This window comes from Hakea prostrata, unplaced genomic scaffold (genome assembly GCF_041222555.1).
Source record: "Hakea prostrata isolate BN-2017 unplaced genomic scaffold, UWA_Hpros_2 contig_46, whole genome shotgun sequence".
NCBI classification, from domain to species: domain Eukaryota; kingdom Viridiplantae; phylum Streptophyta; class Magnoliopsida; order Proteales; family Proteaceae; genus Hakea; species Hakea prostrata.
In genome coordinates, this window is record NW_028291165.1 from 143,184 (window position 1) to 215,272 (window position 72,089).

General features: G+C 39.6%; 2 non-coding genes across 2 annotated transcripts; one reads left to right on the top strand and one right to left on the bottom strand.

The window, feature by feature from the left end:
* Positions 1 to 10,274: 10,274 nt before the first annotated feature.
* LOC148999091 (small nucleolar RNA R71) lies at positions 10,275 to 10,381 on the bottom strand. Its single transcript, XR_016171029.1, has one exon. It is a non-coding gene; the product is annotated as a small nucleolar RNA R71 (small nucleolar RNA).
* Positions 10,382 to 36,659: 26,278 nt separating this feature from the next.
* LOC148999092 (small nucleolar RNA R71) lies at positions 36,660 to 36,761 on the top strand. Its single transcript, XR_016171028.1, has one exon. It is a non-coding gene; the product is annotated as a small nucleolar RNA R71 (small nucleolar RNA).
* The last annotated feature ends 35,328 nt before the right edge of the window (positions 36,762 to 72,089 follow it).

Here is a 72,089-nt window from a genome sequence, read left to right on the forward strand (position 1 = left end):
ATGCTTTACTTGTATCCAATGCTAGAAATCATGCTTAGGAATGCTTAGAAACATATTCCCTAGGTTTTAAACACAATGCCATGCATAGACAACAAGTTTTAACACATTGGTGCTCATCTCGCAAAGTTTTATACCGAAATCGATATCTTTAGAAAAATTTCGTTTTCTCTCAAACCGCTTGAAATTTTCGCACGAGATCAAATGCTACATGCTCAAGATGACATTGTAGATAGGTCCATACTATTTGATTTAACCAATTTCAACTTTTCAAAAATCCAATTTTGACCTAAATTGCAAAATCCCAAATTCTTCTTGCTGAATTTTGCTTTAATCCAAGTTTTCGATCGATTTTCATCAAAACAACTTCATAGACATGAAATTCCAAGTATTGCGACATGCTAGTATGTTCAAATCAAATTTCCCCAAATTTGAAATTTTCCGAAAAATTACGAAAATACCCTTTTGGCTCAAACTTGAAGTAGCACTAAGGAAATGTCTCTTGTCTCTTCCAAGATACATCATGAGGGGAGCGAGGAGAGGTAGAGGTCGAGGTGATGTAGGTGCTCTTAGGGGGCAGAGGTCGGGTTCCTGAGCCCAGAGAGGAGGTTAGGAGACCGGAATGTTTGACACACCTCGGGCGAGTTTCGTACGAGGCCTACTTCAGCTATTGTAACATCGAGATGGGGCGTATACTTCACTTACGCCAGCTCGAGCCTTTAGGATCCGGCAGAGGTTCGACACATTGCGGTGGACTCACCTCTTCACCGAGGATTTGCCGGTATACCCGGAGCTAGTGAGGTTGTTCTTCAGCAACCTTACTTACACAGAGGAGGCTCGAGGCCGGGGACATCCACTAGACTTGTCCTCGGGAGCAGGGGACTGGATTCGCTTCTCTACCCGGACACCGGCCGAGATCTTGGAGTTCCTTACTACCCACAGCGGAGTGTGTGGATACCCGCGGAGCGACGGACAGCCATCGATGCCGTACGAGCTCGCGAGATATGCTCTACGCTATGGGATAGCCGCCGATGCTTCACACCGTGGACTAGCGGACGGATGACGGGTTTCGCACGGATTATCGGTCGCATAGTCGGCCGAAACATCATGCCGAAAGCCGGACATCACCATCGGGTCACGGTGATGGAGGCCTTAGTCATCTACCGCATCTACATGGGCTTGAGATCGATCTCTCTTACATCATTCAGCAGGTCATGCTGGACTTAGTTCTGGGCCTAGCATGGGAACCTTGCTATGGGAGGCTTGATTTGATCTTCGGGCATTTCGGGGTGAGTTTCGAGGATACTCCGATGGACACTAGATCACGGGGATACCCCATTGGGACTCGGACCATTCGACGGATGAGACTACATCGAGTAGAGAGATCTCGGTCCGGAGGGTGAGGATGATGATGAATCGGAGGATGAGGATGAGGGTCAGAGGATGGAGGAGAGGATATCGGTCCCGATAGTGATGGTCGGGCCGGAGATGATGCAGATATGCGCGAGGCTGAGCCGTGCATCACGAGTTTCCTTCATCACACTTCGAGGCGGGTGGCCCTTCACATGCGGTTCCGGAGACTTCAGATCTTGGTGCACAGATGAGATCGATGACTTCCATGCTAGAGAGGATGGAGGTCGGACAGGAGCAGATGTACGAGAGGATGGAGTCACGACGAGATAGGATAGAGCATCGGGTGACTCAGCTAGCGGAGGAGTTCAGAGCATATAGAGATCGGAGTAGATCACCTAGATAGACCGTACCTTAGGATTTCCCATTTATGCATTTTAGATGTAATCGTTGTAAAAACTTTTGAAATTAATGAAGTTCATTTTGTTTCTCTTAATTATTGTATGTTATGCACTTTTCTTTTCCTTGCATTAGTGACATTTGTTCAAGTATAATTATGGTATGTTATTCGAAATGTTCGTTATGCCTCAAAGTTCAAGTTTCTAATTCAGGTGTTCTATTATTCACTTCTAAGAGTAGAAGAGTCATTTCGGATCAATGACTCAAGAATGTTCGATTGTTGTCTTTTGTGGTTAGGATTCCTCGAACCTTGGGCTCCGATACCAATCGTCACGCCCTCCCCAGCCGGTACCCTATCCGCATACCCGAGAGTGTGATCCACAGCCCGAAGATCGGTATCGAGTGATCAACCTCCCACATAAACAATAACATAATCATGAACAACCATAATAAGAGTGCGGAAGATAAACCATAGATTCAATAAGGAAAGAATGAATCATAAACGAAACGGAATACTAGATATAATCGAGTGTCACAGAGATAAGTAAAGTGAGGCAAAAATCCCACTTTACACCAGCGGAAAAGTAGCTCTAAAAGAATAAACTAGACAAAAGCTAATCCCAGTAGCAAGTACATTGGGTAACTAAATTGTTCTCCACTTTGTAGACGACATCCTTGTAGGTGTAGATCTCATAAATGGCACAAGGACGCTTCCACTCAATGGTCGGACTAAGCATCGTACGGAGCATAACCACCCGTGGGATCTTCGAGTAATTGTGGTAACCGCAATCACCTTCCCGGAGATATGCCTCTTCGCCTTGCGCTTCCTCATAGGGACCGTCATAGTATTCCGACTGCAGGATAGTCTAACAAACATTGTACAATAAAGGAATGAGTTTCAAAGAAACTCGAAAAGCGATTAAAATCCATAATAACATAAATGGCAAGATTCCGAACAAACATAAATGCAATATGATATGAGACAAGCAATGAATGAATGATTCTAACTCTATGTATGCTGGTCTCTATTGGCAGACATGCTTTAAGTCATAGCACCGTACTTCTTTAGGAAGGTCCACTCACATCCTCAACCATTATTCTCCAACATTAACTCCACCGTTGGTAATGGGTCCTTCATCCCTCGGGACAAACCTTGGCAGGGGTTAAGTCACACACTCTCTCACAACCATTTGGTATAAGTACCGGCGCATGTCGGGTAATACCTAGCCAAATGCAAGTCTTCTACTTGGTTACATCAAGTTAGATCCAGATACGTCCATTCCTCGTCCTGACGATCCTTTCCGGTATCCTTCACACTAGAGTCCTCATAGTCCCCGACTACGGACTCACCAACCCTATCGATCATCCACATATGGTAAACGGGAAGCTCTCACGTCCTTTCACGGGTTGGTTACCGGTCTTAAGCGCCCGTGAGCCCAAGTCTAGCCATATGCAACCCTACCAATAAATGGCCCCCACAATGTGATTCCTGTCCTCTCACGGGTTGGTTACCGGTCTTGAGCGCCCATGAATCCCCATTGCTACCACGGGTCGTTCGGTCTCAATACCCCTCCGATTAGGGTCCGACATAACAGACATCCTAGCCAAACACTACTAGACAATCCTAGATATGTCATCCAACAGTTTAGGAAGGTGTCCAGAGGGCATCTCCGGAAACATCCCATAATATTCCCGTAGTAGTCCAAGGACGAAGTGTCAAAAGGACACCTCTCCTTTCCAAACCATACGTAAGCATACACATGCATCAATTCATATCATCACATATATGGTAACTCCATATATGGAAAGAAATCAATATTTACAATCATTTGTATAACATTGGTAAGTAAATCATACATGAATCAATTCAATATGAATAAGTAATGCTACCGTAATCAAAGTTATGCAACAGTAGTATATCATTGTAAGAATCTAATTTAAGAAACATATTAATGATATTCAAATATAGAAACTAGATTCATGCTATCTATGTAATTAAGGAAATAACCATCCTTACCTTTTATAACTCGCAAAGAATCCTAAGAAATCAAGTAAGATCTTGGCAAACTTGAGAAGAAGGTCCTAAACAAGTATATACAACATATTAGGAAAGATCCCTAACAGAAAATATAGCAAAACATCCGAAACGGACCAATCTGGAGTTGCTGTACTCATTAGTCGAGTGGATTGGTCGAATGGTCCATCGACCAATCCGACCAATGCGATAAAGTAGCTTATAAAATCAGAGTTTTGAGATATGAAATCCGAATTTGGTGGTTCAAAAGGGTACTAATCAAGGGGTAGACTACATCAGTAGTATTCTAGCATATAGGGGACCTCAAAACACTAATCAAATCAAGGTATCAAGATCCAAATTAGGAAACAAAGAGTTACCATAAATAAATCAAACATGGATCTTGATGAATTTTGAAATAGAAAACAAGGACAAGAACAATAGGAGGATGGATCATTGCTTTCGGTAATGAAAACATGAAAACATGCATAGGTCTTCATGGAATAAGGCTTAGAAGCATAAATCTAAATAAGGAAATAAAACCTACCATATATGTACTATCATGCATCATGAAGAACACATAGTAAGGTAGAAGAGAACAACTAGAATTCTATGGATTATGGATCATAGAAAGAAAACACAACCATTAACCACTAACATGATCAATGAAAGAAGATCCAAAGAGATCGGAATTCAGATTAGGAAATTAACAGAGATTAAATCATGGTTTGATCATGAATCCTTCAAAAGCTTGCAATGATCATGGTTAAGATCATTGTTCTAGCCTTAAATCCTTAGGATGATCATGAGAACATGTTCAGAGATGTTTGCAACAGAGGATGCAGCATCTCTTCTACTGTCTCAACTCAAAAAGGAAAGAAAAACAAAGATGGAGGAGAAGAAGAGAGAGTAGACATACCTTTTGATGCAAAAAGAAGAGTTCCGACGAAGATCCGCCAAGAAAACTCCAAGGATGCAAGAGAGATGACTTGCAGAGGTCTTTGGTTCGTTCCAGAGGGTTTGGAGGCAGCAAATACGAAGTGGACTCGAGGTTAGACTTAAATAGAGCAAGAATCAACCTAATTGCCAAAGACAGCACTCATTGGTCGAGTGGATTGGTCGATCGGCCCGATCGACCAATCGGTCGACCAATGCGACAAAGAAGGCCAAAACAGGGAATTGAAGGCCCAGATCAAATCCAAACCTAAAGAGGTTTTGCACACAAGTCAAGTGACTCACCTAGTAGGTAGAAATGCCTTCAAACCAAGATAGAGATCACTCCAAGTCCATCAACTAATTAGATCTTCATCAGGATTCTGTTTCCATAAATAGAACCTCATCATCAACCTTCATGGATTCAAAGCCAGACACCAAGTCCTCTACTGGGATGGCCCAAAGCTGACTTCTTACTTTACTTCGGGTCATCGGACCTACAAATAACAAGGTTTCCGGGTCAAGGTTAGGGCTGGGTTTCACACATGGATTTCAATCCAGCCATCAAGTCTTCTACTGGAATGGCCCAAAGCTGACTTCTTGCCTTACTTCGGATTGCTGGACCTATAAACAACAGGGTTTTCGGGTCAGTGTTAGGGCTGGGTTTCACAATTGACGCTCATCTTCTGGCATTTCGGGGTGAGGGTAGATGATGAGGAGATGACGACCAGAGACATGGAATATCCTATTGGCATGAGGACCATTGGACCGATGCAGCTAGATGATGCTGTGAGATTACCAGGTCAAGAGGATGTGTGAAACCCGGCCCTAACCTTAACCTGGTTACTCTATTGTTTGTAGGTCCGAAGACCCGAAGTAGAAGTGAAAGTCAACTATGGGCCATATCAGTAGAAGACATGGTGTTCAACTCCGAACCCATGGAGATTGACGATCATGCCCCATACTTGAAGACCTTGTTGGATTTGGAAAAGAGATTGCACCTTGATGAAGAGAAGATTGGTTGATGGCCTTAGGGCATGGTTAGACATGATTTGAAGGCATTTATCCATGCTAGGTAAGTAATAGTTTATGTGTTTAAAATCTCGTTTGATTCCAATAAGTGAAAGGCCCTTGAATCCCTGATTCAGACTTTGCTAACAGCCTGGGTCGACTAGGTTAGTCTACCCAGCCAATCGACCCAAGCAGATAGAATTCGAGCAGAATCTTCTGTTTAGGTTATATTGTTATATATACCATAGTACTTCGTATTTTTAGTATCCCTAGCCTCCAAAACACTTAGAGGACGAAAGGAACTCCTCTCCAAGCCTCCAAGAGTGTTGAAGAAGATCAAACCTTGCAACATTCAAGTTCTCTCTCTTGTTCTTCAATCAAAGGTTAGTAATCATTCTAATATGTTATTGATTCATTCTTACTATGATCATTCTCTTCTCTGAACTGAGATCATGAAGGAGATGTTGCATCCTTGCAATCATATTTTCTACAATCTCTATTCATTATTTATGCTATGATCTTCATATTCAATTCTCAACATGATTCTTATGATTTCTTCTTAAATCTATGATCATATTCTTATTTTGATTTCTCTAGCATTTTAGATTCATCTCCATGATCATTTATATGCTTGATTTACTATATTAGTCCACTAGAATGAGACCTCATCGTCTCTAGTCCATCTTTTTCATTCATAGCATGTTTTCATTGAAAAATATGTTTTCTACCAAATTAAAAAGTATGATTCTAAATTAGTACATATTGGTTTTTATCATTGTTTGATGTCTAACATATGCTAGATAATCTTAGATTACTGTGTTAGACATTCCCTCCAAGTTTCGTAGCATTTCGGATCATGTAGAATAGGTTTCGAACCAAAAATCTGATTTTGGACTCGTACTGTTCACTGGGCAGACTGCCTGGGTTGATTGGACCAATCTTCTCAACCAATCTACCCTATATGACAGCAAGGGATTTCTTCGTCTGTTTTGATTCGTTTGATGCTTATTCTTTTAGGATTGCTTCCTAATGATTGTATAATGCTGTTCTAGGGTTTGTTTGCTAACCTTGGATCCATTCTCTTGTTCGTTCGGAATATCTTTGAATCTATTTAAGGTAAGGACAGTTGTTACCATATTAACATAGATTGCGTGAATCTTAGTTACTAAATTTGGAATCACCTAGATTTGTTACTGATATGATAGTTTCTATTATGATATGAATGCTATAAGTATTGTAGTTTCATACTTTCATATTTACTTTACGTACTTGATCATGTATGGACTCTTATTCATGTATGTTGTATATTCATTTGATCTTGTCTTCATATACTTATTCTTATGATGAGATATTTGTCATGTATGATATGACTGAATTGGGAATGTGACTGTTTAGGTATGATTTGGGATTGGGGAATGTCCTTTTGACATTTCTGTCCTTGGACGTCAGTGGGAATAGTATGGGATATTTCCGATGTTGCCCTTTGACACTTTCCCGGATATTGGTTGTCATACCTAGGACTGTCTAGCAGTGTTTGGCTAGGATTCCCTGTTATATCAGACCCGATTTGGAAGGGTATTGAGACCAGGTAACCCGTGGTAGCAATGGGGGTTTATGGGCGCTCAAGACCGGTAACCAATCCGTGAGGGGACATAAATCACATTATGGATACTTATGAGAGGCCATTTATTGGTAGGGTTGCATTTAGTAGACTTGGGCTCATGGGCGTTCAAGACCGGTAGCTAACCCGTGAGAGGACATGAGAGCTTCCCGTCTACTACTTGTGGATGACCAATAGGATTAATGAGTCCATAGTCCGAGTTGGTTGTAGCCATAGGATACGCTGACTCTAGTGTGAAGGATACCGGAAATGATCGTCCGGGGTGAGGAATGGACGTATCTGGATTTGAGTTGATATAACCAAGTAGATGACTCACATTTGGCTATGCTTTACCTTGACATGCGCCAATACTTAGACCAATGGTGATGTGAGAGAGAGGTGATCTAAACCCCAACCATGGAATGTCCCGAGGGATGCCTTGACCAACTACCACCTGCAGACCCAAGATACCAAGATGGTTGAGGAGGAGTGAATGACCTTCCTAAAGAAGTATGGTGCTATGACTTAAAGCATGTCTGCCTATAGAGACCGGCATACATAGAGTTAGACTCATACATGCATTGTCTGTCTCATATCATACTGCATCATACTATGTATATGTTATCATGTTATTTATATTGTTATGGAATGAATTGCCTTGCTGAGTTCTCTTGAACTCACTCCTTTTGTACAAATATCTTTTGTTAGATTATTCTACAGGTGTAGATGTCACATCCCCCCAGCCGGTACCCTAACTGGCATACCCAGGATTGTGTTCCACAGCCCCGAAGATCAAGTATCGAGGAAATCATCCTCCCACATATACAATAACATAATCACAAATAGGAAATAATCAAGGTTTTAATATTATATACAACATATTCAAATCAGGAAATGAATAATCAATATAATCAGAGTGCAGAAATGATACCAGATGTAATCACATCAAAAGAAGTAGAGTGAGGCGGAAACTTACTCCATAGCTACAGCGAAACGTAGTACGTAAGTCTAAAAAGAATTACAACTTGATAAGCATGCATTTACCATTATTTATTTGATTTAATTCCCCATACTTATTTAATTAAAGAGATCTAATTGAGTATTTTTGTGTATTTTTCAGGAATAAGGAGATTTTGAATATTAGAGATAATATGGAGTAAAGTTGGCAAATATATTAGATATTGGTGGATTTTAAATCATGGCATTCAATCTTGCTGCTCAAGAAATCATGAAAAGTGAGATCTTAGCCAAATTGGAAATAGGTGGAGGTGTAAGGAACAAAATTGGTAATAAATCTGAAAATCGGGTAAACAGACCTACCTTCAGTATTTTGAGCATATCTCTCTCGTATGAGCTTCGATTTCAATGATTCAAGATTATATGAAAATATATTGAAAATATCTACAACTTTCCAGTTTTGAGTTTTCTCAAATTCAGAAATAATAAAGGTCAAATCGATGGGTAAAGAGGGGCGATTCATTGTGTGCGGGAGACATAAAAGAGAAGCCAACCACAGAAAAGAGGACGGCGAATGCGGCTCTCATCTCTCTCATTGCTGAAGAAGAAGACTACATCTCTCTCTCTCTCTCCCTATGTTTCATCTTTATTTTTCTTATGAACTTTGTAATAATGAGTAGCTAGTTCCTTTGCTTTGGGATGTAGATGAACCATGCTTATTTCATTAAGTTGATTGTTCTATATCTTCTAATTGATTGTGTTTGAGTTTGGCCAAAGATGTTCTATAACTTAGCGAACTAAGTGTGCCAAGCTTCCTTGAAGGACGATAGTCTTGCGAAGATAGGGCATATCTAGGAAGACCATCCCTAATTTACTTTGAAGTGTAGAGTTATATCGATTAGGGAAAAGCATTGGGGATTCGAAATCTCAAAGATCTTCACATATTCACCGTTAACGTTTTACATTAGTTAATAGATTTAGTTTAAATTTAGTTTTGTTAAATTCAATCTTAGTGACTTAGCCTTTCAGTTCCCCATAGTTCGACCCCGTACTTTCTGCTTGCTAGATTAGTATAGGATTTTATTTTTGATTGGTTAGCGACACGATCAAATTTTGGCGCCGTTGCCGGGGAACCAAAGCACGGTTGCTAGGATTGATTTTTGTCAATTAGGCATGATTTTTAGAGTAATTTTAGTGTTTTTTATTTTTTATTTTTCTTTGCTTATTTAACTAATCTCTTTTTGTTTTGTTTTGTTTTGTAGGTAACTGCAAGAGTAGCGATTCGATAATTAGTTTAGGTTGTTATCTTTTATTTCTTAGATATAATTGTATTTAGGACTTTTCAATTGTAATATTTGCATTAAATTGGGTTGTTTAGGTTAATTTTTAAAAATCCCCATCCCTCAGATCCCACATGTGTAACTTTTGTTCGAAAGATAACGTGGATTGCGCTTCACGTACGTCCTAAACTCTCCCTTTTGCTATAGTTATTTCTTTTAATTTTCCTTATTTAGCTTATTCTTTTTTTATTCTTCTGTGTGTCTGCATGGTCGTCCGTCCCTAAACCCTGAGTTGACTCCACTTGACTTAGAGTTAGAAGAGACTTTGACCAACCTTAGAAGGCAAAGAACCATAGCAAACTATGAGCATCCAATGAGGCCCTTGAGTGAGCATTTCATTCCTAAGATATATACTTCGGTTTCTTGTATTAAGTTGCCTAATATAGAGGCAGCTCAATATGAGATCAAATCTAGTGTGATTCAAATGCTACCATCTTTTTATGGACATGCCAATGAAGAGCCTTATAAGCACTTAGATGAGTTTTTAGATGTGTCTTCTACGGTTAAAATTCAAAATGTCTTAGTTGATGCTTTAAGGTTACTTCTTTTCCCATTCTCCCTTAAAGATAAAGCTAAGCATTGGCTTCATTTTTTGGACAATGTTAAAATTTCCACTTGGGTAGAAATGCAACAAGAGTTTCTTAAAAAGTTCCTCCCCATTAGTCGTACCAATAGCATTAGGAGAGCGATAACGAGTTTCTCCCAACAAGAAGGAGAACAATTTCATGAGGCTTGGGAAAGACTAAAAGATTTGCTTAGAAAGTGCCCCCACCATGCTATTCCTAAATGGCAATTGGTTCAATGCTTTTATGATGGCCTTAGAGACCGACATAGGCAAATGGTTGATTCTTCTTGCGGTGGGACTTTCATGCACAAGAATGAGAATGAGGCATGGGAACTTTTTGAGACCCTTAGTGAAAACTCCCAACACCATGCTTCAACAGCTAGGACTGAGATTCCATCCATTGGGCAACCAAAGAGGAGCGGTCTCTATGAGATTAATCCTACCATTGAGATGAGCACTAAGGTTGACTTGCTATCAAAGAAAGTGGACCATCTCTTGTCATTAGGACAACAAACCCCATCTCAACTTCCTACAAGTTTCTCTCCACCTAATCAGATTAAAGCATGTGTTTTATGTTCTAGCCTATCCCATCATGTCACTGACTGTTGTTTGGCTACACAATACCCTGAGTTTGTTAAGGAGCATGCACATTTGGCCCAAGGAGTCTCTAAATTGGGGAATGATCCATATTCCAATGCCTACAACCTAGGATGGCGAAACCACCCCAATTTTTCATGGCAAAACTCAATGCCCAATCCCTCTAATCAAATACCTTATAGGCCACCTCCATTTAATATGCACCAAAATGCCTATAGGAATGAGCAACCATCATCTTCACAACCCTCACATAATTCATCATTTGAGGATAAGGTACTAAAAGCACTTAGTGGCTTAGAGCAAAACACTCAATTGTTGCATTCCCATTCTCAATCCATTAACAAATTGGAAACTCAACTTGGTCAACTAGTTGATGCCATCAGTAGGAGGGAGGTTGGCCAGTTACCTAGTCAACCAATAAGTAACCCTAATCATCAAATTGGGTCTAGGAAGGAACAAGTCCAAGCAATCTCTGTTGTGACACGCAGTGGGAAGGAATATTATGCACATTTGCCTACTCCTAAGACATTGCCCATTGATCTTGAGAGTCGACAAGAGGTTGATTTGACCCACGAGACTGGCAATGATGCACACAAGCCTGGTAAAGAAACACCACCTGTGAGTATTTTCCATCAATTTCCTTGTAAGGGGTTGCACATTTCGATTGTAGAGGATCCTTCTCCTGAATCTTACACTCCCAAATCCCCCTTCCCTGAAGCTCTTGAGTCCTCAATTCCAGATTCTATAAAGAATGTATCTTTAAACTCAAATAGAGATGAAGAGTGCTTTGCGATTAACTTTATTGATGAGGTAGTGGTTGATTATATTCTAAATATTGAGGAAGTCAACACATTGTTGGACTCTTCCACTTCTTTGGGGCAGTCACCATTCACATTTAGATTTGAGCTTCCACCTCCATTGGCTGCTTCTTATTGAGTATGGCTGAAGACTCTAAACTTAGCGCTTAATGGGAGGCAACCCATTTGTTTAGATTTTATTTCTTGTTCTTTTTCTTCTCTTTTCTTTGTTTGTTGTTAGGTTTTACTGTTGCGTGCTCTATCATGATTTCAAACATCGGGTACACTCTTTCCTCTATTTGCTTCTATCATTTTTTTTATATATTTATTGCATGCACTGAGGTCATTGCATAATTTAAGTGTGGAGGGGTGTCAATTCGAGTAAGACTTGTTGATAGTTGGTAGAGCATTGTCACAAAGATAAAAAGTGCCCAATTTTTTTTCTGGCTTTGGTAAGATAAATGTGTTAATTCCTTGCTTAGATACAAAATGAGAGTTTAAGTGTTTTGGAAATCCCATCTGATGTAATGAACACCCTCTTGAGAGAATAGTAATGGGTTTTACATTTTGAAACCGAGGTTGAATCGAAAAATAGGAATTCTAGGTTGTCCAAAAGGTTTGACCATCTAGTTATCTTGTATTGCCTTTTGCTTATGGTGACAAGTTGAGACCGATTTTAGACTATTTAAATGTGAAGTGAATTGAAGTATAATGTGAAAAAAGAAAAGGAAAAAAAAAATATGCTGAAGTTTAAAGGTTAGACTTCCTTCTTAGTAACCGGGTCTCGGTGTCACCAACATCGTGCTTCGTGTCAAACAGTTGGGGTGTCTTTGGTCCAGTCTTGGCCTGTAGCCTAATTGGCTTGAGTAAGTAAGTTCGAGGGGTATTCTACACCTAGTCCCTTAAGGCCATCTGGCTTGAGAGCGGCTGACCCAACACTCGTTACATAGGCCATCTAGAAAGCTTAAGAGGCAAGACATTGCACGGACTAGAACTGTGACCATTAATGAAAGAAGTGAATAAATTTGCTTATAAAGGAGAAATGTCTAAGAAGGTCAATATTGCTTAGATCTTGAGTTCTTGGTATTATTTGGTACCTAGTTTAGTCTTATCTGAGGGTGAACTGGTAGACTGAAGATAAGAAGAGACTTCTCAATTGAATTGTTTGCCTAGAGCTAGACTCGAGAGAGGGTGTAAGAGCTTAAGTGTGGGGGTGCCTATATTCCCTTTAATCTTTAGTGGAGTGTCTTTGTCTTGGAATCTATCTTTCTACTCTTACTACTGCCAGGATAATTAGAAGAGCACTTAAGAATTTTGTGTGTATATTCTCTGTAAACACTCACGAGACACAACTCGTCCACTAGGGTAACCTAGGGGTTTAAAGGCTTGTTGCACATGCTAAGTGCAACCGTGATTCCTACGAAAGTGAGTTAGGTTTTTCTTTCTTTATTTTTTGTATTAGTTTTATTTTTTTTGTTTTGCTCGAGGACTAGCAAATACTCAAGTGTGGGGGTATTTGATAAGCATCCATTTACCATTATTTATTTGATTTAATTCCCCATACTTATTTAATTAGAGTGATCTAGTTAAGTATTTTTGTGTATTTTTCAGGAATAAGGAGATTTTGGATGTTAGAGATAATATGGAGTAAAGTTGGCAAATATATTAGATATTGGTAGATTTTAAATCATGACATTCAATCTTGCTGCTCAAGAAATCATGAAAAGTGAGATCTTAGCCAAATTGGAAATAGGTGGAGGTCTAAGGAACAAAATTGGTAATAAATCTGAAAATCGGGTAAACAGACCTACCTTCAGTATTTTGAGCATATCTCTCTCTCTTGTATGATCTTGGATTTTGATGATTCAAGATGCTATGAAACTATATTGAAAATATCTACAACTTTCAAATTTTAAGTTTTTCCAAATTTCGAAAGAATAAAGGTTAAATCAATGGGTAAAGAGGGGGGATTCATTGTGTGCGGGAGACATAAAAGAGAAGCCAACCACAGAAAAGAGGATGGCGAATGCGGCTCTCATCTCTCTCATTGCTGAAGAAGAAGACCACATCTCTCTCTCTCTCTCCCTATGTTTCATCTTTATTTTTCTTATGAACTTTGTAATAATGAGTAGCTAGTTCCTTTGCTTTGGGATGTAGATGAACCATGCTTATTTCATTAAGTTGATTGTTCTATATCTTCTAATTGATTGTGTTTGAGTTTGGCCAAAGATGTTCTATAACTTAGCGAACTAAGTGTGCCAAGCTTCCTTGAAGGACGATAGTCTTGCGAAGATAGGGCATATCTAGGAAGACCATCCCTAATTTACTTTGAAGTGTAGAGTTATATCGATTAGGGAAAAGCATTGGGGATTTGAAATCCCAAAGATCTTCACATATTCACAGTTAACGTTTTACATTAGTTAATAGATTTAGTTTAAATTTAGTTTTGTTAAATTCAATCTTAGTAACTTAGCCTTTTACTTCCCCATAGTTCGACCCCGTACATTCTGCTTGCTAGATTAGTATAGGATTTTATTTTTGATTGGTTAGCGACACGATCACAACTGTTTCTAAAGAAAAGCACGAATAGAATGTTCAAAGTAAACAAGGTGTTTTCTAATCTATAGATGACATCTTCAAAATAATGGACGTCATCAATCCAATATAGATGCTCCAGCTCTACATTATGTCTAATCATAGTACGCAATTTGATCGCTCGAGGGATCATCAAGCTTATCTTCATAGTTGCCAACACCTTGCGTGTAGTACACTTCTTCGGCTTGCGCTTCATCGTACGGTCCTTCATTGTAGTCAGTCCCTGTAGAGTAATCTAACAAAAAGATTGCACAAAAAGGAGTGAGTTCGAATGAACTCAGCATGGCAAGTTAACTTATAACAACATAAATAACATACGGCCGAACATAACAAGATGCAATGCAGTATGAAACATATAATGTATGTATGCATCTAAACTTTATGTATGCTGGTCTCTATTGGCAGACATGCTTTAAGTCATAGCACCGTTCTTCTTTGGGTAGATCTCAGTCACTCAGCTTCATTTGGTAGTGGGTTCATCATCCCTCTCTGACAATCCATGGTTGGGGGTTAAGTCACTGCTCTCTCACATCACCATTGGTCTAAGTATTGGCGCATGTCAGGGTAAAACCTAGCCCAACGCAAGTCATCTACTCAGTTACATCAACTTAGATCCAGATACATCAATTCCTCCCCTCTCGGGATCCTTTCCGGTATCCTTCACACTAGAGTCAGCGTATTCCCTCTTGGACTACGAACTCATCAACCCTATAGGTCATCCACATAAAGTAAATGAGAAGCTCTCATGTCCTCTCACGGATGTAACTCACCGGTCTTGAGCGCCCATGAGCCCAAGTCTATCCATATGCAACCCTACCCATAAATGGCCCCCACAATATGATTCCCGTCCTCTCACGGGTTGGTTACCGGTCTTGAGTGCCCGTGAATCCCCATCACTGCCACGGGTCGTTCTGTCTTAATACCCTTCCGAATCGGGTCTGATATAACGAGGACATCCTAGCCAAACACTGCTAGACAACCTTAGGTATGACAATCAATGATTCGGGAAAGTGTCAATGGGCAACCCCGGAAACATCCCATACTATTTCCGATAATGTCCAAGGACAGAAGTGTCAAAAGGACACTTCCCAATCCCAAATCATACCTAATCAAACACATTCTCATAACAGCCATGTCATATACAATCAACACTTCATCATATAAAAGTGAATATAAAAGCATGATCTAATCATTAAACAATATAGTAATAAGCAATTCGTATAAGCTTGGATAATGAAAAAGAAAACACAAATGAAGTGCTACTATACTTACAGTAGTACATCAAAAGTATAAAATACAAGAACAGTAAATAAACTCAAAGTTTCTTAAAGTAGAAACCAGAGAGTATGCAATCTATGTTATTATGAAATAACTGTCCTTACTTTGATTATCGCCGAAGATAATCCAAAGATCAAAGAGAGAGACTCCAAACTTAGCAAATAAACCCCTAACAATCCTAGATATAACATTAGGAAAGGTACCTAAAAGATCAGAGAGCAAATGAATCAAACTGAGCAAAAAATGAAGCTACTGACCCAGTCGACCAAGCAGTCAACCAATTGAGGCAGTATGGAATTGCAAAAACTAGATTGGTCATAACTTCTTTGTTTGAAGTCGGATTGATCCGAAATTCGAAGGGGAACTTTCCTAGAACGTATTAGAACTATATAGGAAGGTAAAATCATCAAGTCAAGTTCAAGAGATGGGTTCTTGATTTGAACCAAGAAGTTATGGTTTCAACCTATGGCTCTCATAAATAGGCTAGGGTTACAAGATGAAAGGGAAATAATTGCTAGCAAGAAAATCATTGAAAGAGAGTTTAGATTAACATAAATATAACTTATGTGGTTACCCTCACATGGGAGGTTACCAAAGGTTTCCAAAAAGATCAAACAAGGGTCAGGGTTTCAAGAAAAATTCCAGGTTAGGGTTAAGATCACGATGATGATCATAGATCTCAAGGAATAGAATGAGATCATGGAATAGATGGTTGCAAGAATGCACCATCTTCTTCCTGATCTCAATCAAGAACAAGATCGAAGAAAGAATAATGTAAAATTCAGAAGAGATACTAACCTTGAATTGTCAAATCAGAGATGAGAGGCTTCAGATCTGCAGATGATTCTTCGAAACCACCGGAAAGAGTTTTGGAATGGTCTTCCCACGTTCACAAAGTGTTTAGGAGGCAGCCGTAACTAAGAAACTCGAAGTAGGTTTAAATAGAGAGTGGAAAACCCTAAAATTGGATTTTCTTGGATTTAACACACAATTGGTCGACTGGCCCAATCGACCAATGAGTCGACCAATCAGTCCGGCGAGGCCAAAATAGGGAAATGGAGGCCCAACTCAAGTCCAAACCTCATGGGCTTTTGCACACACAACAAGTGACATATCTAGTGTGTAGAAATGCCTTCAAACCAAGTCAGATAATACTCCAAGTCCTTCAACTAATCTCATCTTCAGACAGGTGCAGCTTTCTTTCCAGATCTGCACAGACCTCCAAGTATGGAACTCCATCATCAACATCCATGGGTTCAGAGTCAAACACCATGTCTTCTACTGAGATGGCCCATAGTTGGCTTCTTCCTTTACTCCGGGTCTTCGGACCTAAAAACAACCCTGTTTGGGGGTCAAGGTCAGGGTTAGGTTAGGGCTGTGTTTCACATTCTCCCCCCCCCCCCTTAAAAGAAATTTCGTCCTCGAAATTTAAAGCGTACCTGAACTTCCAAAAAGGTGAGGAAACTTCTTCTTCATGTCTTCTTCCTTCTCCCAAGAAGCTTCTTCAGGGGTACGATTCTTCCACAGAATCTTTACCAAAGGGATGGTGCGATTCCACAATTGTTTGTCCTTCTTATCCAAAATTTCAGCTGGTTCTCCATCATAGGTAAGATCAACACTATGTCTTTCAGGCGCTTGCTGTAGTATGTGTTTCAGATTCTCAATGTATTTCCGAAGCATCGAAACATGAAACACATTATGCACTGCACCAAGAGATGGAGGCAAAGCCAAATGATACGCAACAGGTCCAACCTTTTCCAAAATCTTAAAGGGTCCAATGTAACGAGGGCTAAGCTTTCCTTTGACATTGAATCTCATTACACCCTTCATAGGTGAAACCTTCAAGAAGACTTTCTCCCCAATTTGGAATTCCAAATCGGTCCTTCTCTTCTCAGCATAGGATTTCTGTCTTGACTAAGTAGACTTAATCCTTTCTCTAATCATGTCAACCATTGCGCTTGTAGCTTCAATCATCTCCGGGCCTAAGACTTTCCTTTCACCAATCTCAGTCCAATACAAGGGTGTCCTACAAGTATTACCATACAAAGCCTTGAATGGAGCCATGCCTATTGTTGCTTGATAACTGTTGTTATAGGTAAACTCAACCAAAGCTAAGTGTTCATCCCAATTTCCACCCATATCCACCACACAAGATCTAAGCATATCTTCCAATGTTTGAATTGTCCGCTTAGATTGACCATCAGACTGTGGATGATGAGCTGCACTCAAGTTTAATTGGGTTCCCAAAGCTTTTTGCAAACTATTCCAAAACCTTGAGGTGAACCTAAGATCACAATCAGACACAATACTTACAGGCACACCCTGCAGACGAACTACGTTATCCACATATAGCCGAGCTAGCTTATCCAAAGTATGAGTGATCTTCATAGGAATGAAATGGGCTGATTTTGTCACCCTATCAACAATTACCCATACAGTGTCATTGCCTTTACCTGTCTGAGGTAAGCTAGTCACGAAGTCCAAAGAGATATCTTCCCACTTCCAACTAGGAATAGGAAGAGGCTGAAGTAATCTAGATGGAGGTTGATGAACGGCTTTCACACGCTGGCAAGTCTCACACTTGGCAACAAAATCATCAACATCGGCCTTCAAACCAATCCACCAAAAATGTTCTCTTAAATCTTTATACATCTTGGTGCTTCCAGGGTGTATTGTAAAGATCGACTGGTGTGCTTCCTTCAAAATCTCTTTCTTAATTCCTTCATTAGCTAGCACACAAAGTCTTCCTCTAAACAATAAGGCACCATCCATAGATATACCAAAGTCAAGGTCTAAATCAGGATTCGAAGAAATCTTCTCAATCTTCTCTTTAAATTCCTTATCAGAACCTTGTAGAGCAACAATTCTGTCTATAAGGGCGGATCTTGCTGTCATAGCAAACAAAACAACTTCCGAACCTTCAGGGACAACTTTCAAACCAAAATCCAAAATCGAAGACAACAGAGGTTGACTCAGAGCATTCAAGTCCAGTACTTTCTTCTGACTTTTCCTGCTAAGAGAATCAGCAACCACATTTGCCTTACCAGGGTGATACTGAATGTCACAGTCATAATCAGAGACCAATTCCAACCATCTTCTTTGTCTCATATTTAACTCCTTTTGGGTAAAGAAGTACTTCAAACTTTTATGATCCGTGAAAATAGCAATTTTCTCACCATGGAGGTAATGTCTCCGAATCTTCAATGCGAAGACAACTGCAGCAAGCTCTAAATTGTGAGTGGGGTAATTCCGCTCATAATCCTTCAATTGCCGAGAAGCATAAGCTACGACCTTACCATGTTGCATCAACACACAACCTAAACCAATCTTCGACACATCGGTGTAGACTGTCAAACCACCGGAATTATCAGGTATAGTCAAAACCGGGGCACTTGTCAATCTATCCTTCAATTCTTGGAAATTCTTTTCACATGCGTCAAACCAAACAAACTTCTCTTCCTTTCTAGTCAGCTTAGTCATAGGAGCAGCCAACCTATAAAAGTTCTCGATAAACATTCTATGGTAGCCTGCCAAACCAAGAAAACTTCTTATTTCCATTACAGTCTTCGGTCTTTCCCAATCAACAATTGCTTGTACCTTTTCAGGATCAACACAAATACCTTTAGTAGAAACCACATGGCCGAGAAATACTACTCTCTTGAGCCAGAAATCACACTTGCTAAACTTAGCATAAAGCTTCTTTTCTCTCAGTCTTTGCAAGGTGAAATCTAGATGCCTTACATGCTCTTCTTCATTCTTTGAGTAAATCAAAATGTCATCGATGAAAACTATCACAAATTTATCAAGTACATCATGAAATACTCGGTTCATGAGGTCCATGAACATAGCAGGAGCATTAGTCAAACCGAAAGGCATAACTAGAAACTCATAATGACCATACCTTGTTCTAAAAGCCGTCTTGAAAATATCACTTGACTTCACTTTCAACTGGTGATATCTAGACCTTAAATCAATCTTTGAGAACACTGATGCACCCTTCAACCGATCAAAAAGATCATCAATTCAGGGCAGCGGGTATCTATTCTTGATGGTCAGCTTGTTCAACTCACGGTAATCAATGCATAGCCGCATACTACCGTCCTTCTTCTTAACAAACAAGACCGGGGCTCCCCAAGGTGAAACACTAGGTTGAATGAAACTTCTATCCAAGAGTTCTTTTAACTGCTTTTGCAACTCTACCAACTCAATAGGAGCCATTCTATACGGAGCCTTAGATACCGGGGCAGCACCAAGGATTAGATCAATTGAAAATTCCACTTCTCTATTAGGTGGCACACCTGACAAATCCTCCGGAAAGACATCAATGAAGTCACAAACAATACTAACTTCCTCTACTTTCTTTCCTTCCTTAACCTTTCCTTCAGATGGCATACCTTCAACTAATGCATAGACATGCATCAGTGCAGACAATGTCTTCTTACCAATTCTTCCTTTCTCGCCTTGGAATTCAAAATTTGAACTTCCACTAATCCGAAATTGAATTCTCTTTGAAGAACAAAGAATTACGGCATTATGGGTAGTCAACCAATCAATACCCAAAATGATATCAAAATCCTTCATATCCAAAAGTACCAGATAGGCTTCCAAATTCTTTCCACCAATCAAAATAGGACACTTAACTAATCCTTTATCTAGTTTCACAACAAGTCCAGTAGGGGTACTAATCAATAAACAACTAGATAAATTCTTAGGTTTTAAATCAATCTTCTTGATAAATGCAGATGATATGAATGAATGAGAAGCACCCGTATCAAATAACACAAATTCAGGAATAGAAGCAACGATTAAAGTACCTGTAGCCACTTCATGATTCGCATCCTATTCAGTACCAAAAATACTGAATACTTTTCTAGAAGGAGGGACAGGAGTACTCTTTGTAGGAACCGACTGTTGAACTGGCTTCTTAGGACAGGCACGAGCTAAGTGATCAGTCTGCTTACAGTAGAAGCAAACAGGGTTACTAAATCCCACAGGAACAGGTGCAACTGGAGGCTTCTGATCCAAAGGACTAGGAATAGAATTCACGGGCCTAGCATTCATATTCATCGGTCTAGCATTCGAATTCATCGGTGGCCGATTCCACAAAACTGACTAAACTAGCCTGGTTGCTGAAATCCAAAGCTCTGACCTACACTCCTAGGCTGAAAAGTAGGAGTAGGGTATGGCATAGGTCTCACAAAGCGTCGATCAGTACGATTCACAAATCCTAGATTCCTTGGCTGCCAGGGTCTTTGCACTCTAGCATTCTCTTTCTCAGTTTCTTCCAGCTTCTCGGCATTCTGCACCACCTGGGAATAACTTTCAATAGGCTGAATGGTGAGATATGCCCTGATTGCAGGTCGCAATCACTTGAAGAATTTCTTCGCTTTGGCAATGTCAATCTTCAAAGAGTTAGGAGCAAAGAAGTGAAGCTCTTCAAACTTCTGTTGGTACTCCAACACAGACAAAGATCCTTGAGTAAGAGCCATAAATTCAACTTCCTTCGCATCCTTCATTGCTTCCGGGAAATAGTTCTTGCAAAAAGCTTCCTTGAACAAATCCCACGACTCAATGCCAGCATGCAAACCTTCCAAAACAGGCAGGGTGGAAGTCCACCAAGCGTCAGCTTCATGTTGCAACTTCTGATCGGCAAACAAAATCTTCTGGGCTTTAGTACATTGCAGGTGTCTAAAAGCCTTTTCCAACTCACGTAGCCACTTGTTAGGAAACAAGATATCCTTGGATACTCTGGTGAAGTTGGGAACTTGCATTTTAGAAAACTCTCCATCAAACGAGTATGAGGAGTTCCGGCTAATCCTCCTGCATTCACAACTGCGGCTTGAGGATTTCCGTTGATACCGGCATGAGTCTCATTATTAAGAGTCATGAAACCCATCAACATCTGATCAAACTGAGCTGCTTGTTGCTGCATCATATTGCCCATAATATTGGCAATATCACAAAAGCTTCCAACATTCAGGGCACTAGGTATATCAGGAGTACCTTGGTCACCAGTGTTGGTCTGCTAATCAAGACCATCGATTGGTATCTCGTCACTTCCGTGACCACTGGATTCACCACGCCCACTTCTTAACATAACCATACTGCAAAAACCGAAATGTCAAAAACATCGGATTTCGAAGTTTCGACATAATCCACAAGTCCAAATGATTAAGGATCTTAAATACATTCATTTAGTCATCAAACAATCAATCATAGGAAGAAAAAAAATCAAATTTTCCAAAATTCAACAGAAATTGGAGCTACTGTCTCCATTGGTCGAGTGGTCCAGTCAACCAATGCTTACAGCACGCGAATTTCAGGGTTTTAAGTGTCAAAATCCCATTCAAACTCATTCCAAACTTTGCTAACTTGAGAGGGAGCTCTCGGGAAGAGGTGCTAAAGCATTCCTAGGTGTTTTCCAAGTAGTTTGGTGCTTCAACAACATCACTACAACACTCATTCATCTTCACACAAGGTAAATCTTCATATTCACTTTCAATTTCATCTTCTCATGCTTGCATTTCAACAAAATCCATGTTTTACTTGTGTCTATTGCTAGAAATCATGCTTAGGAACATTTAGAAACATGTTCCCTAGGTTTTTAGCACAATGCCATGCTTAAACAACAAGTTCTAACACAATCTTGCACTTTCACATCGCTTTCGTACTGAAATCGTTAACTTTAGAAAAATTTTGATTTCTCTCAAAGCACTTGGAGTTTTCGCACGAAATCAAATGCTACATGCTCAAAATGATATTGTGAACGTGAACATGTAATTTGATCTTACCAATTTCAAAATTTTTAAAAATCCAATTTTGACCTAAATCTCAAAATTCTCAAATTCCTTCTTGCTGAATTTTCAACTTTAGACCGAGATTTTGATCGATTTTCTCCAAATAAACTTCATAAACATGCAATTCCAAGTATTGCGCACATGCTAGTATGTTCAATTCGCATTTCCCCCAAATTTTCAATTTTGATAAAAATTACGAAAATGCCCTTCTGGCTGAATTTTCAAAACAACACTAACATGTAATGTCTTTTTATCTTTTCCAAAGACATCACACCATGCAGAGAGGTGGACGAGGTCAAGGCAGGATAGTTGGAGCTAGGCGAGGCAGAGGTCGAGTTCCAGCTCAGCCTAGAGCAGAGGTACTATGGCTTGACAGATTCGATACACCGCAGGTAGAGTTCCTGTACGAGGCATACTTCGAGTACTATCACATAGAGTACAGGCGGCTTCTTCACCTATGAGAGCTGAGGGTGTTCAGGATCCGACAGAGATTCGACACTCAGGCATGGACTCATCTTTTCACGGCGGACTTGCCCGTCTATCCTGAGCTTGTGAGGTTGTTCTTTAGGAACCTTACTTCTACCGAGGAGGCTAGAGGACCAAGTCGTCTTTTCAGACTGATCATTGAGAGCAGGGTCAGAGAGACAGAGATCCACTTCTCTACTAGGGCACTGGCACATATTCTCCGTGCCACACTATCCACGACAGTGCTTATGGATACCATCAGGGGCAGAGGTAGACCGATACTTGCTACCCTACAAGCTTCATAAGATATGCACCACTCTCTGGGATGACTCAGGGTGCTACCTTCTGCAAGACAGTGGACAAATGACAGATTTGGGTCTGATCATTGGTCGCATTGTCGGCCGAAACATCATGCCGAAGGCCAGACATCACAACCGGGTTTCTGTGATGGAGGCCGTAGTCATCTACCGCATCTACATGGGCTTTCAGATAGACTTGTCCTACATCTTTCAGCAGGTCATGATAGATCTGGTGGCACGTCCGAGTATGAGGAACCTTTGCTTCGGGAGACTACTGACATTGATCTTCCGACACTTCTGGGTTAGTTTTGAGGACACTAAGGTGCTTACAGACACACTGGGGTATGCTATTGGGACTAGGACTATCAGGCAAATGAGGCTCACTCAGACTGTGAGATCTCCAGGTCCAAATGGCGAGGAGGATGATGAGACTAATGAGGATGAGGAGGAGGCTCCAACAGATGAGGGTGATGCTGGTCCAGATTCTGATGATCAGGCGGCGGAGGACACAGAGATGCATGAGGCTGATCCTGAGCATCATGAGATTCCCAGATCACCACACTTTGAGACAGGAGGCCCTTCACATTCAGTCCTAGAGACTTCTGATTTAGGTGCTCAGATGAGATTGTTGACTTCCACACTCGAGAGGATGGAGGTTAGACAGGAGCAGATGTATGAGAGGATGGAGTCACGGCAGGATAGGATAGAGTCACAGATTGCACAGATGGCCGAGGACTTCAGAGCATTTAGAGATCAGAGGAGAGCACCTAGATAGATTGTACTTAGGATTTCCATTTATGCTTTTCAGATGTAAACTTTTCTTAAAGTTAATGAAGTTCATTTTTTTCTCTTTATTATGGTGTATTATGCACTTTTCTTTTATTGCATTACACGATATTTGTTCAAATATAATTATTGTATATTATTCAAAAATATTCAGTTATGCTTCATTAAACAAGTTTCTAATTCTAGTGTTCTATTATTCACTTCTAAGAGTAGATGAGTCACTTATGGATCTATGACTCAAGAATGTTCTGTTATTGTTTTCTGTGGTTAGGATTTCCTTGAACTTTGGGCTCTGATACCACTCTGTCACATCCCCCCAACCGGTACCCTAATTGGCATACCCGGGAGTGTGATCCAAAGCCCCGAAGATCAAGTATCGAGGAAATCATCCTCCCACATATACAATAACATAATCACAAACACGAAATAATCAAGGTTTTAATATTATAAACAAAATATTCAAATAAGGAAATGAATAATCAATATAATCAGAGTGCGGAAATGATACCAGATGTAATCACATCAAAAGAAGTAGAGTGAGGCGGAAACACACTCCACAGCTACAGCGGAACGTAGTACGTAAGTCTAAAAAGAATTACAACTGTTTCTAAAGAAAAGCACGAATAGAATGTTCAAAGTAAACTACGCGTTTTCTAATCTATAGATGACATCTTCAAAATAATGGACTTCATCAATCCAATATAGATGTTCCAACTCTACATTACGTCTAATCGAAGTACACAATTTGATCGCTCAAGGGATCATCAGGGTTATCTTCATAGTTGCCAACACCTTGCGTGTAGTACGCTTCTTCGGCTTGCGCTTCATCGTATGGTCCTTCATAGTAGTCAGTACGTGTAGAATAATCTAACAAAAAGATTGCACAAAAAGGAGTGAGTTCAAATGAACTCAGCAAGGCAAGTTAACTCATAACAACATAAATAACATGCGGCAGAACATAACAAGATGCAATGCAGTATGAAACAGATAATTTATGCATGCATCTAAACCTTATGTATGCTGGTCTCTATTGTTAGACATGCTTTAAGTCATAGCACCATACTTCTTTGGGTAGGTCTCAGTCACTCGGCTCCAGTTGGTAGTGGGTCCGTCATCCCTCTCGGACAATCCATGGTTGGGGGTTAAGTCACCGCTCTCTCACATCACCATTGGTCTAAGTACTGGCGCATGTCAGGGTAAAACCTAGCCCAATGCAAGTCATCTACTCAGTTACATCAACTCAGATCCAGATACATCCATTCCTCCCCTCTCGGGATCCTTTCCGGTATCTTTCACACTAGAGTCAGCGTATTCCCGGACTACAGACTCATCAACCCTATAGGTCATCCACATATTGTAAACGGGAAGCTCTCATGTCCTCTCATGGATGTAACTCACTAGTCTTAAGCGCCCATGAGCCCAAGTCTATCCATATACATCCCTACCCATAAATGGCCCCCACAATGTGATTCCCGTCCTCTCACGGGTTGGTTACCGGTCTTGAGCGCCCGTGAATCGCCATCGCTACCACAGGTCATTCGGTCTCAATACACTTCCGAATCGGGTCTGATATAACGAGGACATCCTAGCCAAACATTGCTAGATAGCCCTAGGAATGACAATCAATGATTCGGAAAAGTGTCAATGGGCAACCTCGGAAACATCCCATACTATTTCCAATAATGTCCAAGGACAGAAGTGTCAAAAGGACACTTTCCAATCCCAAATCATACCTAATCAAACACATTCTCAGATCAGGCATGTCATATACAATCAACAACAATATAGTAATAAGAAATTCGTATAAGCTTGGATAATGAAAAAGAAAACATAAATGAAGTGCTACTATACTTACAGTAGTACATCAAAAGTATAAAATACAAGAACAGTAAATAAACTCCGAGTTTCTTAAATTAGAAATCAGAGAGTATGCGATCAATGTTATTATGAAATAACTGTCCTTACCTTGATTATCGCCGAAGATAGTCCAAAGATCAAAGAGTGAGACTCCAAACTTAGCAAATAAACCCCTAACAATCATAGATTTAACATTAGGAAAGGTACCTAAATGATCAGAGAGCAAACGAATCAAACTGAGCGAAAATTGAAGCTACTGCCTTCATTGGTCGATTGCTTGGTCTATTGACCCAGTCGACCAACCGAGTCAGTATAGAATTGCAGAAACTAGATTGGTCATAAATTCTTCGTTTGAAGTCGGATTGATCCGAAATTCAAAGGGGAACTTCCTAGAACATATTAGAACTATATAGGAAGGTAAAATCATCAAGTCAAGTTCAAGAGATGGGTTCTTGATTTGAACCAAGAAGTTAGGGTTTCAAACTTATGGCTCTCATGAACAGGCTAGGGTTACAAGATGAAAGGGAAATAATTGCTAGCAAAAAAATCATTAAAAGAGAGTTTAGATTAACATAAATATAACTTATGTGGTTACCCTCACATGGGAGGTTACCAAAGGTTTCCAAAAAGATCAAACAAGGGTCAGGGTTTCAAGAAAAATTCCGAGTTAGGGTTAAGATCATTATGATGATCATAGATCTCAAGGAATAGAATGAGATCATGGAATAGATGGTTGCAAGAATGCAGCATCTTCTTCCTGATCTCAATCAAGAACCAGATCGAAGAAAGAATAATGTAAAATTCAGAAGAGATACTAACCTTGAATTGTCAGATCAAAGATGAGAAGCTTCAAATCTGCAGAGGAATCTTCGAAACCACCAGAAAGAGTTTTGGAAAGGTCTTCCCACGTTCACAAAGTGCTTAGGAGGCATCCGTAACTAAGAAACTCGAAGTAGGTTTAAATAGAGAGTGAAAAACCCTAAAATTGGATTTTCTCAGATTTAACACACAGTAGGTCGACTGCTTGGTCGACTGGCCCAGTCGACCAATCAGGTTAGCAAGGCCAAAATAGGGAAATGGAGGCCCAACTCAAGTCGAAACCTCATGGGCTTTTGCACACACAACAAGTGACATACCTAGTGTGTAGAAATGCCTTCAAACCAAGTCAGATAATACTCAAAGTCCTTCAACTAATCTCATCTTTACACAGGTGCAGCTTTCTTTCCAGATCTGCACAGACCTTCAAGTATAGAACTCCATCATCAACATCCATGGGTTCAGAGTCAAACACCATGTCTTCTACTGAGATGGCCCATAGTTGGCTTCTTCCTTTACTCCGGGTCTTCAGACATAAAAACAACCGGGTTTCCGGATCAAGGTTAGGGGTAGGTTAGGGCTGGGTTTCACAGTAGATGACTATGAAGGCCAATAGGAGGAAGCGCAAGCTGAAGAAGTGTACTACACGCAAGGTGTTGGCAGCTATGAAGATCTCGGTGATGATCCCTTGAGTGATCATGTTACGTACCATGATTAGCCCTACCATGGAGTGGGAGCGTCCGTGCTTGATTGATGAAGTCTATGTCTATGAAAATGTTCTTTATTAAGTAGAATAGACTCTAGCTTAGTTTGATTATTATTTCTTTCTTTCCTTTTTGAACCGGTTGTAATTTCCTTTGACTTTCGAACTACATTCCGCTATACTTGTGGAGTGAGATTCCGCCTCACTCTACATTTTTATTATACATATATATTGGTATTATTTCCACACTCTAATGTTACTTCATTACTTTGCTTTGATTTATTAAATAATATTGTTAACCTTGATTTAGTCTTGTTCTTAATTATATTATTGTGAATGTGGGAGGTTGATTTCCTTGATATTGATCTTTAGGACTGTGGATCACACACTCGGGTATGCCAGGTAGGGTACCGGCTAGGTGGATGTGATAGGATGAGTCTGAGTCAGAGTATGAGGACGATGTGTTACCAGTGGATGAGGGACAGGCTGGTCCAGATTCAGACGATCAGGATGGAGATGATGCGGTGATGCGCGAGGTTGATCCGGATGATCATGGGATTCCCGCACCACACTTTGAGGTCGGAGGCCCATCACATGCCACTCCTGAGACACCAAACTTATATGCTCAGATGCTTTCCATGACTTCCATACTGGAGAGGATGGAGGTCAGACATGATCAGATGTATAAGAGGATGGAGTTGAGACAAACACAGATAGAGTCGAGATTGGAGCAGATGCAGTCTCGGCTCATTTAGATTTCCGATGATGTCAGGGCACTTAGAGATCAGAGGTGGTCTCCTAGATAGATAGATTGTACTAGGATTTTAGTTTATGCTTTTCATATGTAACTTCTTGTGAAACTTTGTTAACTTAATGAAATTCACTTTGTTTCCCTTTATTATTGTGTATTATGCACTTTCTTTTTATTGCATTAAGTGATGCTTGTTAAATCATAATTATGGTATATTATTCAACAAACAACTTATGCTTCATTAATTAAGTTTCAAGTCTGAGTTAGCTATTACCCACTCTAAGAATACAGGAGTCACTTCTGGATCTATGACTCGGGAATGTTCCATTATCATTTCTGTGGTTGGGGTTTCACTTGAACTTGGGATCTGATACCACTCTATCACATCCACCTAGTCGGTACCCTACTTGGCATACCCGGGTATGTGATCCACAGTCTCGAAGATCAAGTATCGAGCAACCATGCCTCCCACATATGCAATAACACAATCATGAACAATAATATAATCAAAGTCATAGCATATAAACAATGAAATCACGATAAGGATAAGAAACAATATAATCAGAGCATGGAAATAAATGATACCAATGTATATAATCAAAAAGGAAGAGAGTGAGCCAAAATCACTCCCTCAGTAGCAGCGGAAAGTAGATCAAATCGAGTTAAGATTACAAATTCAAGTCTTAAAAAGGGGAAATAACAATATAAAAATCTAAACAATCGTTTCCTCAGTCTTATACAAAATGTCTTCGAAAGTATAAACATATGAGACCAAGCACGGCCGCTCCCACACCAAAGTCGAACTAATCCTGATATGAAGTGTAATCACCCTTGGGATCTTCACAGTGATCTTCATGGTAACCAATACCCTGAGGGTAGAATGCCTCATCGGGGTTCGTCTTGGAGTAGGTGCCATCAAATCCCTCCATACCTATAGAATAATCTAACAAAACAATTGCACAGAAATGAATGAGTTTGAAAGAACTCAGCAAGGCAGTTATTCCATAATACATAAGCCACATGATACAAAACATAACATGATGTAAGATGATATGAAACAGATGATGCAAATATGATTCTAACTCTATATATGCTAGTCTCTAGGGTAGACATGCTTTAAGTCATAGCACCATACTTCTTTGGGTAGGTCTCAAATCACTCTTCCCTCAACCATTTAAGATATCTTGGGTTCTCCGGTGGTAATTGGGTCCTGCATCCTTCAAGACAATCCATGGCTGGGGTTTAAGTCACCGCTCTCTCACATCACCATTGGTATAAGTATTGGCACATGTCATGGTAAAGCCTAGCCCAATGCAAGTCATCTACTCAGTCATATCATGTCAAATCCGGATACTTCCCCTATGGCTACAACCAACTCGAACTACGGACTCATCTACCCTATTGGTCATCCACAAATAGTAGATGGGAAGCTCTCACGTCCTCTCACGGGTTGGTTACCGGTCTTGAGTGCCGATGAGCCCAAGTCTAGCTATTTGCAACCCTACCAATAAGTGGTCTCTATCGAGTATCTGCAATGTGATTTATGTCCTCTCACAGGTTGGTTATCGGTCTTGAGCACCCATCAAATCCACATTACTACCATGGGTCATTCGGTCTCAATACCCTTCTGATTTGGGTCTGATACAACGAGGACATCCTAGCCAACACTTCTAGACAAGTCCTATATATGTCATCCAATAATCCGGGAAAGCGTCGATGGGCATCTTCGGAGAACATCCCATACTATTCCCTTCGATGTCCAAGGACAGAAATGTCAATAGAACATTCCCCAATCCCAAATCATACTTATCCAATCACATTCTCAGTTTCATCATATCATACATAAGTGATACTTCATCATATTGAAAAGTAAGTCATAACATCACATGATCAATAATAAATGTAATTGACAAGAATGAATAGTCATGATAAGCAAGAGTATATAAACATGGTACTACTGTCCTAAAGTATGTATTGCAGTCATATGATGTTCAAATACAACAAAGAAGCTAAGCCTACTAAGTTGCCAACATCAGTGTAAGATTCACATAGTCTATGCATTTATGGGGTAACCGTCCTTACCTTGAGTCAAGATGAAGATAATCCAATAATCACAAGAGAATGATCCAAAGATAGTATATAGACCCTAGACAAACATAGATGAAAGATTAGAGAAGAAATCGGGAAAATCGGAGGTCGAATCGATTAAATTTGGAAATTACACAATTCAGCAATCAATTGGTTGACTAACTTGGTTGACTGACCCAGTCGACCAAGTGAACAGTGCGGGGTTGAATAGTGGATTTTGATCCAAAACCTAGCTTCCGGGGCTCGGATCACTCCGAAATTTGGAGGGATGGATAGTAACTGTATAAGAACACTATCTAGCAAGTAATTAGCATAATCCAATGGTCTAAATAGGAATCCCCAAATTGAAACCCTAGGTTCTATATACTAGAATCATAGTTTTCAAATGAAATCAAATGCAATTACAAGGGAAACTAGGGAATCAGCTAAGGAAAGTGATATGCAATAGATTACAATCAAATGCTAGCATAGAATGAGACTTAGCATGCTTCATAATTCAGTTTAGGATAAGATGACAAGTTGCTAAGAAGAAAATCATGGAAATGTATATACAATGATCAAAATGAGAGCATAGCATAGGGAGAAATGGAAGGAACTTATGCATTAGCAAGGAATGAACACATGAAGTGGTGGTTGCAAGGTTGCAGCACAAACTTCATGGTTTCAACAGCAAGTAAGAGAAGGGATTATAGTAGAATAGAGACGAAGAGAGAGAGAGAGAGAGAAAGAGAGAGAAATCATACCTTAGAGATGATTTTAAGGATGAGAGGCAATGATTGGCAATGATGGATGCAATATTCCTTCACCACTACCAAGAGAATGTCTTGGGAAGCTCTCCCCTCATTCTCAGGAGTCCAAATAAGTAGAATAGGGTTAAAGTCACGAGGTTCACTTAAGTAAAGAAGAGAATATCCAAAAAGCATTAAATTCTCGGATTTGGGAATTCTTTGGTGGACTGGCTTGGTCGACTGGCCCAGTTGACCAAGCTAGTACATCAAGCTTGATCCAGGGAATTGAAAGGCTAGAACAACTCAAACTCAAGTGGGTCTTCTCCTACAAGTAAATCAACAAGTCTAGATTAGAGTAGTACCTTCGAATCGAGTCCAGAAGCGCATTAGGTACTTCAACTATACTTCCCCTCTTCTAGGTGCAGCTTCTCACTGAACATTGATAGTGCATCCAAGTAAGGGGCACCATTGTCAATGTCCATGGGCTCAGAATCAAACACCAAGTCTTCAACTAAGAGGGCCCACAAATCTCTCCTTCCTCCACTCCAGGTCTTCAGACCTACAAACATCAAGGATTCTGGGTTAGGGTCAGGGTTAGGATAGGGCTAGATTTTGCATATAGTAAATGGGAAGCTCTCATGTCCTCTCACGGGTTGGCTACCGGTCTTGAGCGCCCATGAGCCCATGCTTATTATGTGCCACCCTACCAATGAATGGCCCCAACAATGTGATTGCGTCCTCTCACAGGTTGGTTACCTGTCTTGAGTGCCCATAATCTCCATTGCTGCCATGGGTCACTCGCTCTCAATCCCCTTGCCAATGGGGTTAGATATGATGGGGTTTCCTAGCCAAACTCATCTAGACAAGTGCTAGGTATCACATCTAATAGTTGAGGAAAGCGCAAAGGGGCACCATAGGAATGTGTCCCATACCACCTCCACTGGTGTCCAATGACAGAAACGCCCAAACGGCATTCCCCATTCCACAACCACACTTAGGCAATCACATCACATCATGATTCCATAAATATCATAACAAAGTCCAACTCACAATTAAATCAATCTCATTAATGCAAGTTTGCAATTTACGTAATAAAACATATTCTGGAATTTTAGAAGTATAATATTATAGAAGAAGTACCATTATAGTAGCTAGTGCTTTGCATACAAGTTCTAACATATCATAGCATGTAACCATGTTAATTGTGAGTGAACGTTCTCACCTTATATCCAATTCGCCAACTTCAGAGAAAAGAGATCAAAGGGGGTATGTTCAAAGTCACCAACATAACCCTAATAAAATAAGTATAGAGCATAAGGAACAAACCCTAATGATCGGAGATGAAATAGAGTCAAAACAGAGAAAGTTGTTGTCCAAGATACCCTTGGTCACTTGGGGCGACCAAGGTAGTCAACCAAGCAGACTGTGTACAGACATAAAACCTAAGTTTTGATCAGAAACTCCTCGATTGAGTTCCAATCACTCTGAAATTAATAGAAAAATTATGAAATAGTATATGGAGACTATCTAGCATGATCTAAGCATCTAACATGGTCATTGGAATAGAAATCTATCAGATCACATAATAGGCTTAATCCGAAATCAGTCCGTAGATTTCACGGATAGACTAGAATGAATGAGGATTCATTCTAGAGATAAGAAAACAGTAGATCATGATCGAAAATTCACTTAAGAATAGATCTAGCATAGATTAGAGGTCAAACAACACAAGTAGAATTAAGATCATGAAGATTATACTAGGTTTAATACCAAAATCACACCGTGTTGTCCACGGAAAGACTAGAATAAATAGGAATTCACTCTAAGTCTGTGAGAATCAGAGATTAGGTCATTACAGTAGTATAAGACCTTCCTCACAATCACAACAATGGATTGAAACAGAAGAGATAGTAGATCTAGAAAGAAGAGAAGCGAATACTAACCTTGTAAAAGAAGATTCAATGGAAGAAGCTCTCACGAATGCTTGGGATCTTCCTTGGCCTTGAAGAGGAAGCTCTAGGGTTCTTCTCACATTCTTCAATAGCTTAGAGGCAAAGTGGTACGAATTAGATCGAAGTTGGAATATATAGGGCTCTGAAAACCTAATTTTCCTAAAAGTGACAATTCTACCTCGGACCAACTTTGGTCGCTTGGCTTGGTAGTTTGGGGCGACCAAGGCAATTGACCAAGGCAATGCCTTTTGGTCAAAAGTTGATCTTTGGTCTCCGTAAGCCCCAAGCTCCACTTGGGTCCTCTTCCAACTTAAGAGAGAGTCTTACTTGACTGTGTAGGACCTTCCGAGGATGTCATCATAGTACTCAAAGTCCATTTTTCAGTTCCATCATCATTCAAGCTTCATCTTCTCTCAAAGTCACTCAGGGTTTCCTTAATAGGATCTTCATTATCAACCTTCATTAGCTCTAGGTTAGATCCAATGGGTTCAAATGAGACGGTCGACAATTGTCTCTATCTTGACTTCGGGTCTTCGGACCTACAACATAGATTTCTGGATTAGGGTTGTGAGGGATTTTACAATTAGTAACAACATAGAGTTGCTCATCTGGAAAAGTTTCTAAAATAGGAGAGTGATTGTCTTTTGAATTATTCTCAAGAGGCGCTAACTTGCACAAGTGATCAACAACAACATTTTTAGCCCTCATTTTATCTCGAATCTTCAAACCAAATTCTTGTAATAATAGCACCCATCTAATGAGCCTCAGTTTAGCATTTTTCTTTTCAATCAAATAATTGATAGCAGAATGATCTATATAATTTATAACTTTGGAACCAATCAGGTATGACCTGAACTTATCGAAAGTAAACACAATGGCTAGAAGCTCCTTTTTAGTGGTAGCGTAATTAATTTGAGCTTCATTTAAGGTACAACTAGCATAATAGATGGTGTGGAATATCTTTTTCTTGTCTGACCCAAAATTGCTCCAATGGAACAATCACTCACATCACACATTAACTCAAAGGGTAATTCCCAATCAGGAGCAATAAATAGGTGCATATACTAAAACTTTCTTCAAAATTTGGAATGCTTGCAAGCACACCTTGTCAAAATTGAAAGTGACTCCCTTTACTAGTAGATTACATAAGGGTTTAGTGATTTTAGAGAAGTCTTTAATGAATTTTCTATAAAATCCAGCATGTCCCAAGAAACTTCTCATACCCTTTTCAATTGTAGGAGGTGGTAACTTCTCAATAGTCTCAAGTTTAACCTTATCTACCTCAATGCCTTGTGCTGAAATTTTATGTCCCAATAAAATTCCCTCACTCACCATAAAGTGACATTTTCCCAACTTAAAAGCAAATTGGTTTCTTTCTTCACACCTTTTAACACACACGTAAGGTTTCTTAAGCATGCATCAAAACTCTTACCAAACATAGAGAAGTCATCCATAAATACCTCAATACATTGGTCTATCATATTTGAAAAGATAGCCATCAAGCATCGTTGGAATGTTGTTGGAGCATTGGATAAACCAAATGGCATCCTCAGAAATGCAAAGATTCCATATGGACAAGTGAACGTCGTCTTTTCTTGATCTTCAGGTGCAATAGGTACCTGATTATATCTAGAAATCCCATCAAGATAGCAAAAGAATGAATGCCCTAATAATCTATCCAACATTTGATCAATAAATGGCAAGGGAAAATGGTCTTTTCTTGCGGCTTTGTTGAGCTTCCTATAATCTATGCATACCCTCCAGCCTGTAATTATCCTTGTAGGAATTAGATCATTGTTCTCATTAGGCACCACAGTGATGCCTCCCTTTTTCAGTACCACTTGCATTGGAATCACACAAGAATTATTAGATATGGGATATATAATGCCAGCATCTAACAACTTCAAAACTTCAACTCTCACTACATCTTTCATCTTGGGATTCAATCTCCTTTGATGTTCAATGGATGGTTTGAATTATCATCCATCAAAATTTTATGCATGCATAGTGAAGGACTAATACCCTTTATATTAGCAATAGACCATTCAATAGTTGTTTTATGAGCCCTTAATACCCTTAGAAGCTTCTCTTCTTGGTTTTCATTCAAAGAGACTGAAATTATGATGGGAAGTGTGGATGACTCACCTAAAAATGCATATTTCAAGTGTGCTAGAAGTTGTTTCAAATTCAGTCTTGGGGGATTGACAATAGATGGCATCGGTTTTGTAGCTTGCACCCCCAAGATTTTCAATTGGTTTGTGAACAAATATGGGTGATAAAGCTTCTAATTGCATTTCACACTCGAAACTTCCTTTATTTTTTGCATTTGCACACTCACCAAACAAGCCTCAATTGGATCAACTGGATAGCTTATTCGAAATACCTCCATTGTGCACCTCCCAATAGAGTCTATTCTGAAGCAGTTATCTGCTTCATTTGGAAACTTGATGGCCTAGAATATATTGAATGTGATCTTCTCATCTTGCACTCTCATAGTAAATTCACTTGTTTGAAGATCAATTAGGGTCCTCCTAGTTGCCAAGAATGGTCTACCAAGAATAATGGGTATGTCTTGGTCTTCTTTTATATCCAATACTAAGAAATTCGTTGGAAATATAAACTTATCCACTTTAACAAATAAGTTTTCAATGATTCCCCTTGAATATTTAATCAACCTATCCGCCATTTGAAGTGACATTGTGGTAGGTTTAGCTTCTCCAACGCCTAATTTCTTGAAAATAGATTGAGGCATTAAATTAATATTAGCACCAATATCACATAAAGCCTTATCAAAATGAGAATTTCCTATAGTGCATGGAATTGTAGAACTCCCTGGATCCTTTAGCTTAGGTGGAAGCTTCATCTGTAAAACTGCACTGCATTCCTTTGTCAATGCCACAGTCTCATAGTCTTCAAGTTTCCTCTTATTAGAAAAAATATCTTTCATAAACTTGACATAACTAGGCATTTGTTCCAAAACATCTGCAAAAGGAATATTAATATGTAACTTTTTTAAATACATCAAGAAATTTAGAAAATTACTTATTTAGTTTTTGCTTCCTGAACCGCTGAGGATATGGAATAGGTGGATTATAAGGTGATGGATTGTCTGGAAACAATTTGGATTTTAGCTTCTCCTCCTCCTTAATGTATTCCTCTACATCTTTTTGCTCATTTAAACCGCTTTAAAGGGGGTTCAGTTACTATGGTTTTCTTGAATGGTTCCTCTAATAATTTTCCACTTTGAAGCTCAATAGCATTTGCATGCTCTTTATGATTTGTCTCAGTATTACTAGGCAATGATCATTTTTGCCTTTGATTCATCCTATGGGTAATTTGCTCCATTTGTACTTCCAAATTTGTAATGGATGTAAAAATATTATGATTGGTGGTCTCTTGTTGCTGCATAAATTCTAAAGAAACTATAGCCATTTTCTCAAAAGCATCTTCCCATGGAGCTTTCTTCTTAAGTGATTGAGTTTGTTGAGTTTTTTGTTGTCTTTCAGTGTCTTGATTGTTTTTCCATCCAAAATTTGGATGGTTGCTCCACCCTAAATTGTATGTATTAGAATTTGGATTATTTTATTGTTAAAGTTCACCACATATTTTGCTTGCTCTAACTGATTTTGCTCAAAAGGATTACCCATCTGACATTCATTGCTATAATGTGGTCCCTCATAATAGTTGCATATCACAACTGAAGGTTTGGTGCCTTAAGTTGCCAACGACTCCACTTGCTTTGTCAATGCTTCAAGTTGGATGGCCATGGCTGTCATGGGATCAGTTTCATTCCTCTACGTAATTCTTCTCGGGGCAAATCTACCCCTTGGCCTTTAATATGCATTTGAGGCCATAACATCCAAAAGAGAAAAAATTTATGCTGGATCCTCGTTCATGATTGATCCTTCTGCTGCAACATCTACTAATATTTTGGTTGGATTAGATACGCCATCATAAAAAATCTGAACTTGCCTCCATTGCTCTATTACATGGTGTGGACATTTCCTTAGCAAGTCCTTGAATCTTTCCCATGCCTCAAATAGTATTTTCGAATCATACTGCAAAAAAATATAAATATCTGTTAATAAACTAGCAGTCTTAGCTGGTGGAAAGAATTTTACCAAAAATTTTTGAGCCATTTGATCCCAAGTAGTGATGGATCCTGGTTGTAGAGAATGCAACCAACTTTTAGCCTTGTCCCTTAATGAGAAAGGGAACAATCTCAATTTTATTACATCATCAATAACACCATTGCTCTTGAATGTGTCACAAATGTCCAAGAAACCCATCAATGTGAAGATTTGGGTCTACACTAGGCAATCCAGAAAATTGATTATTTTGCACCATTTTTATGATAGCTGACTTGATTTCAAAATTGTTAGCTACTACAATTGGGCACCTTATAGCTGTCATATTATCTCTCACAGTTGGCCCAACATACTCTCCCAAAGTCTTGCACCTTGGTGCTTCAATTTCAAAGTGTGGTGGATTATTTTTAAGATCCATTGCTCTAGAAGCGGAAGATGAGTTTGTTCTGTCTTTCTTGCTTTTGAATTCCTTCAACAAGTTGCTAAAAGGAAGTAAATTATTGTTTCCTCTCCTTCTCATGCAAAATCAAAAGGACCTAAAAGAAAATCTAATTCACAACTACAAATAAAATAAAATAATAGAAAAAAATTCAAATTAAAAAAAGCAATAACTGATATTGATATTAATTTTATAGTCCCCGACAACGGCGCCAAAAACTTGTGAAAAATAACAACACAAGTGTACACTACCGTAACAAGTAATATAATGTTAAAAGAATCGTTCTTTCGCGAACTGTAGAGTAAGTATCAAATTAATTATACCAATTTTGTTCAAACAAATAATAAGGAAGTGAATTATTCTAGACTATGATACAAATTGAAATATAAATTGAGATTTGTTAATAGCTAAAAACATAGGGGTTAGATTTCACCATAACTAATCATTCCCACCCTTTGATCCATCTTTATAATCTAAAATACAAATATACTTCTGATTGATAGTCGAGATTCCCTTCCCTATCTACTAATCTCTCTCGAGGACTAATAAAAATTCGCTCAATTACTAACCCACTATATTTCTTTGTGGATTAAAACAACTAAGAATCATTAAATTTTATGGATTCCCATATAACAACTACACAAACCATGTAAGTATATTTCTACCCCACATGGAATTCATGGCATTTACTCCAATGAACTAAACACATAAATCCCCCATCAATTCATTATGATTAATGAATCAGTTGATTAATGGCCAATTAAGTAAAAGCATTAAGAACTGAAGTAAAAACTCAATCAAATAAAACAGTATTCAGAATTATATTCATGAATTCAACAGTGGAAATTCAAAGATAGGCTATATCTGATCCCTAGAAAAATTAAATTAGTTCATTCTAGAAATTAAAAACATCATAGAAGAGTTCGAGAACATTGAAAGAAGATGAAGAAAAAATTATTCCCAGGCTCCAAGTTTCCAAAGCCAACCAACGTCTCCAAAATTCATCCTCTACACTCCTCCAAAGCTCTAAAAACTTTTTTCCTGGAGTCCCCTACCCTATTTATAGGCTAGTTTCTATTTGATACAACTCTAGTTTCCTAATATGACTCAACCAATAAGGGTTTTGGCATACAAATCGGATTGACTTAGAGAACTCAAATGCTCAATTCAACCATTGGATTTGAAGGTCAAGAAGTCGTGAAGCTCTCCTCCAAAAACCACCTAGATAAAAAAAAGGATGACCATCCGATGAAGGGCTTGATTGAAACTGGACAGAGACACTCAAAACGGTTCTCTCTTCCTTATCTGAATAGGATTGTTTTTTCTCTTTTTCCTTCTTTGATCTCATCCCAAATAGGAAATAAAATCTTGAAGCATGCAGAGTGCATTGTAACTTGATGAACAAGACTTTCATTTCTGGAGTAGGATAAAATCCAGGTTGGTTCTATTAAGAATCTCTTCATAGAATTTTTCAATAATACCCTGCAGATTTGATTGATAATTTCCTACAAATATAGATAAGAAATTTTAATTAAGATATTTTAAGAAATATATAAAATCATCAAAATTATAAAAATTAAAAGAAAAGGTGCAACATATTTGTTTTTATATAATATTAGAATAAATTGATATAAAAAAATTATATACACATGAAAATATAATAACTTAATCATCAAAAATAATATACATGAATTCAACTTACAAGAGAGCTCAATCATTCCCTGATTTCTTCGTATTATTTACATAATTGAATCGGTCAAGCTCTGGCATGCCTACAAATCAGCCAGCTTTAGATTTTCTGTTAATATTTGAGGAGACACATGCTACTGATTTCCACCCAGACTTTGAAGATCAGGATCCCAACGTTACAGATTTGAGAAGAGACAAAAGCTTCAATTTCAGTACTGGTTATCATTCATTTTCGAAAAGTATTCCTTCACACAGACCTACTTCTCCTTCCTCACCACAAGTTATTCTGTGCATGTGTGCAGGAAAACTGAGCCACGTACATAAAGCCTTTCCAACGACATAACTAGGGGAGAAAGGCTGGTTGGTGCAAGTAAGCTAGGCAAGGTGGGGGCCTTTAGGTTATGAAGAGCTTGTCTTTACTAAAGTTAGCTGCTATAACAAACTTTGTCTCCATTATTATCTGTATTTTCAACTGTTCTGCTTCATTTCTTCCTTTTCTGCTTGTTTACATCTGCGAGTCAACAAAGATTCCGAGACCAAAAGGTGGGAAATTCAATTGCCCATGAAAACATGGTTCTCTTCTTCCATTTAATGAAGTGAATGCTCAAGTGTAGAACTGCCCATGCAGAAGACGGTACTCTCATGTAATTATTGCATGGATGCAAACGTCCAAAACATAAAAATGGAGCCGCAAAAGAAGAAAAATTAATTAGTTCGGTCACCCGTGTTTCGTTTGAATCCCAATTTAGTCCAAAATAATTGACCTATCAATCCAAGAATGACTAATTTTACAAGACCGAAAGTACTGGCATACGTGTAGCTTCATAAGAATTCAATGACAGCTGCGTGATGTTACTTGTTCGGCGTGGATACTGTGGATTACATTAACTTTTTTATTAACTAAGGGCCCGTTTGGTTACATAAGTCTAGAGATTTCAAATATCTAGAGATTTCAAATCTATAGATTTTAAATCTATGGAGTCATGATTTTTAAAATTAAATGTTTAGTTATGGAATGAAATTTGTGGATTCATCCTAAAAAAACTATTTGATCGACGTGATTTTTGTAAATATGCAAATGTATAGCTTTTTTGAAATCTCTGGATTTCACCCCTTACCCATAAATCTATAGATTCACGTTTTTAGTGTAAAAAGGTGAATCTCTAGATTTCATGAATCTGGAGATTTTTACAACCAAACGGGTATAATTCTCAGATTCATGAATCCAAAGATTTGAAATCTATAGATTCAAGTAACCAAACAGGCCCTAAAGTGTTTTGTCTTGCTTTTTCGTATTAGATTGCGCCCAAATCTGATCCCTTGAGTGAACCACAATTGAGATTGATTTTTATGGCATCACAGTCGAGATTGATTTGTTTGGCTTCAAATTTATTTAGGTTAAATATCACTTACCTCCCTTTTTAGTTGGACAAATAGCACTTACATCCCATCTTAATTGGATAATATCACTTACCTCCTCTCTTATCTGTCAAATATATCAAACATTTTCTCTCTGTTAACTTTCTCGGTTAAATTTAACTTTTACCGTTAAATATTTTTCTAAAATTCCAAACTACCCTTGACTCTTTTTATTTATTTATTTTAAACCCTAAATTACCGTAATCACCCTAGCAATTAAAATACTAAATTGCCCTCAATTAAAATAATTGTTAAAAACCAAAACACCATAGTTAAAACCCAATTTATCTTTAATTATTAAAAGCCCAACATATCTTTTTTTTTTTTTTAAAGTTTATCAAACAATTAAAAAAACCCAAAATAGTAGCATGTGTTTAATTTTATTAATATACCCTTTTTTTTAATTGCATTTTTAATTTTACTTGATAGTAGTACGAATTTTTTTAATTGTTTAATAAAATTTAAAAAAAAGGGTATGATGGGCTTTTAATAATCAAAGATTATTTGGTTTTTAACTATGGTGTTTTTATTTTTAATAATTATTTTAATTGAGGGTAATTTAGTAGTTTAACTGTTAAGATGATTATGGTAATTTAGGGTTTAAAATAAAAAAATCTTTTTAGCCAAGGGTAGTATGGGGTTTTAGAAAAATATTTAACGGTAAAAGTTAAATTTAACTGAAAAAGTTAATAGAGAGGAGGTGTTTGATATATTTGCTAGGTAAGAGGGGAGGTAAGTGATATTATCCAACTAAAAGGGGGTGTAAGTGCTATTTGTCCAGTTAAGAGGGGAGGTAAGTGATATTTACCCATTTATTTATTAAAGACAAAAAATTAGTGTGGACCAACTGTCACATCCACCCAGCCGGTACCCTACCTGACATACTCAAGTGTGTGATCCATAGCCCCGAAGAACAAGTATCGAGGAAATCATTCTCCCACATGCACAATAACATAATCATAAACAAGATATAATCAATGTATAATATCATAAACAAGAGATCATGATAAGAAGAGAGAATGCCAATATAATCAGAGTGCGAAAAAGAATGATACCAATATATATATAATTAAAATGTAGAGTGTGCGGAAAATCAATCCACAACTACAACAGAAATGTAGCTCGAATAAAAAGAAAGATTACAACCGATTCTAAAAGAAAGGAGTAATCAAACTAAACTAGAGTATCTTCTACTTTATAAAGAATATCTTTATAAACATAAACTTCAGAAATCAAGCACGACCGTTTCCACTCCACGGTAGGGCTAATCATGGTATGTAGCATGATCATATAAGGGATCATCACCGAGATCTTTGTAATTGCCAACACCTTGCGTGAAGTACGCTTCTTCAGCTTGGGCTTCTTCGTACTGGTCATCATAGTAATCAACACCTGTAGAATAATCTAACAAAAAATATTTGCACAAAAAGGAGTGAGTTCAAAAGAACTCAGCAAGGCAAGTTATTCTACAACAACATAAATAACATGATAGCAAAACATAGCATGATGCAATATGATATGAAACAAACAATGCATGTATAAAACTAAATCTATATATGTTGGTCTCTATAGGGAGACATGTTTTAAGTTATGCACCATACTTCTTTGGGAATGTCTTAAATCATTCATCATCGGTTGGCAATGGGTCCTTCATCCCTTGGGACATTCCATGGCTGGGATTTAGGTCACCACTCTCTCACATCACCGTTTGGTCTAAGTATTGGCTCATGTCAAGGTAAAACCTAATCCAATGCAAGTCTTCTACTTAGTTATATCAACTCAGGTCCAGATACATCCATTCCTCGCCCTGGGCGATCCTTTTCGGTATTCTTTTTACTAGAGTCAGCATAGTCCCGGACTATGGACTCATCAACCCTATTGGTCATCCACAAATAATAGACGAAAGCACTCATGTCCTCTCACGGGTTGGTTACCGGTCTTGAACGCCCATGAGCCCAAGTATATTATTTGCAACCATACCAATAAATGACCTTTTACAAGTATCTACAATGTGATTCATGTCCTCCCACGGGTTGGTTACCGATCTTGAGCGCCCACAATTCCCCATTGCTACCACAGGTCGTTCAGTCTCAATACCCTTCCGAATCGGGTTTGATATAACAGGGACTTTCTAGCCAAACACTGCTAGACAAGCCCTAGGTATGACAACCAATAATCTGGGAAAGTGTCAAAAGGCACTATCGGAAATATCCCATACTATTCCCACTGATGTTCAAGGACAGAAATGTCAAAAGGACACTTCCCAATCCCAAATCATACCTATTCAATCACATTCCCAATTCTGTCATAACATACACAACCGATATCTCATCATATAGAAAGAAGCATATAAACATGATCAATCGCATATGTAAAGGACAAGAATAAGTATTCATAATAACAAAAGAATATATGAATATGGTACTACTGCACTTGAAGTACTACAACAGTAATATAATATTAACAAAATACAATAATGGTAGTGAATCTAAGAAATTCCCAAAATAGAAACTAAGATTCAAGCAATCTTTGTAATTATGGAAACAATTGTCCTTACCTTAAATAGCTTCGAAGAATATCCAAATATCAAAACTGAATGGTTCCAAACTTAGCAAATAAACCCTAAACAAGCATAGATACAACATTAGGAAAGAGGCCTAGAAGATCCGACCACTTGAACAGTACACAACAGAAATCTAATTTTTATCCGAAACTTATTCTACAAGATCCAAAACACTACGAAACTTGGAGGAAACCTCTAAAACAGTAATCTTAACACTATAATAGCATAGATTAGACACTAGCAATGATCAAAAACAATACTTACTAATTTGGAAACATGACTTTCTAACTTGGTAAAATTCATAGTTTTCGATGAAATCATGCTATGAACTCAAGAGAAAAGCTAGAGATGATAGGATCTCATTCTAGTAGAACATAATCAGTAGATCATACATGAAACTAACATGCAAAACAGATCTAACATGCCAAAGAAATCAAATCGAAAAAACGACCATGGCTTCATGAAGAAATCACAAGGATCATGGTTAAGATCAATATGAAGATCATAGTACCATAAGAAAGAATGAAGATTGTTGAAGAGATGGTTGCAATGATGCAACATCTTCTTCATAACCTCAACACAGAGAATAAATCATAGTAAGAGTAGATCAATACCATACAAGTAAGATTACTAACCTTTGATTGAAGAACAAGAGATGAAGAACTTGAAATCTTGCAAGAGTTCTTCACAAACACCAAGGAGAGGCCTTGAGAGAGGCTTCCCATTTTCTCCGGTGGTTTTAGAAACAAAGGAGGCTAAGAAACACGTACTTCTATTATATAGAGTGTCACATCCTCCCAGCCGGTACCCTATCTGACATACCCGAGAGTGTGATCCACAGCCCGAAGATCAGGTATCGAGTAATCAACCTCCCACATAAACAATAACATAATCATGAACAATCATAATAAAAGTGCGGAAGATAAACCATAGATCCAATAAGGAAAGAATGAATCATAAATAAATCAGAATACTAGATATAATCAGAGTGTCAAAACAGATAAGTAAAGTGAGGCAAAATCCCACTCTACAACCAGCGGAAAAGTAGCTCCAAAAGAGAATAAACTAGACAAAATCTAATCCCAGTAGCAAGTACAATGGGTAACTAAATTGTTCTCCACTTTATAGACAACATCCTTATAAGTATAAATCTCATAAATGGCACAAGGACGCTTCCACTCAATGGTAGGACTAAGCATCGTACGGAGCATAACCACTCGCGGGATCTTCAGTGTAATTGTGGTAACCGCAATCACCTTCCTGGAGATATGCCTCTTCGCCTTGCGCTTCTTCATAGGGACCGTCATAATATTCAGTACCTGCAGAATAGTCTAACAAACATTGTACAATAAAGGAATGAGTTTCAAAGAAACTCCGTAAGGCAGTTAAATCCATAATAACATAAATGGCAGGATTTCAAAACAAACATAAATGCAATATGATATGAGAGAAGCAATGAATGAATGAATCTAACTCTATGTATGCTGGTCTCTATTGGCAGACATGCTTTAAGTTATAGCACCGTACTTCTTTAGGAAGGTCTCAATCACTCATCATCAGTTGGTAATGGGTCCGGCATCCCTCGGGACATTCCATGGCTGGGGGTTAAGTCACCACTCTCTCACATCACCATTGGTCTAAGTACCGGCGCATGTCAGGGTAAAACCTAGCCAAATGCAAGTCTTCTACTTAGTTACATCAAGTCAGATCCAGATACGTCCATTCCTCGTCCCTGACGATCTTTTCCGGTATCCTTCACACTAGAGTCCTCATAGTCCCTGACTACGGACTCATCAACCCTATTGATCATCCACATATGGTAAACGGGAAGCTCTCACGTCCTCTCACGGGTTGGTTACCGGTCTTAAGCACCCGTGAGCCCAAGTCTAACCATATGCAACCCTACCAATAAATGGCCCCCACAATGTGATTCCTGTCCTCTCACGGGTTGGTTACCAGTCTTGAGCGCCCATGAATCCCCATTGCTACCACGGGTCGTTCGGTCTCAATACCCCTCCGATTAGGGTCTGACATAACAGGACATCCTAGCCTAACACTACTAGACAATCCTAGATATGTCATCCAACAGTTTAGGAAGGTGTCCATAGGGCATCTCCGGAAACATCCCATAATATTCCCGTAGTAGTCCAAGGATAGAAGTGTCAAAAGGACACCTCTCCTTTCCAAACCATACTTAAGCATACACATGCATCAATTCAGATCATCACATATATGGTAACTTCATATATGGAAAGAAATCAATAATTACAATCACTTTGTATATAATTGGTAAGTAAATCATACATGAATCAATTTAAGCAATGCTACTGTAATCAAGGTTATGCAACAGTAGTATATCGTTGTAAGAATCTAATTAAGGAAAACAGATCAATGATATTCAAATATAGAAACTAGATTCATGCTATCTATGTAATTAAGGAAATAACCATCCTTACCTTTTATAACTCGCAAAGGAATCCTAAGAAATCAAGTAAGATCTTGGCAAACTTGAGAAGAAGGTCCTAAACAAGTGTATACAACAGATTAGGAAAGATCCCTAACAGAAAAGATACCAAAACATCCAACACAGACCAATGAGTCGACCAATGCAGACAGTAGCCTAAAAAAACAGAGTTTTAAGATATGAAATCCGAATTTGGTGGTTCAAAAGGGTACTAATCAAGGGGTAAACTACATCAGTAGTATTCTAACATATAGGGGACCTCAAAACACTAATCAAATCAAGCCATCAAGATCCAAATTAGGAAACAAAAAGTTACCATAATTAGATCAACCATGGATCTTGAAGATTCAAGGTAGAAATCAAAGACAAGAACAATAGGAGAATGGATCATTGCTTCAGGTAAAGATATCATGAAAAGCATACTTAGATCTTCAAGGAAATAGGCTTAAAAGCATAAATCTAAATAAGGAAACAAAACCTACCATATATGTAACTATCATGATTCATGAAGAACACATAGTATGGTAGAAGAGAACAACTAGAGATTGATAGATCATGGATCATGAAAAGAAAACACAGCAATTAACTACTAACATGATCAATATAGAAGATCCAAGGAGATCAGAATTCAAATCAGAAGTTAAACAAAGATTAGATCATGGTTTGATCATGATTCCTTCAAAAGCTTGCAATGATCATGGTTAAGATCATTGTTCTAGCCTTTAATCCTTAGGATGATCATGAGAGACAAGTCCAGAGATGTTTGCAACAGAGAATGCAGCATCTCCTCCACTGTCTCAACTCAAAAAAGAAAGAAAATAAGAGATAGAGGAGAAGAAGAGAGTGTAGACATACCTTTTGATGAAAAAGAAGAGTTTTGACGAAGATCCGTCAAGAAAATCACCAAGGATGCAAGGGAGATGACTTGCAGAGGTCTTTGGTTCATTCCAAAGAGTTTGGAGGCAGAAAATACGAAGTAGACTCGAGATTGGACTTAAATAGAGCAAGAAAAACCTAATTGCCAAAGACAGCACTCATTGGTCGAGTGGATTGGTCGACTGGTCCAGTCGACCAATCAGTCGACCAATGCTGACAGCAATTCCAAAACAGGGAATTGAAGACCCAGATCAAATCCAATCCTAAAGGGGTTTTGCACACATGTCAAGTGACTTACCTAATAGGTAGAAATGCCTTCAAACCAAGATAGAGAGCACTCCAAGTCCATCAACTAATCCGATCTTCATCAAGATTTAGTTTCCATAAATAGAACTTCATCATCAACTTTCATGGATTCAAAGCTAGACACCAAGTCCTCCACTGGGATGGCCCAAAGCTGACTTCTTACTTTACTTCGGGTCATCGGACCTACAAATAACAAGGTTTCCGGGTCAAGGTTAGGGCTGGGTTTTACATAGAGCACCAAAAGACCTAACAGGGGATCTTTGGCAAATTTTGTCCCTGTTGGTTGATTGGTTGGTCAATTGGCCCAATCAACCACCTAGACGACCAAGCAAGACAGTAAAGCCAAAACAGGGAAATGAAGGTCCAAATCAAGTCCAAACCCAATGAGCTTCTCCCAACACAACATATGACTTACCTAGTATAGAGGAATGCCTTCAAATCATGTCCAACTACACTTTAAGTGTCACATCCACCTAGCCGGTACCCTATCTGGCATACCCGAGTGTGTGATCCATAGCCCCGAAGATCAAATATCAAGGAAATCATCCTCCCACATAAGCAATAACATAATTATGAACAGAAATAATCAATGTGTAACAATATAAACAAGAGATCCAAATAAGGAAAGAGTAAGATTATATAATATTAAAGTGCAAAAGATAACAGATAAATATTTAATCAAAAGAAGTAGAGTGAGGCGGAATCTCACTCCATAATTCCAACGGAAAGTAGCTCAAAAGAAAGGAAAGAAAGTACAACTGTTCTCAAAAAGGAAGTAAACAAAACTAAACTAAAGAGTTTCCAACTTTATAAAGAATATCTTTATAAGTGTAGACTCCTAAAATTAGGCACGGATGCTTCCACTCCATGGTCGAGCTAATCATAGTACGAAGCATGATCACACGAGGGATCTTCATTGTAATCGTCGTAACTGCTATTACCTTGCGTGAAGTATGCCTCTTCACCTTGAGCTTCCTCATATGGACCGTCATAGTATTCAGAACTTGTAGAGAAGTCTAACAAAAGATATTGTACAAAAGGAGTGAGTTTCAAAGAAACTCAGTAAGGCAAGTTAAATCCACAATAACATAAATAACATGATTACAGAACATAACATGATGCAATATGATATGAAACAAACAATGCATGTATGAATCTAACTCTATGTATGCTAGTCTCTATTGGCAGACATGCTCTAAGTCATAGCACCGTACTTCTTTAGGAGGGTCTCATCTCACAACGCCGGTTGGTAGTGGGTCGGAACACCTTACAAACAACCTTGGCTGGGGTTTAGGTCACCTCTCTCTCACATCACCATTGGTCTAAGTATTGGCGCATGTCAGGGTTAAGCCTAACTAGATGCAAGTCATCTACTTAGTTATATCAACTCAGTCTAGATACCTCCATTCCTCGCCCCTGGCGATCCTTTCCGGTATCCTTCGCACTAGAGTCCTTATAGTCCCTAACTACGGACTCATCAACCCTACTGGTCATCCACAAATGGTAAACGGGAAGCTCTCACGTCCTCTCACGGGTTGGTTACCGGTCTTGAGCGCCCGTGAGCCCAAGTCTATCCATTTGCAGCCCTACCAATAAATGGCCTCTCACGAGTATCCACAATGTGATTCCTGTCCTCTCACAGATTGGTTACTTGTCATGAGCGCCCATGAATCCCCATTTCTACCACGGGTTGTTCGGTCTCAATACCCTTCCGATTAGGGTCTGATATAACGGGGACATCCTAGCCAAAACCTGCTAGACAACCCTAGGTATGACAACCAATAATTCAAGAAGGTGTCAATGGGCAACCCCGGAAACATCCCATTCTATTTCCGTTGATGTCCAAGGATAGAAGTGTCACATCCCCCCAGCCGGTACCCTAACTGGCATACCCAGGTGTGTGATCCACAGCCCCGAAGATCAAGTATCGAGGAAATCATCCTCCCACATATGCAATAACATAATCATGAACAGATAAAATCAAGTGTAATATTATAAATAAAAGATCTAATCAGAAATGTATATCCAGTATAATCATAGTGCAGAAATGATACCAGATGTAAGCACATCAAAAAGAAGTAGAGTGAGGCGGAAACTCACTCCACAGTTACAGCGGAATGTAGCATGTAAGTCTAAAAAGAATTACAACTGTTTCTAAAGAAAAGTAAGGAAAGAAAATCGAACTAAACTATTCTATAGATAATATCTTCAAAGTAATGGACTTTATCAATCCAACATAGATGTTCCAACTCTACGTTATGCCTAATTGTAGTACGCAACTTGATCGCCCGAGGAATCATCAGGGTTATCTTCATAGTTGCCAGTACCTTGCGTGTAGTATGCTTCATCGGTTTGCGCTTCATCGTATTGTCCTTCATAGTAGTCAGTACTTGTGGAATAATATAACCAAAAAGATTGCACAAAGAGGAGTGAGTTTGAATGAACTCAGCAAGGCAAGTTAACTCATAACAACATAAATAACATACAGCAGATCATAACAAGATGCAATGCGATATGAAACAGACAATGCATGTATGAGTCTAACTCTATGTATGCTGGTCTCTATTGGCAGACATGTTTTAAGTCATAGCACCATACTTCTTTGGGAAGGTCTTAGTCACTCGGCTCCGGTTGGTAATGGGTCCTTCATCCCTCTCTGACAGTCCATGGCTGGGGGTTAAGTCACCGCTCTCTCATATCACCATTGGTCTAAGTACTGGCGCATGTCAGGGTTAAGCCTAGCCCAATGCAAGTCTTCTACTATGTTACATCAACTCAGCTCCAGATACGTCCATTCCTCCCCTCTCGGGATCCTTTTCGATATCCTTCACACTAGAGTCAGTGTATTTGTAATGCCCCGCATTTTTTTCTAGTATTATTTTATTATTGTGGGCGAACGTGTCATTGTGGTCAAGGTCAAACATCGTTTGTGGGTCCCACAACAGTGGAATTAGACTGAACCGAAAGCGAGGAAATGATCAGCGTAAATTTCTGGACATAGAGGTATGAATATTAGCACCTGAAAGTGGGCCCTGCATAAGGTATTACAGCGGGCCCACAAGCCCAGATCAAAGCCCATTAGTTATTTAATTAAATATATTATATATGTACAATATATATATGTCTTATATATATTATATATATTATATATGTATATGATTAACCAACTTAAGAGACTGACTTAAGAAATGGATAAGCTTGCTGTTGCGTAGTGGAGAAGCAAGAGAAGAAGAAGTAGAGATGAGGAGTTAAGAGTGAGTCTTATGAAAAGAGAGAGAGGAAGCTAAGCATGCGTGTAGTAGAGGAGGAGGAGTTAAGAGGTAAGAGAAAGTGGGGTTAGGTCATTAAAGGGGAGAGAGGGTAGAGTTGGGAGAGGTGAGTTGTGCGTGAGGTGAGTTGAGGAACAGAGGAGTGGGGAGAAGAGGAGAGAGAGAAAGAGTAGAGAAGAAGTGGAGGGAGAGAAGAGAATATGGAGGGAAGCCATTAAAGGCCGTGGAGAAGAGGAGAAGAGGAGAGAGAAGGAGTGGGGAGAAGAGGAGAGAGAGGGAGTGGAGAGAGAAGAGGAAGACAAGAGAGGAAAGAGAAGAAAAACCGTGGGGAGGAGAGAGAAAGAAAAGAGGAGAGAGAAAGTAGGAGAGAGAAAATAAATAAATTAAAAAAAAAGGGGAAAATCTCCCGTTGGTTCCTACGCCTTCGAAATAGTCAGTAATTGTTCACCATTCGATTCATTAAGGGGCATAGATGACGGCCTGTTTGTTCGGTCAATCACCAAAGGCGGGGGGGAACCACTATGGTCCTACCGGACCCCTCGATTCTTTTGCATAGTCCGGGGGCCGGCCGCAGCAGAGCAGCGGGGCATAGCGGCGCCCTCGCCTGGCGCCATTCCCGGACCTAGCAGCAGACGGCGGGCCGGGCCTGAATTCAGACCGAACCAGACTCTTCTTTGTTTGAGCTGCTCCCACGCACGCAGACCGGAAGATCTCAGTTGTCCTGGACTGGACAAGTACGTAGAGGTACAGGAGGGAGAGCGGATTCTTGACTGAACCCAAGTCAAAACACACACACACACACATGGAACCAGGACAGGTAAGTAATATTGACCAACTTATGTATGATAAGTGGGTGATTTTCCTTTTGGATGTGGGGACGGAGCAAGCAATAACTATTAAGCTAGAACCGGCGCTCTTTCTATCCAGTTAATGTGCCAGCTCTGAGACCGTTCAAGATTGAGTTTTTGATTTCGTAAGTACCCTCGTCTGTGTGCATGTAGCATGCACATGATAACATAAAGTCTACGGTATTTATTCGGTGATGTAATTTATGGAAAGTGTACGATATATGCCTTTGTGTATTGAACAAAATGCATGGAATTGGATGACAGTTCAATGACTAGATTGAATTGGTTGAAATGGAATGTGGATAGTGTGCTTGAACTGTTAATCATGAATTTGCAAGAATGTTTATGCATGTTAAATGTAAATTATCATGCTTTCATATGTAAATGATGGAATGTCATGAACTATGTTCAGAGGAGATTGAATGATACCATGCTCTCATGTTTAAATGATTGAATTGTATGGAATTGTGTCCAGCTTTACTCATATGAGACTGAATGATGATTGAAATGAAAAATGTATATTGAAATGGACATGCAGAGCATGGTAATGCAATACTGGAATTGAAGATGAAAAGAGTAAAAGAAAAAGGAATAAAATGTAATGGCTTCTGTAAGTCCTGGTACTTATGTACCCAAATGGGAAGGCATGAAGCAAGACTGAAAAGTGAAAAGAATGAGTCTGTGCCGATGGCAATCCACGAGGTGTACAAGGCCTTGTGCCTAGAAGCCACTTCGGTGGTGAAGAGACTGAAGCCACTTCGGTGGTGAAGAGACTGAAGCCACTTCGGTGGTGAAGAGACTGAAGCCACTTCGGTGGTGAAGAGACTGAAGCCACTTCGGTGGTGAAGAGACTGAAGCCACTTCGGTGGTGAAGAGACTGAAGCCACTTCGGTGGTGAAGAGACTGAAGCCACTTCGGTGGTGAAGAGACGAAGCCACTTCGGTGGTGAAGAGACTGAAGCCACTTCGGTGGTGAAGAGACGAAGCCACTTCGGTGGTGAAGAGATATGGATTTGCCTAGGCTCAAGACTATAATGGCAGATAACTGAAATGCAAGTAAAGGAAAAGGAAAAGGAAAAAGGAAAAAGGAAAAAGAAAAGAAAAGGAAAAATGAACAGGAAAAGGATAACGGAAAAGGAAAACAAAAGGAAAAATTGGAATGTATGATGTTATATGATTATTGATGCATGATGAGTTGCCTGACTTAATTACATGGTTGTCCTTGATTGCTTACTGAGCCGCAAAGCTCATTATTGTAAATGTTGACAGGTACTTAGATTCATGATAAAGGCAAGGTGTTGCCATCTGTCAATACCTTTAAAGTTGAAGATGTAATCTCATATTCCTTTTGTTACGTTTGATGTTTGTATAACTGAACTGTGCAGATATATATTCTTTTGCTAGGAAAATGTTTTGTCTAGGATTTTGTTTTTATTGATTATAAAGAGATGTTAATGAAGAGGAGCTGTCACGTGCCCTAGTGAAATGTACATGATGTGGGCCCCACCAAGCGTGTGAAAACTGGGGTCATGACAGTATTCCCTCTTGAACTACGGACTCATCAACCCTATAGGTCATCCACATATAGTAAACTGGAAGCTCTCATGTCCTCTCACCGATATAACTCACCAGTCTTGAGTGCCCATGAGCCCAAATCTATTCATATGCAACCCTACCCATAAATGGCCCCCACAATGTGATTCCCATCCTCTCACGGATATAACTCACTGGTCTTGAGTGCCCATGAATCCCCATTGCTTCCATGGGTTGTTCGGTCTCAATACCCTTCCGAATCGGGTTTGATATAATGGGGACATCCTAGCCAAACACTGTTAGACAGCCCTAGGTATGACAACCAATGATTCGGGAAAGCGTCGATGGGCATCTTCGAAGAACATCCCATACTATTCCCTCCGATGTCCAAGGACAGAAGTGTCAAAAGGACACCTCTCAATCCCAAACCATACCTAATCAAACACATTCTCAGATCAGTCATGACATACAAAATCAACAACTCATCATACAAAGAGAATGTAAAAGCATAATCCAATCATTAAACCATATGCAGTAATAAGCATTTCATATAATCTTGAATAATGAAAAAGAAGTCATAAGTGAAGTGATACTGTACTTACAGTAGTACATCAGAAGTATAAAATACAAGAACAATGGTTAAACTCCGAGTTTCTTAAAGTAGAAACCAAAGAGTATGCAATCTATGTTATTATGAAATAACTGTCCTTACCTTGATTATCGTCAAAGATAATCCAAAGATCAAAGAGCAAATGAATCAAACTGAGCAAAAAACAAAGCTACTGATTTCATTGGTCAATTGATTGGTCTACTTACCCAATCGACCAATTAGTCGATCAACAGAGTCAGTACAAAGCAAATACAGGAATTCTGATCCGAAACTCAATCTACAGGGTTCGAAACTTCACGAAACTTGGAGGAAAACTATAGAATAGTATTCTAACACTAAGGAGTAAAGATCGGGCACTAATAATGATCAAAAACATTACCTTCAATTTAAAATCATGGTTTTCCCCAATTGGGAGAAAACCCTAGAATTCGATAAAAATATACTATGGAACTCACAAAAAAGACAAGGGATGATTTAGATCTCATCCAAGAAAAAGGTAATCAGAATCAAGTACAAGCACGTCATGAAAATTAGATTCGGTCAGCTAAGAAATCAGATCCATGGAAAGGATTAGGGTTTAAAGAAGAATTTTTAGAGTTAGGGTTGAGATCTCTATGCTGGTCATAAACCCTAAAGACAGAATGAGATCATGGAAGAGATGGTTGCAAGAATGCAGCATCTTCTTCCCAATCACAATCAAGAGCAAGATCAAAGAAAGAATAAATTACAATACAGAAGAGATACTAACCTTAGACTGATAGATCGGAGATAAGAGGCTTCAGATCTAGCAGAGGAATCTTCGAAATCACCGAAGAGAGTTTCAAACGAGTCTTCCCACATTCTCAGAGTGTTTTGGAGGCAAAGGTTACTAAGAAACATGAAGTGTGTTTAAATAGAGAGTGAAAAACCCTAAAATTGGAGTTTCTCAAATTTAACACACCATTGGTCGAATGCTTGGTTGACCAATCAGTCGACCAATCAGGTCAGCAAGGTTCAAACAGGGAATTGGAGGATCAAATGGACACTAAACCTCAAGGGCTTTTGCACACACATCAAGTGACATACCTAGGGTGTAGAAATGCCTTTGAACCAAGTCAGATAATACTCCAAGTCCTTCAACTAATCTCATCTTCAGAAAGGTGAAGTTTTCTTTCCAAATCTGTACAGACTTCCAAGTATGGAACACCAACATCAACATCCATGGGTTCAGAGTCAAACTTCATATCTTCTACTGAGATGGCCCATAGTTGGCTTCTTCCTTTACTCCGGGTCTTCGGACCTATAAACAACTAGGTTTCTGGGTCAGAGTTAGGGCTAAGATAGGGCTGGATTTCACAAAAGTGTCAAACGGACACCTCTCAATCCCAAACTATACCTAATCAATCACATTCTCAAATCAGTCATATCATACACACTTCCAATAACTCATCATATAGAAAGTATACAATGACATGCTCAATCTCATATACAACTGACAATAAAAGATATCCATAAACAAAAGAATACATATGTGTAATGCTACTGTAATTGAAGTACTTGCATCAGTAGTATAACGACAAAAGAATACATTTATGGTAATGATTCCAAAAGAATCCAAATATAGAAACTAAATTCACGCAATCTATGTAATTATAGAAGTAACTATCCTTACCTTATATAGCTTCCAAGAATATCCCAAGAATCAAGGAGAATGGTTCCTAACTTAGTAAGAAGATCCTAAACAATCATAGATACCTTATTAGGAAAGAAATCTAAAAGATAGAAGGTCAAACCATTCAAAACAGACCAAACACAGAGCTTCTAACTTGCTTGGTCGATTGTATGGTTTATTGACCCAGTCGACCAAGGAGTCGACCAACTGAGTCAGTACCAGACAGAAATGATGTTTCTGATCCGAAACTTGATTTACATGATCCGAAACATCACCAAATTTGAAAGAGACCTCTATAACAGTGTTCTAACACTAAAAAGCAAGACTAGACACTAACATTGATCAAAACATAAAGGTACTAAATAGGAAACAAAACTTTCCATAAAAGTAACAATTAGGGTTTTCGATGAAAACATAGTATGATCATGAAAGGATAACCAAAGATGAAGGGATTCTCATTCTAGTAAAGAAATAACAGAGATCATACACTAATCTTCCAAGAAAAACAAATCTAAACAAGTTAGGAATCGAATCAAAGATTAAATCAAAGAATAGACATTGTTTCATGAAGATTCCACAATGATCATGGTGAAGATCAATATGAAATCATGAAACAAAAGAACAAAAGGAGATTTTAAAAGGAAATGGTTGTAAGAATGCAGCATTCAATTCATGATCGCAAACATAAAGAGATAAAACAGTAGAAGTAGATGATGAAAGGTATTTTCCAACCTTAGATGGAAGAAGAGGACGGATTACTTGTGTTCTTGAAAGATTCTCACCAAAGATGAAGAGAAGAGGCTTGGAATGGAATCTCCACACTTTCCAGAGGGCTTAGGAGGCAGAGGAGACGAAATAAACTTGTAGACATCAATATATAGAGAAACCAAGACCTAAACAACAAAACAGATCTGATTGGTCAATTGGTTGGTCGATTGGCCCAATCGACCAATCAATCGACCAAGCATGACAGCAAGGCCAAGACAGGGATTTGAAGGTCCAAACCAAAACCAAACTTGAGGAGCTTCTCCACACACCTCATATGACTTACCTAGTATGTAGAAATGCTTTCGAACCAAGTCAAATAATACTCCAAGTCCATCAACTAAACTCATCTTCAACTAGGTGTAGTTTCCTTTTCAGTTCTGAACAAGTTTCCATATATGGAACACTATCATCAACTTCCATGGATTCTAGGTCAAACACCAAGTCTTTCATTGAGATGGACCATTGTTGACTTCTTCCTTTACTTCGGGTCATCGGACCTACAAACAACAGGATTTCCGGGTCAAGGTCAGGGTTAGGATAGGGCTGGATTTCACATTAAGTCCATCAACTAGTCTCATCTTCATCAAGGTGCAGTTTCATTTCCAAATATGACAAAGCTTCCAAGTATGGAACACCATCATCAACTTCCATGGGTTTTGGGGCAAACACCATGTCTTCCACTGAGATGGCCCATAGTTGGCTTCTTCCTTTACTTCGGGTCTTCGGACCTACCAAACAATAGGGTTTCCGGGTCAAGGTTAGGGTTGGGTTTCACACCAACTCTTGTGGCGGTGCAACCACTTCCAAAAGTTAAATTAGATTTAAGAATAACACCATCTTGGGATGAGGTTATAGATGTCGGAGCTCAAAAGCTTAACAAGTATAGTGGGACTAAATGAGCATTATCATTAACTGTGGTAGGTAAGGGATATTTCTAGTGAAACATAACTCTGTGTGGCCGTTGAATTGTCTAGTTTGCACGAATCTTATCCTTGGTTGACATATCATGTGCTAGAGCTAATCATTATGGCTTGTCAACACCTGACACTGTGCGGTTGGGGCGACCTAACATGATAGCTCAAGAAGGATGTGGATGTAGGTTAACATATCTTTTGACAAGTACAACATCTATATTTTTGCAGGAACATAGAGATCTCCTGAGTGAACAAGTAAGCAAAAGCCTTGGACAACTGCTTGACCTTGCCTATTCCCAGACTCCAAGTTTGAGGCCTCTGCACTAGGGTTTATGCATCTTCCTCTCGAGGACAGAAGTCAAGCCCAGAAGCCTAGTATGTGTTTGGTCCTCAGCCTATGGACCGTGATAATCTGTCAATTTAGTGGAATCTTCACTAGGATCTTACCCCCTGGTTCTCTACTAGTTGATCCATCGTTTGATTTGAAACCAAGTTGTCATACGTGGTGCAAAATGTCACAATAAATTGTGTTAAATATATGTCACTCTTCTAGAATTAGTCCAAAATTTGAATTGATAGCTTATACAAATCTTCCACCATCAAGGGAAAAAAAAGATTTCTCAATCAAATCAAGATACTTTAAGGGTCTATTTGGTTACATGAATCCAGAGATTTCAAATCTTTATATTCATGAATGCGAGATTTATCCGTTTGGTTTTGAAAATCCTTGGATTCATGAAATCTATATATTCATTTTTGTACATTAAAAACGTGAATCTGTAGATTTATGAGTATGGAGTGAAATTGTGAAACCAGCCCAAACCCTAACCCGAAAATCCATTTGTTTGTAGGTCTAAAGACCCAAAGTGAAGGTAGAAGGAAATTGTGGTCCATCTCAGTGGAAGACATGGTGTTTGAACAAAAACCTATGGAGATTGATGATGGAATTCCCTACTTGGACACCTAGTCTAATTTGGGGAAGAAACTGAATCTTGATGTTGAAGAGCTTGGTTGATGGACTTGAGGCCTAGTTGGACATGTTTTGGAAGGTCCCTCAATGCTAGGTAAGTCACTTGTTGAGTTGGGAGAAGCCCTATTGAAAATCTGGAGGTTTGGAGCTTTAAATCCCTGTTTTTGGGCCTGTTGTCACTGCTGGTCAATCACCTAGTCGATTAGATTGAGCGACCCAAAGAGACATGGGCTTATGTGTAAATCTTTGATTTTTAGGTTTTTGATGCTCAATTTATTAGAACTTCGTGGTAATTGGCCCCATATTGTTCATAAGCCTCTGGAGAACGCGGGAAGCCTCTCTCACGCATTCACATTGGAGTTTTGGAAGATCCACATCAAATCCTCAAAGCTTTTCGGCGATTCTTCTTCCTTAAGGTTGGCATTCACTACTACCCACACTTCATCTTCTATCATATTGGATTTTTTCTTTTTTTTTTTTTTTTGGTTGCCAACCCTGGTTTATAAACCGTTGTTCGACCCGCGTTGCACACCTAGCTATGGTGGGTGAGTCTCCCAGCGGGGATTTTTTGCATCCACAAGGATTCAATACCAGAACCTTGCTTAAGCGAACCAAGCTGCTTACCACTTGGACCAACCCCCGTTGGTTATCATATTGGATTTTTCTATTCTCTTTGATTAGGAGGATGATCATATGTCATTCCCATGACTGATCCTCCAATCCCTGCTATTCTAGAGTGGATCTCCATACACTCTATAACTTTTGTGAATCTCCACATGATGATTTCGAAGGAAAATCAAGTGTGATCTTCATGATTGAGTAACCATTCTAGGTTTTTGATTTCTAAAGCATGCTAGAATCATTCCCATTATTATTTCTATCTAAGATCTACTATTCTTTTCTTTCTAAAGTGAATTCTCATTCTCTCTAGCCTCTTCGTAGAATTCATGGATAGATTTCGGTAAAACCTAGTTTTTGAGTAGTTTAGAATTCTACTCTAATGATCATTGTTGATGTTAAATCTATACTAGATAGTCTTAGTATACTATTCTAGAGTTTCCCTTAAAATTTCAAAGTGTTTCGAATCCCAGAAGTTAAGTTTCGGATCAAAATTTAGGGTTTCTGTCCGTACAAAACAATGCTGGTTGATCACCTGATCGGTCACATGACAGACCACTTGACTGACCAACAAAGTTAGTGACAGCAAGTCTTGGCCTGTTTTGGTCCGTTTCACTTCCAATCTTCAATGGTTGTTCCAAATGCTTCATCTATGTTTGTTTAGGGTTTATTTGCTAACCTTGGACCTATCCTCAATATTTTCTCCGGAGTCTTCGAAGTTAAATAAGGTAAGAATGTTGGTTCCCTAATAACCTTAAATACATGTTTGCTTGTATTTGATTCATATTACATGATCATACTACTATTATTATAATTTTCTTATAGTTATATCGCTGTTGTAATTACTGTAACTACAGTAGGACTTGCTCATGTAATTCAATTGTTATTTTGATCATGTATGATTGGTTATTTCCCTATGTATTGATTCATCAGTTGTGCTTATGAATGACTGATTTGGAATGTGATTGCTTAAGTGTAATTGGGGAATGGAGAATGTCCTTTTGACATTTCTATCTTTGGACACCAGTGGAGGTGGTATGGGAAACTTTCCTATGGTGCCCCTTGAATCTTTCCATGATTATTGGTTGACATACCTAGGGCTTATCTAGCAGTGTTTGGCTAGGATTACCCTGTTATATCATATCCGATTTGGAAGGGAATTGAGACCGAGTAACCCGTGGTAACAATGGGGATTTGTGGGTGCTCAAGACCGATAACCAACCCGTGAGAGGACATGAGAGATTCCCGTTTTCTATTTGTGGATGACCAATAGGGTTGATGAGTCTGTAGTCCGAGTTGGTTGTAGCCATAGGATACATGGACTCTTGTAGGAAGGATATCGAAAAGGATCGCAAGAGGCGAGGAATGGAAGTATCTAACCTTGACTTGATATAACTAAGAAGAAGACTTGCATTAGTCTAAGATTAACCCTGACATGCGCCAATACTTAGACCAATGGTGATGTGAGAGAGCGGTGACCTAAACCCTAGCCATGGAATGTCTGAGAGGGATGCAGGACCCAAGTACCACCGGAGAACCCAAGATACTGAGATGGTTGAGGGAGAGTGATTTGAGACCTACCTAGAGGAGTATGGTGCTATGACTTAAAGTATGTATGCCATTAGAGACCACCATACATAGAGTTAGAAGCATACTTGCATGACTGTCTCATATCATATTTCATCATTTATGTTTTGCTATCATGTTATATGTGTTATTGTGGAATGAACTGCCTTGCTGAGTTCTTTTGAACTCACTTCTTTTTGCAACATATTTGTTAGATCTATCTACAGGTTCTGAAGACTATGAAGGGCAATTATATGAGATTGCCCCAGATGACTCATACTACTCTTAAGGTGCTAGCTGTTATAACTATGACGGTGAGGACTACCAAGGTGACTGTGGAGCATATCAAGATTAGTCCAACTCTAATGCTAGTACAGTGGCACTGGGATATTCAGACTTATACTCATAGAAGGATTTGGTTTACGTTTAAAGAGATATTAGTTTATAATTCGTTTTCTTCTCTCTTTCCATTTTTGGAATCAGTTGTAATCTTCTTTTTAGTTGAGTTACTTTTCCGCTGCTATTGTAGAGTGATTTTCTACTACACTCGATATTTGATTTATTCATTTGGTATCATTTTTCACACTCTGATTATATTGTAAACTCTCTTTGAATCTTCTCTTGAATATTTATTTTATAATATTTAAACATTGATTTAGTCATGTTCTTGATTGTATTATTGTAAATGTGGGAGGTTGATTTCCTCAAATTGGTCTTTGGGGCTGTGGATCACACATTTCAGTATGCCAGATAGGGTACTGGCTTGGTGGATGTGACAGTGTGGTATCAAACCCCACAGTTCAAGGACAATCCTAACCACATGAAACAATAATGGAACATCTTTGAGTCATAGATCCAGAAGTGACTCAAATTTTCTTAGTAGTGAATAATAGAGAATCTTGGACTAGAAACTTACAGAATTGAAGCATAATATGTTGGTTGAATAATGCACAATAATGATGATTGAACAAACATAACTTAATGCAATAAAAGAAAGGCATAATACACAATAAGAAAGTGAAACAAAATGGAACTTCATTAATATTCAGGAAAATGTTTACAAAAGTTACATCAATGAAAGCATAAAAAGAAAAATCCTAGTACAATCTATCTAGGAAACCATCTCGATCTCTTGATATCTCAGACATCCTCCACTACTTGTGTGAGCTAAGTCTCCATCCTCTCCTACTTGGTATGCATGTGAAACCCAGCCCTAACCTTGACCCGGAAACCTTGTTATTTGTAGGTCCGATGACCCGAAGTAAAGTAAGAAGTCCGCTTTGGGCCATCCCAATAGAGGACTTGGTGTCTGGCTTTGAATCCATGAAGGTTGATGATGAGGTGCTATTTATGGAAACAGAATCCTGATGAAGATCTAATTAGTTGATGGACTTGGAGTGATCTCTATCTTGGTTTGAAGGCATTTCTACCTACTAGGTAAGTCACTTGACTTGTGTGCAAAACCCCTTTAGGTTTGGATTTGATCCGGGCCTCAATCCCGTTTGGCCTTTGCGAGGGACGATTGGCGACGGGCCCGACCAATCCACCGACCAATGGGGCTGCTTTGGCAATTAGGTTGATTCTTGCTCTATTTAAGCCTAACCTCGAGTCCACTTCGATTTGCGCCTCCAAACCCCGGACGAACCAAAGACCTCGCAAGTCATCTCTCTTGCATCCTGGAGCGGGGATCTCGCGGAACTCTTCTTTTGCATCAAAAGGTATGTCACCTCTCTTCTTCTCCTACATCTTTGTTTTTCTTTCCTTTTGAGTTGAGACAGAGAAGAGATGGCATCCCTGTGCAAACACTCGAACATGTTCTCATGATCATCCTAAGGATTAAGGCAGAACAATGATCTTAACATGACAGCAAGCTTTTGAAGGATTCATGATCAAACCATGATTTAATCGTTAATTTCCTAATCTGAATCCGATCTCTTTGGATCTTCTTTCATTGATCATGTTAGTGGTTAATGGTTGTGTTTTCTTTCTATGATCCATAATCCATAGAATTCTAGTTGTTCTCTTCTACCTTACTATGTGTTCTTCATGATGCATGATAGTACATATATGGTAGGTTTTATTTCCTTATTTAGATTTATGCTTCTAAGCCTTATACCATGAAGACCTATGCATGTTTTCATGTTTTCATTACCGAAAGCAATGATCCATCTTCCTATTGTTCTTGTCCTTGTTTTCTATTTCAAACTTCATCAAGATCCATGTTTGATTTATTTATGGTAACTTTTTGTTTCCTAATTTGGGTCTTGATACCTTGATTTGATTAGTGTTTTGAGGTCCCCTATATGCTAGAATACTACGATGTAGTCTACCCCTTGATTAGTACCCTCTTGAACCATCAAACGGATTTCATATCTCAAAACTCGATTTTCTAAGCTACGGCATGGTCGACCGATTGGTCGATGGACACGACCAATCCACGACAATGAGTACAGCAACCCGAATTGGCTGCTTGGATGCTTTGCTATATTGTCGTTAGGGATCTTTCCAATATGTGTATATACTTGTTTAGGACCTTCTCTCAAGTTTGCCAAGATCTTACTTGATTTCTTAGGATTCTTTGCGAGTTATAAAAGGTAAGGATGGTTATTTCCTTAATTACATAGATAGCATGAATCTAGTTTCTATATTTGAATATCATTAATATGTTTCCTAAATTAGATTCTTACAATGATATACTACGTTGCATAACTTTGATTACAGTAGCATTACTTATTCATATTGAATTGATTCATGTATGATTTACTTACCAATGTTATACAAATGTTTGTAAATATTGATTTCTTTCCATATATGGAGTTACCAATATGTGATGATATGAATTGATGCATGTGTATGCTTACGTATGGTTTGGGAAGGAGAGGTGTCCTTTGACATTTCGTCCTTGGACTACTACGGGAATATTATGGGATGTTTCCGGAGATGCCCTCTGGACACCTTCCTAAACTGTTGGATGACATATCTAGGATTGTCTAGTAGTGTTTGGCTAGGATGTCCGTTATGTCGACCCTAATCGGAGGGGTATTGAGACCGAACGACCCGTGGTAGCAATGGGGATTCATGGGCGCTCAAGACCGGTAACCAACCCGTGAGAGGACAGGAATCACATTGTGGGGGCCATTTATTGGTAGGGTTGCATATGGTTAGACTTGGGCTCACGGGCGCTTAAGACCGGTAACCAACCCGTGAAAGGACGGAGAGCTTCCCGTTACCATATGTGGATGATCAATAGGGTTGGTGAGTCCGTAGTCGGGGACTATGAGGACTCTAGTGTGAAGGATACCGGAAAGGATCGTCGGGGACGAGGAATGGAAGTATCTGGATCGACTTGATGTAACCAAGTAGAAGACTTGCATTTGGCTAGGTATTACCCCCGACATGCGCCAGACTTATACCAAATGGTTGTGAGAGAGTGTGTTGACTTAACCCCCGCCAAGGTTTGTCCCGAGGGATGCCGGACCCATTACCAACCGATGATGAGTGATTGAGACTTTCCTACGAAGTACGGTGCTATGACTTAAAGCATGTCCGCCAATAGAGACCAGCATACATAGAGTTAGAATCATTCATTCATTGTTTGTCTCATATCATGTTGCATTTATGATTGTTCGGAATTCGCCATATATGTTATTATGGATTTTAATCGCTTTACCGAGTTTCTTCGAAACTCATTCCTTTATTGTACAATGTTGTTAGACTATCCCGCAGGTACGGAATACTATGACGGTCCCTACGAGGAAGCGCAAGGCGAAGAGGCATATCTCCGGGAAGGTGATTGCGGTTACCACAATTACTCAAGATTCCGCGGGTGGTTATGCTCCGTACAATGCTTAGTCCGACCATTGAGTGGAAGCGTCCTTGTGCTATTTATGAGATCTACACCTACAAGGATGTCGTCTACAAAGTGGAGAATAATTTAGTTACCCAATGTACTTGCTACTGGGAATAGTTTTATCTAGTTTATTCTTTCGAGCTACTTTTCCGCTGGATGTAAAGTGGGATTTTTGCTTCACTTTACTTATCTCGTTGACACTCGATTATATATCTATTATTCCGTTTCGTTTATGATTCATTCTTTCTTTATTGAATCTATGATTTATCTTCCGCACTCTTGTTATGGTTGTTCGTGATTATGTTATTGCTTATGTGGGAGGTTGATCAGAAGGGGGGAAAGAGGAAGGAGGGAGGGGAGGAGAGAAGGAGGAGAAAAAGAAAGGAGAGAAGGAAGGAAAAGAAAGAAAGGAAGAGAAAAAAAAAAGAAAGAAAAGAAAAAAAAAAAGAGAAAAAGAAAAAGAGAAAGAAAGGGGGGGGAGGGGGGGCGTTGACCTCCATCCTCTCTAGCATGGAAGTCATAGATCTCATGTGCACCAAGTCTGAGTTCAGAATTGCATGAGAAGGGCCAAAGCCTCGAAATGTGATGAAGGAAACTCGTGATGCATGGCTCAGCCTCGCGCATATCTCAGATCATCTCCGGCCTGATCATCACTATCGAGACGATATCCTCTCCTCCATCCTCGGTCCCTCATCCTCATCCTCGATTCATCACACCCACGGACGGAGACTCAACCGATGTAGTCTCACGGAATGGCCGAGTCCCAATGGGGACCCGGATCAGTGTCCAGGAGTACCGAAACCACCGAAAGGAAGACAAAGGAAGCCCCAAGCAAAGGGAGCAGGGAGAAAAGCGAGAGTGAATGATGAGGAAAGAGAGAGAGAGATGGGAAAGACCAAGGCCCAAGGAGAGGGATGTCCGGGGAGATGGGGAAGGAGAAAAGGGAAGAGCGAGTGGGGAAGCAGGGGCTATCAAGCGAGAGCATACCGGAAGCGACGGAGATGGGCCGGGGGAGGACACACACAGATGTGGGTAGTAAGGGAGAGGACAGGGGGGGGAGAAAGAAGGGAGGAGGAGGACAAGGAGGGAGGGGAGGGAAGAAGGGGAAGAAAACCACAGCGGAACGGAAACCCGGGAAGAGGTGAGTCAGAAAGGGAAGGGAGAAGGGAGGGGAAGGAAGAGAGCACGATGTAAAGGAGAGGCCGAGAAAGGGAGGGGTAAAAGGCGAACCCGGGCGAAAGGAAGAGCCGAGAGCAAGAGGACCACCACCCCCCTGCCCCGATGATGTATCCGGAAAGAGACAAGAGACATTTCCAATTAGTGCTATTTCAAGATTTTAGCCAAAAGGGTATTTGAATTTTCGGAAAATTTCAAATTTGGGGGAAATTTGATTTGAACATACTAGCAGTGACAATACGGAATTTCATGTCTATGAAGTTGTTTGATGAAAATCGATCGAAAACTTGGATTAAAGCGAAAAATTCAGCAAGAAGAAATTTGGGGATTTTGCAATTTAGGTCAAAATTGGATTTTTGAAAAGTTGAAATTGGTTAAATCAAATTGTATGGACCTATCACAATGTCATCTTGAGCATGTAGCATTTGATCTGGAAAAATTCAAGCGGTTGAGAGAAAAGAAATTCAAAGATATCGATTTGGATAAAACGGAGATGAGCACAAATGTGTTAAAACTTGTTGTCATGCATGGCATTGTGTTTAAAACCTAGGGAATATGTTTCTAAGCATTCCTAAGCATGATTTCTAGCATTGGATACAAGTAAAGCATGGTTATGAAAGCAAGCAGAGAAGATGAAAATGGAAGAAAGAATGAGAGATTTACCTGTTTGAAGATGGTGTGTGTGGTGTTGTTGTTGAAGCACAAACACCCAAGAACACTAGGTGGGAAAAGAAGGAAGAGAAGGGAGTTCACCGGGGAGGGCCTGTCGCAAGAAGAAAGAGGGAGCGGAGAGGAAAGGCACGAAGAAAGCGGAGGAGGCAAGACGAAGATGATCTCTTCGATCGGTGAAGGGGCAGTGTGTTCTCGAAGATTGACTTAAGGTCCGGATATCACCAAGAAAGGAAGTAGTGATATCTCAAGAAGCTCGAACGCGGATGGTCACACGAGTTAGAGAGCCGGATGACCAATGCTCGGGGTCATGGACCCATGAACGAGATCATGATGTGCTTGATAAGTTGGATTGTCAGATGACATCGATCTATTAAGAGCGAAGAAGAGCATGCGAGTCATCTAAGTTTCACGCAAAGGTTGCGAGAAAAGAAGTTGTTTGCTAAGTTTAGCAAGTGGATTCGGCAAGAGAGTAGTTTCGGCATGTAGTCAGGAAGGATGGGATCCGAAAGGCCAGGGGGGATTGGGAGAGACCGAAGAGAAGGAAATAAGAAGTTTCGGATTGGGGGTTACTACGAAGGATGAGAACTTCTGGTGGGCTCCAGACTAAGTTGACAGAAAGAAGAGAAGTGTGGGAGCGGAGAAGAATTTCAAGAGTGAAGGATAGATTGACAAGTGGGGACTATACGATAGTTCCGGGGAGAAGCTTATACCGATGCGCAAAGATTGGTTTGGGTTGGTACCGATGCAACATGGCAAGGGAGCCAGCTTCGGAATTGAAGGATTATGAGGGAATACCCCACCAGATCTAGAACGGCGTGTCTGCTGAAGATTTGGAGACATTATCTTTACGGTGAGAAGATTGCCATTTTCACGGATCATAAGAGTTTGAAGTACTTCTTTACCCAAAAGGAGTTGAACATGAGACAAAGGAGATGGTTGGAACGCTCCGATAGATTGTGATATTCAAGATCATCCGGGAAAGCAAATGTTGTAGCTGATGCTCTTAGTAGGAAGAACAAGAAGACGGATTGAATGCTGAGTTTACCATTGTGGTCTCTATTGAGAGTTTGATTTGGAAATGTTCGAGAATTGATTTTATCTCGCCATGACGGCAAGATCGGTCAGAGATAAGATTGTTGCTCCAGAGTTGATCAAGAGTTTTTGACCAAAGTTGAGAAGATTTGAACCGAGTGGACCCCGACTTGGTATATCCATGGATGGTGCTTGTTGTTTAGAGGAAGACGGGGGCCGCAAACGATGAAGTTAAGAATGAAATATTGAAGGAAGCACACAGCGGCATCAGACACCGGAAGCACCAAGATGTACAAGGACTTGAAGGAACATTTTTGGTGGATTGGTCTAAAGGCGGATGTTGACGATTTTGTTGCCAAGTGTGAGACTTGCCAACGGTGAAAGGCTGACAACCTCCACCGGATTACTTCAACCCCTTCCTATTCCTAGTTGGAAGTGGGAAGATATTTCCATGGACTTGTGACTAGCTTGCCTCGGACAAGTAAAGGCAATGACACGTGTGGGTGATTGTTGATAGGTTGACCAAACAGCCCATTCATTCCTATGAAGATCACTCAACTGGATAAGCTAGCCGGGCTTATGTGGATAAGTGGTTGGATGGTGTGCATTAAGTATGTCTGGATCGTGATCCTAGGTTCACCCAAGGTTTTGGAATAGTTTGGAAGGCCTTGGGAACCCAATGAACTTGAGTACAGCCATCATCCACAGTCGATGGACAACGAGCGGACAAAGACATGGAAGACATGCTCGGATCTTGTGTGGTGGATATGGGTGGTAATTGGGATGAACACCTAGCTTTGGCTGAGTTTGCCTATAACAACAGTTATCAAGCAACAATAGGCATGGCTCCATTCAAGGCTTTGTATGGTAGTACTTGTAGGACACCTTTGTACGGATCGAGACAGTGAAAGAAAAGTCTTAGGTCCTGAGATGATTGAAGCTACAAGTGCTATGGTAGATATGATAAGAGAAAGGATTAAGTCGCAGAGACAGAAATCTATGCCGATAAGAGAAGGACGATTTGGAATTTCAAGTTGGAGAGAAAGTTTCAAGGTCTCACCAATGAAGGGTGGAGAGAAAGAAGGGAAAGAGGACAGACCGAGAGGAAAAGGGGAGGAGAAGAAGGGAAAGGAAGAGAAAAACAAGAGAAAAACAAGAAGAGAAGGACAGGCGAGACCAGATGAAGAAGGAAACGGAAGGAAGGAAAAGGAAACGGAAGAGGGGAAGAACAACCGAAGAAGCGGGAGAAGGAAGAAGACAGAAGGAGAAGAGGAAGAAGAGAAGGGGAAAAAAGGGGAGAAGGAAAAGAAGACCGAAAGAGAGGTCCGAGACCAAGAAAGAAGAAGCAGGACAGAGAGGACGGGGGGAACCATGAAGGTGATGATGAGGGCAAGGAAAAGAACGAGAAGAAAAGGATGGACGGAGGAATCTGGGAAGGCAACACAGGTAAGAGACGTGGCAAAACAGGGGAGAGGCAAGGGGGAGGAGAGGAGGAAAACAAAGGGGGAAAGGGAGCCAAAGAACGAGTCACGAGGCCAAACCGAAGAACAAAGACAAGAATCCGGAGGGACGGAAGCACAAAAGGAGACCACAGGAGTGAGAAGAGAAGAGAGACCAAAACAAAGTAGAACCAAGGATTAAAGGCAGAACAAGATCAACCATGAATTGCAAGCAAGGACAGAAAACCAGAAAGAACAACGAAGAGGAAGATCAGAGTGGAAGGGGCAGATCCAAATCCAAGAAAGGCACCACAGGCATGAGAGAAGACAAATGGAGGACAAGAAGCAAGCAACCAGAAGACAGAGAGCAAAAAGAAGAAAGGTCGACAAAATCAAGAAGAAAGAAGCAAGGGGAACCGAGAAGGGAGGTCCAAGAGAAACAGAGAGACGAAGACAACAAAAGAAACCAAAAGAAAGAGAGGAGAGGGAGAAGAAACAACAAGAGAAGAAAAGGGGAGCGAAAGGAAAAGGAAAGAGGACCCAAGGAAGAAGAAGGACAGAAAAAGGAAGGAGGAAAACAAGAAGAGAAAGAAGAAAAAAAGCAAAAGAAAAGAAAAGAAAAAGAGAAAAAGAAGAAGAGAACACAAGAAAAAGGAAAAGACAAAGGAGACAAAGGAGAAGAAGAGAGGAGAGAGGGGGAAGGAGAGGGAAGGGACACAGAAAAGGAGGAGAGGGAACAAAGGAGAAAAGGAGCAGAGGGAGAGAGAAAGGAGGGGAGAGACGAAGAGGAGAGGGGAAGGGCAAGAGGAACAACGGAGAGGACAGAAACAGGGGAAGAGGAATGGAGAGGCAAAGACGAACAAGAAGGAGGAGAGGACAAGGAGAAAAGGGGGGAGCGAGGGAAGAGGACAGGGAAGGAACAAAGGAGGGAGAGGAAGGAAGAGAGAGAGAACAAGAGAAGAAAGGAACGAAGACAACAAAGGGGAGAGAGGGAAAAAGGGGAGGAAAAAAGAGAGAGAGAGACGAAAAACAAAGAAAAGAAAAAAAGAGAGAAAAAGGAAAAAAGGAAAAAGAAGAAAGAGAGAAAAAGAAAGGAAAGAGAAAAGAGGAGAGGAAAAAAAGGAAGAAGGGAAAAAAAAGAGGGGAGAAAGAGGAAAGAAGGGAAGAGAAAAAAGGAGGACAAAGGGAGAAAAAGAAAGAAGGGAATAGTACAGAGAGAGGAGAAAGGGGATAAAGGAGAAAAAGGAGAATAGAAAGCGCACTCTTGTTATGGTTGTTCGTGATTATGTTCTCGACTCATCCTCACTATCATCCTCGCCCTCAAACCTCTCAACATTACCGAGCTACATCTGTCTGACGGTCTTGATCCCGATGTCATTACCCAGATCTTGGGTAAGCATCTCTATGTTCTCCAGGTCCACATCGAAGTGCCTAAAGACAAGTGTTAGAAACCGACCAAAGCAAAGGTTTTGAACCCTAGGGTACTCGACCCTATCAATCATGACGTTATGAATGATGTAGGACAAGTCGATCTGGAACCCCATGTAAATGTAGTAGATAACCAAGGCCTCCATCACTGACACCCTATGATGATGCCCGGCCTTCAGTATGATGTTCAGGCTTACGCCACCGATGACTCTAGCCGATGGAATCATACTAGCATTGTTCCATGGACTGTGGCATCTAATGTCATCCTAAAGCGTGGAACAGATCTCATGTAACTCATAGGGAAGAAGTACCGAATCTACCTTGATACCTACCGGTATCCACCTGCAATCCTCTGCATAATATGGTACCTATAGGAAATGGGCTAGCACTCGCGTAGAAAATCTGATATGTACATTCCGGACTCGACTCTCGATGACCAGCCGCATAGATCCCTAACCTCTGCCCTCACGAAAATGAGATAAATTACTATAGAACTACCTCACTAAATCTGGGTAGACGGGAAGTCTCTCCGTGAAGAGATGAGTCCAATCCATAGTGTTGAACCTCTACTGAATACGAAAGGTCCTCAACTGCTGTAACTATAAGACCCGGCCGTACTTAATAGGTGAATGCTCGAAGTACGCCTCGTATAGAAACTTTGCCCGTGGAGAATCAAATAACTCCTAGAAAATGACCTCCTCTCGTGGCTCGAGAAGTGGTGCCTGACCTCCACCTCTGCCTCTCCTCGCTCCTAGATGGCGTTCGCATAGTAGTATCTGTTGAGAAAAGACAAAGGAATAATGAGTTAGTTCAACAGACAAGAAAAAAAATCAGCAAGAAGGGCATTATCGTAATTTTTTGAATTTTTTTTATTTCGGTGAAATGGTGATTTGAACATACTAGCATGTGCATAATACTTGGAATAACATGATAGGATTGTTTAATTGAGAGAAATCCATAAAAAAAACATGGTCTACAAGAGAAAATTCAGCAAGAAAGGAAGGGGAAATTTCGCTTCTAGGTTAAAATTTGGATTTTTGGAAATGCGAAATTGGATCGATCAAAATGTATGCACACCTCTATCATATCAATTTAGTCATTTAGAAAGTGTTTTGGAATCAAAATTCTTTGTGGTTTGAAAATGGGACAAGTTTTTCAAAATTGGGCTTTTTGTGAAGTGAATAGTGAAAAGAGAGTTCTCGTGTGCAGAGACCGTGGCAGAACAGAAACCCTGGCTTGGTTGATAGAACTGAGAGAAGATTCACAAGACCTACACCTTACCCTACTCCTAATTTTTATCCTAGGAGTGTAGGACAGAGTTCTGGAAGTGCACAGGCCGGATAGCAAAGCCAATTCAGTGGGAATATAGACAAGTAGTACATGCTCCAGCTACTAGACTGGTATATGCAAATCCTAGACTAGTAAATCAGAAGCCTCCGATGGTAGTGCCTTCAGTTATGCCGAAGGATCCTGTTTGCTTTTTCTGTAAGCAGACTGAAAAGTTTGCTCGTGCATGACCCCGGAAGACAAATCAGCCGCATGCCATTGTAGCAAAGAGTGCTTCAGCCCCTCAGATAGGAAGAGTGTTCAGTATATCTGGTACTGAACAAGATGGGAGTCATGATGTAGTGACAAGTACATTACTAGTCGCTTCTATACCTACATTTTTATTATTTGATACGGGTGCATCTCATTCATTCATCTCATCTGCATTGGATATAGGTGCATCTCATTCGTCAGAAAGAATGACATGGTACCCAAGAATTTATCTAGTTATTTGACGATTAGTACCCCTACAAGATCTGTTGTGCAAGTAGATAAAGTGTTAGAAGAATGTATACTCTTTGTTTGTAGAAAGAATCTGATAGCCAATTTAGTACTCCTTGATATGAAAGACTTTGATGTTATTCTGGGAATAGATTGATTGACAGCCCATAACGCTATGATTCTTTGTTCTTCAAGAAGGATTCAATTCTAGATTGATGGGAATTCAACTTTTGAATTTCAAGGAGAGCAAGGAAGAGTTAGCAAGAAAACTCTGACCGCATTTATGCAAGTCTGTGCATTAGTGGAAAGTATTCCATCTTGAGCAAGGTCAAGGAAGAGAAGAAGCTCAAGGAAGTCAAGGTAGTTTGTGACTTCAAGGACGTCTTTCCAAAAGATTTGTCAGGATTGCCTCCTAATAGAGAATTGGAGTTTTTGATTGAGTTAATTCTAGGAGCCGCTCCGATATCTAACGCCGCATATAGAATGGCACCTACCAAACTGAAAGAACTACAGAACCAGCTGAATGAGCTCTTAGACAGAGGTTTTATACAGTCTAGAGTATCACCTTGGGGAGCTTCGGTCCTATTTGTGAAGAAGAAAGACGGTAGCATGTGTCTATGCATTGATTACCAGGAGTTGAACAAGTTGACTATAAAGAATAGATATCCGCTGCCCAGGATTGATGACCTCTTCAATTAGTTGAAAGGTGCAGCCGTGTTCTCGAAGATTGATCTGAGATCTAGATACCACCAGCTTAAGGTGAAGTCTAGTGACATTTTCAAGACAACCTTCAGAACAAGATATGGTCATTATGAGTTTAGAGTCATGCCTTCTTGTTTGACTAATGCTCCTGCTGTTTTCATGGATCTTATGAATCAAGTTTTTCATGATGTGCTTGATAAATTTTTTGATCGTCTTCATTGATGACATCTGATTTACTCAAAGAATGAAGAAGAGCATATGAGACATCTTAGTTTCGCCTTGCAAAGATTGAGAGAAAAGAAGCTGTATGCCAAGTTTAGCAAGTGTGACTTTTGGCTATCAAGGGTAGTATTCCTAGGCCATGTGGTTTCAGCAGAAGGTATTCATGTTGATCCTAAGAAAGTTAAAGCAGTTGTTGACTGGGATAGACCAAAGACCATGATAGAAAAAAGAAGTTTTCTAGGAATGGTTGGATACTACAGGAGATCTATTGAGAACTTTTCTAGGTTGGCTGCTTCTATGACTAAGCTAACTAGAAAAGAAGAGAAGTTTGCTTGGACTACGCTTGTGAGAAGAACTTCAAAGAGTTGAAGGATAGATTGACAAGTGCCCCCATTTTGACTATACCTGATGACTCTGGTGGTTTGACAGTCTATACCAATGTGTCAGAGATTGGTATGGGTTGCATCTTGATGCAACATGGGAAAGTGGTAGCATATGCCTCTAGATAATTGAAAGAGTATGAGCAGAATTATCCC